We start from the raw sequence: 72,089 nt of genomic DNA on the forward strand, positions 1-72,089 counted from the left end.
AAATATATAGTCAGGAGCACCATCTGTCACTCCATGAAGCCAAGGAGAGGATGTGTCTTATGTATCACATTAAGTGCTCAAATATCCGTTGAGTAAATGATTAAAAGAATAAGTGAACAATGCTGCTTACTGAATTGTTATGGAAGAAAATTTAGAAGCACGTCATCTTGATGGGTTCATGATCAAAGGAATGAGACTGATACAAAGCGAAAGTCAAGCAAAGCTTTATTTTGCGCCAAGCATCGAGAATCAAACTGACTATTTGGGGCCGCCTCTTACAGAGAGGGCGACCCCTTCCATCCTCACAGACTAACTTTTATAGAGCAAAGGCCATGTGGTTGACCATGGCCACACGCAGGTGGCCAATGAGATTGTAACACACAGAGAAAGCTGCACAGTCATGCTAGGTCCCACACGAGTGGCCAGATGAATTACAATTCACCCCATAGTAGCTATTTGAACTAGCCTATCACCTTGGTCAGAATTGGTGCCCAAAAGGCGTCCAAAAGGCGGAGCCTACACTCCTTGGTAGCTAGGGAGACAGTATGCATGCCCCACTGATCGGATGTCTCCACCAGGCCTGACCCTAATCTGCATAAACAACAAAATCACTGTTTAACTAGATGGAATCGCTCTGGCTAAATAGGCCCTTACAATCTTACCTACTACATGTATAGGTATAGGATTCCTGTTAAGTAACAGTGCACAGAAGCATTTTATCATGCACTACAAAATACATATTATCCAGGCACTCAGTATCCATCATGTCTTAATAGCAGAGATAAAAGGCAGACTCACGTTTCTATAGGTTCAGTCTATTCATACTTACAGAACATAATTAAATTACTCAGTGATTGTTCTTTAACCCAAGTTAGCATGAAGGATATATTTGAAATGAAGTAAAGCATAACAAAATAATGCATATGTAGTCGGGTTTTATTTTCATTTTGAGAAATATGTTCTGTTCTACCCAATAGCAAAGCAATGCACTAGTCTAGCATAATCCAAGTGCCATATAGCTTTCTTCAGATCCCTACCTAATATGTATATTTTTAGGTGTTTTGTGGATTTACAGAGAGGGAGACAGAAAGAGGAGGATGATAGGTTTCAGATTACTCTAATTATGAAGAGTTGCCTTTCACATGAAAAGATTTCACAATTCATTTCATTTTGCAAATGATTTGTGTTGCCATTTCCATTATACTGTTTTGATTTCTCCATCCCTTTTAAGACAAAAATCCTGTGCATCTAAAATGGCCAGTTATGATAAAACTATAGCCATAAAGAATTTTTCATGAGGATAGTACTATAGGCTTAAGTTCTGAGCCAGTGACCCCAAAATACTACCAACTTATAGTATTATGGCTTCCAACCTCAAGGATGTAGACCCTTTTTAACTATCAAAAAAGGTATCAACTCTTCTATCCCAATACTACTCTTAATTACATTTAAATAAAATTGCATTTCCATAGTCAAACAAGTGCTAAACATAATTAAAAGTAGCAGCATGGAAAATATATGTTCATTTATAAGTCACTGCTTATTTGTTGATAGTAGAGCATTTGTTTAGGCATACCTGTGGATCAAAATGCTTGACTTGATAATCAGACTCTGCTTACTAGAAAATTCTAAGGCACAACTTTCTGATCTATAAAAAAGAATGGGGACTTTTGTACTGTCAAAGATTAAATGAGGAAATGCATGTGAACTGTTCAGCATAGCATTTGAGAGGAGAGGTACTAACAGTAAGAAAAATGTTAAGCTAACTTCATGTTAACAATTTTAGTAGTATGCTTATGAATCTGGCTTTTTTTTTTTCCTTTTACAATGACATTGGTCACTTCCCCCTCAAAAAAAAAATGGGAAAATCACTTTTGTTAATTAAACTAGCCAGGCCAATTTGCTGATCAATAAAAAATAAGACCACAGAGCTACAGTATAGAGAGATATTACTAGCTAGTGTCTGTACAGTCTTGAGACTTTTTTGGTTAGCTCATTGGGAAGTTGAATGGCAATAGATTTTATTGGCATTGGACAACTTCAGAGTAAATTTCAGAATGACCCAAAACACGAGTTCATTATTAAAAGAAAAATTATCTTTGAGAATAATCCTCACCACTTCTCCCGTTAGACTACAAATCAGTAATCTTAGTAAGAATTCCAGATTCATTAGTTGTTAAGTTAACATACAATGTTCTGTGCACCAATGCATAAAACCACCCTTCTTTTAGATTACCTTGAATTCTTAATTCTTAAAAACTGTACACTTCTCAGTACATTATGAAGGCTATCCAACAGATGAAAGAGGAAAGTTAATGGCAAGAGGAAATGGTGTGGGTTTTCTCTCACTATTTGCACCTCTCACCTCACCAAAAAAAGAGGGGTTGCTTCATCTAGTGTTTATACACTTTGTGGTTATTCCCTGTTGTTCTACACGCTGCACAATACCTGTGTGTGCTTTTATTGTTTGTTGCCCATGGCTGTTCTAGTTTTTCTGTGATTAAGTTAGAAATATTTTTTGTTGACACCAAGGTAAAAATGAACACAGCAGAATCTCAAGCCAAATTCTCCTGGATATTCAGTAACCTTTTTTTAATTAAAAAAAAAAAAAAAGACATGAAGCTTTAAAAACCAAGTGGTATTCAGATGGGCTGCTCATTCTAAAACAATTTTCCTTGGGTTATAGTGGCTCAAATGTCCTTAAAATTATATATTTAATCATATCTACTAGAAGAGTGCATACCATAATAGATATGCCTCACACAGTTTTTCTTTCTTTTTAAGTAGGCTCCATGTCTAGCATGGATCCCAACGCAGGGCTTGAACTCACAACCCTGAGATCATGACCAGAGCTGAAATCAAGAGTCAGATGCTTAACTGAAAGAGGCACTCAGGCACCCTGCCACCCACAATTTAAAAGGACATGGGCTCCCCAGGTTTCTCCCAGTGTAAATTATCTGAATGAAGTTCACTAAAAACTTTTACATGAAAAGCAATTATCACTACTTAACATGTAACTATTTATTAAAACATAATTATCACCTTTTCCATCTCACTAGAATTACATTCCATGAAGGCAAATATTTCTGTCTTTATTTTCATTATCTTACCCCAATGTTTCGAACAGTGTCTGGGTCAATATAAGTCTCTTCGAATGAAGTATTGTGTTACTAATGCTGGTCAAATTACTATAATTAACAATGTAACAGTATGTTAGGAACAATGGATTACCACTTTTATGCCACATGACTACAGGTTAAGCAGAGTTAGGTTATTTAAAAAGGTAGGCTTTTTAAAATTTCTTCCTTTGACTTGTTACCTCAACATTTGTAGAATCAAAAATTTAAACACTCCTTAGAAATTAGTCATGATAGAAAAATAACATATTTGAAAAAAGAGAAGTTATCTGTTTTGAATTCAAATATTTAGGTTTAGCCAAATGTCTTCATTTTTCCACTTTCACTGGTATCATTCAACTTGTATTAATCGAGGTTATTAGGTAATCTTGTAACCTTTAGTAAAGCTTGCGCACAACTGTCTATAACAACCAAAGTTCATACTCTTCGCACTGTTCTTAGAGATTGCTTACTCCATCAGGAGAAAACCATCTACCTTAGCCATCAATGGTGATGACCTGGACTAATTCAATTAACAAGAAACACCCTAGCCCAGAGTCCGGTCTTCCATTTTAATCTCAAAAGTACCATCGGTACTCTAAGCCTCAGCTTTCTTATTTGTGAAATTATTCTATAATCTTCTGACTATTAATGCATAAATTGTTGTCCAGAGCAAATGAAATAATTATAGGAAAGTGACTTATAAGTTGCAAAGCAACTGAAGTATATGATATGGCTGGTATTAGCACTCATCTATATTCATTCTTTGTCAAAGCTTTTTTAATTTTTTATTTATTTTTTTTCCAATTTATTTATTTTCAGAAAAACAGTATTCATTATTTTTTCACCACACCCAGTGCTCCATGCAAGCCGTGCCCTCTATAATACCCACCACCTGGTACCCCAACCTCCCACCCCCCCGCCACTTCAAACCCCTCAGACTGTTTTTCAGAGTCCATAGTCTCTCATGGTTCACCTCCCCTTCCAATATACCCAAATTCCCTACTCCTCTCTAACGCCCCTTGTCCTCCATGCTATTTTTTATTTATTTTTTAAAGATTTATTTATTTGACATAGAGCACAAGCAGGGGAAGCAGCAAGCAGAAGGAGAGGGAGAAGGAGGTTTTCCATTGAGAAAGAAGCCCCAGGCAGGGCTCCATACCAGGACCCTGGGATCATGACCTGAGCAGAAGGTGGATGCTTAATGACTGAGCCACCCAGGCGCCCCAAATTAATGTTCTCTGTTTTTTGTTTCTAAATATTTTAATTTATTTATTTGACAGAGAGAGAGAGAGAGATCACAAGTAGGCAAAGAGGCAGGTGGGGGTGGGGGGGAGGCTCCCTGCTGAGCAGAGAGGCCAATGCAGGGCTCTATCCTAGGACCCTGAGACCATGACCTGAGTCAAAGGCAGAGGCTTAACCCACTGAGCCACCCAGGCACCCCTGTTTTTTTTGTTTCTAAGAGCTATGATTTTACACCAAATTTTACTTGTGGAAATGCAGTAGAGTCCTGATATATAAAGAGGACCAAAAAAAAAAAAAAAAAAAAAAGCATAACAGAAATAGCCAGTGTTTGTATCCTGCATATCCCTTTATTTACCTGGACTTTATATTAACTGGACTTTACTTCAGAACACATCTTGTACAGAATTTGCATGGCAGTACTTTGAATAAAGCAGACAGGGAGAAATAGGTAATTTATTACCACTCATTACACATTAAGCTGTTGAAAGTCTCCATATCTGAAGTGATAATCAGAAGTAAATTTTCTAGCAGGTAATCAGATGCCTTTCTCAAAAAAAAAAAAAATTGGTTCAGAAATAGAATGAGAATAAATTTCTGTTACCAGAAAATTTTTCTTTGCTAATTCCCTTTATCCCCAACCAAATTAGACTTTAGGAAGTACATCAAACTAAGTTTATCAGATCTTTTTATCTTAGTCCCACATTTGAGTACTTTAAATGGTGGCTTGACTAAACTGGGCAGCAATTTGGTAGCTATCCAATTGATTCAATCAAAAGCATGTCTTAATAGCACTAATTAAACTCTAGGATATCAAGAATGAATAAAAAGCAATGTGAAAACAACTTGATGGTTCTGTACAGTTTGATTTCTTAATTCCCGATAACATCATGAGTGCTAATTAGACTATCCAAAGGATCTTGGTTTTCTGTTAAGAACATATTGAACTAACCTAATCAGTGTAGGTACAGCTCTATGCAGAATACCAGTAGGATCTTGCATGTGACTAATGTTAGAAGGTAAATATCAAAATAAAAATATTAAGCTCAAATCCAAATAAACATTAATTGCAATAATTGAAAGTACTGGAGAACCTAAGACTATTAAAACAGTATTCATTGGAATAGGTAAGACTGAAAAATAATTAAAATAATAAGTATATGGAGCTATTAGAATAAAGGCTTATATCTAATACTTAACCAAGACAAGTAAAATCTCCTTTCCAAAGAAATAAAGGCATTATTCAAGACTACAATAAAGTCAGTTAGCTCAAAAAGATAGCTATTTTGCTCCCTTCTACAAAGTTAAAAATTAAGTTGGTATTTTCAAACAGTTCTTCTAATACTAAGATTAATTTTCCTCTCAAAATCAACTTTGAGAACAGGTAAAAAGAAGAAACTATCATGAGTTTATAAGAAAGCTGATTACAAATATTAAAAATTAAAGACTAGTCATTTAAAAATGACTAGTAATATTCTTAAATAATTATTATCAACACTTATGGGCAGAGTTTTTATATTTTAGATATTTGTAATTCTATTTATGTATAAAGAGTATTTATTTCCAAAGAGGCTGCACCAACTTGCATTCCCACCAACAGTTTAAGAGGGTTCCCCTTGCTCCACATCCTCTCCAACACATGTGGTTTCCTGTTTTGTTAATTTTGGCCATTCTAACTGGTGTAAGGTGATATCTCAATGTGGTTTTAATTTGAATCTCCCTGAGGGCTAAGGATGATGAACATTTTTTCATGTGTCTGATAGCCATTTGTATGTCTTGATTGGAGAAGTCTCTGTTCATATCTTCTGCCCATTTTTTTCCCCCAATTTATTTATTTTCAGAAAAACAGTATTCATTATTTTTTCACCACACCCAGTGCTCCATGCAAGCCGTGCCCTCTATAATACCCACCACCTGGTACCCCAACCTCCCACCCCCCCGCCACTTCAAACCCCTCAGACTGTTTTTCAGAGTCCATAGTCTCTCATGGTTCACCTCCCCTTCTAATTTACCCAAATTCCCTACTCCTCTCTAATGCCCCTTGTCCTCCATGCTATTGGTTATGCTCCACAAATGAGTGAAACCATATGATAATTGACTCTCTCTGCTTGACTGATTTTTTTATATGTTTGCCTGTTTCGTGTGTGTTGAGTTTGAGGAGTGTGGAGATTCCTCAAGAAATTAAAAATAGAGCTTCCCTATGACCCTGCAATTGCACTCCTGGGTATTTACCCTAAAGATACAGATGTCATGAAAAGAAGGGCCATCTGTACCCCAATGTTTATAGCAGCAATGGCCACGGTCGCCAAACCATGGAAAGAACCAAGATGCCCTTCAACGGATGAATGGATAAGGAAGATGTGGTCCATATACACTATGGAGTATTATGCCTCCATCAGAAAGGATGAATACCCAACTTTTGTAGCAACATGGACGGGACTGGAAGAGATTATGCTGAGTGAAATAAATCAAACAGAGAGAGTCAATTATCATATGGTTTCACTTATTTGTGGAGCATAACAAATAGCATGGAGGACAAGGGGGGGTGTTAGAGAGGAGAAGGGAGTTGGGGTAAATTGGAAGGGGAGGTGAACCATGAGAGACTATGGACTCTGAAAAAACAATCTAAGGGGTTTGAAGTGGCGGGGGGGGTGGGAGGTTGGGGTACCAGGTGGTGGGTATTATAGAGGGCACGGATTGCATGGAGCACTGGATGTGGTGAAAAAATAATGAATACTGTTTGTTCTGAAAATAAATAAATTGAAAAAAAATGATATGAAAAAAAAGAAATTAAAAATAGAGCTACCCTATGACCCTGCAATTGTACTACTGGGTATTTACCCCAAAGATACAGACATAGTGAAAAGAAGGGCCATCTGTACCCTAATGTTCATAGCAGCAAGGGCCACAGTCACCAAACTGTGGAAAGAACCGAGATGCCCTTCAACAGATGAATGGATAAAGAAGATATGGTCCATATATACAATGGAATATTATGCCTCCATCAGAAAGGATGAAAACCCAACTTTTGTATCAACATGGATGGGACTGGAGGAGATTATGTTGAGTGAAATAAGTCAAGCACAGAGTCAAGTATCATATGGTTTCACCTGTGGAGCATAAGGAATAACATGGAGGATGTGGGGAGATGGAGAGAAAAAGTGAGTTGGGGGAAATTGGAGAAGGAGACGAACTATGAGGGACTGTGGACTCTGAGATACAAACTGAGGGGTTTGGAGGGGAGGGAATGGGAGGTTGGGTGATTCTAGTGGTGGGTATTAAGGAGGGCACGTATTGGATGGAACACTGGGTGTGGTGCATAAACAATGAATCTTGGAACACTGAAAAAAATAAAATTACACATACAAAAAAAGAATATGATGTTATGGACAAAAATAGTTCTCTAATGCTTTTCTAGCTGTCAAATACTCTGAATAAATCCCTGGAATGGAAAAAAAAAGTATTTATTTCCTCTTCCAGGTAAAAAGGAATAACAGGAAATCAAATACCATGCTAGAGTTTTTGCTGTAAGAAACCATTAATGAGGTACCTGCTTTCAGGCAATAGACAATAGGTAAGTTTGAATCCCTCTGAATAAGGAGCCTCAGAAGGTAAGCCGCAAGGTTATCCTGGCTCTCTGTTTGTAGAAAGTGTGCTGACCTCAACTGCAACAAGCTGCAATCCATGCGGAGTGCAGTGGCCCCACTGAACTGAGCAATTTGCAGCATAGGGTACCGGTTGGGGAGGAGAATATGCATGGCAGCAGGAAACGGGCTCGGAAGCCTATGATCTAGGACAAAGATGGCTGTGCATGTACAGGGCAAAGACATATAAGCCTTGCTATGCATAATTTTTCTTTTTGATAACAGCTTTATTAAAATTCATACCACATGCAATTCATCTATTTAAAATATTAGTCTATCCACAGATACATGCAATCATCAGCACAGTCAATTTTAGAACCTTTTCATCACCGCAAAAAGAAACACCACAATGCCCAGGTGGCTCAGTTGGTTGAAAGACCAACTCTTGGTGTCAGCTCAGGTTATGATCTTGGGGTCGTGGGATCAAGCCCAGCATTGGGCTCCACACTCTTGTAAGAGTCTGCTTACGATTCTATCTCTTCCCACCCCCCTGCACATGTGTGCATGTACACTCTCTAAAATAAGTAAATCTTTAAAAAAAAAAAAAAGGATAGAAAGAAGAAAATGCTATATCCTTTTGTTATCACCCCACTGATTTCCTCATTTCTCCAAACCTAGGCATCCACTAAGCTACTCTGTCTCCATAGCTTGGCTTATTCTGGATATTTCATGAATAGAATCATGTAATAGGTGGTCACTTAACATAACAGTTTCAAGGTTAATCCATGTTAAACAAGTATCCACACTCCATTCCCAGTATTCTGTATGGATATGTAACATTTTGTTTACCTGTTCATCAGCTAATGGGCAATTGGGTTGTTTGTACCATTTGGCTATTACAAGTTGTGTGGCTATAAACATTTGTTAAAAGTTTTTGTAGGAGTGGAACTGCTGGGTCACATGGTAACTATGTTTAACCATTTAGAGAATTTGCAGACCATTTTTCCAAGTGGCTGCACCATTTTATATCCCCTACAAGCAGTTTATGAGAGTTTCTATTTCTCCACATTCTCAACATATTAGTATCCCACTTTGCAAGTATTCAGCCAAGTGGGTATGAAGTGGTGCCTCATTATGGTTTTGGTTTGCATCTCCCTGATGACTAATGAAGTCAAACATCTTTTATGTGCTTATTGGATACTTATATTGTTTCTTGGAGAAATATTTATTCAAATTTTTTACCCCTCCCTTTGTAAATTCAGTTCTCTTTTTGTTTTTGAGTTGTAAGAGTTTTTTCTATATATTTTAGATACAAGACCCTTATTGGGTAGGATTTGTAAATATTACCTCCTACTCTAAGGATTATCTTTTCAAGCTCTTGTTGAAAATCTTTGCACTACAAAGGACACTAGTTTTGATGAAGTCCATTTATCTATTTTCTCTCTTGTTGCTTATCTTTATGGTGTCATATCTAGGAATCCATCGTCTTCAAGATTACTCCTATACTTTCTCCTAAGAAATAGTGAAATGGAGCTGAGAACTTAGTGGAGTGAGCAGACATCAGCTCCAGATCTCCTTGGTGTACCTTTCTTGTCCTTGAGCTACTGCCCACTAGCCAAAGCAAGGGCAGTTAGTGTTCAAGTTTTCTCAGTGATTCCATGCCCAAGGTTGAACCTATATCCCACAAGCAAGAGCTAGGAAGAAATGGGTCACTTGCTTTTCAGCCACACTCACCTGGAGCTTATAGCCTCAGTAGCAGGTAGATAAAAGGTAGAAGGAGGAATGCTGGCATCCTGGTCCTCTGGCGGGTAGCCCTACCAAATGAGAGATGAGGGAAAAGGAAGTCCCGTGTAGTTATATTTGTCTTGCTGAGCTAGGAGTGAGGAGTGAGTGGGTCTTGTTTTAAATACCACAGACTGTCACTTTCCTTACCAAGTTTAGAATTTCTTGGCAGAAAAAAAAATGCTTCTTCATTTGCTATATACCCTTTTTCCGGAGACTTTCACTAGTTTTCCTAGAGGAGCAAGCCCATGATATTCCTCATATTGTCATGCCAAAGGAACTACATGGGGGGTGATGAAAAGGCTCTAACCCTGGAGATGGTGATAGTTGCCTGACTATACTAAAAACCATTCGATCTTATACCTTAATCTGATGTACATTATAGAATTCAAGTTAAATTACATCGCAGTAATTTTGCCATTAAGTAAAGAATATATGAAGCTTACCAAAATGTGGCTACTGTTTTGAGAAGGGAAAAGAGAACAGAGGTCAAGCAGCACTAGAACCTTCCACACCCCAGACCCTGCTAGTGGAAAGACTTCATCACCACCTTCTCAAACATCAAAACATCCAGCTAAGACACTAAAAAGACTACATTCTAGACATACTGGCCTCATTGGAGAGTAAAATCTATTCCAGATCCACCTGTACAGAGCCCAATATCCTTGTCATTACAAAAGCAATAAAAGACAGTGTTTGGAGGGGTTAAGTCCCTCCAAGTTACAGTGTGCTTTTCACTCATCTACCCTAATAAAAGGCAAAATAAATCTCACACAGGTTTAAGGTGAAGTTGGCCAGTAATTGAAGTGCCAACTGGAAAAAAAAAAAGTCAAATATTTATAGGAATATAATGAAATGCAAGTTTTTAAATAACATATTCAATAGTGTCCTACATGAAAAGAAACAGAAAAAGGTCACTGATAATCCAGATAAAAATCAGTCAATAGAAACCAACTCTGAGATGGCCCACACATGCTGTTTAGTATACAAAGACTATAAAGCAGCTTATATTAATATGAAGAAAGATTTAAAGAATATGTTTGAAGAACTAAAAGCCAATATGGTCTTAAATGAACAGAAACGTAATAGTAAAATAGAAACTATAAAAAGATAGAGATTTCCGGGGGAGAGTCAAGATGGTGGAAGAGTAGCAGACTGAGATGACATCAGGTTGCAGGAGTTCAGCTAGACAGTTATCAAACCATTTTGAACACCTACAAACCCAACAAGAGATTGAAGAGAAGAGCAGAAATTCTAGAAACAGAAAATCGACCACTTTCTGAAAGGTAAGACGTGCAGAGAAGTGAATCTGAAGTGATGAGAAGGTAGACCGCAGGGGGAGGGGCCACTCCCTGGCAAGCATTGGCGCAATGGAGCACAAAATCCAAACTTTTAGAAGTCTGCTCCACTGAGGGACATCACTCCAGAGGCTAAGCAGGGGTGGGGCCCCCGAGGACAGTGTGGTCTCAAGTCCCACGGGGTCACAGAAGGATGAGGGGTGTCTGACTGTAGCAGAGCTCACAGGTATCAGAGCAGGAAAGCTGACTTTAGAGAGAGAGGTGAGGACTGAGCTCTCAGCTCAGGGTTACCTTAAACTGTGATCTGTGGCACAGTTGGACCACTACTCATTGAGCAGGGACCCCACAACTTGCAGATCCGGGGAGACCCATCTTCCTTGACTGGATGAGCAGTGTGGCAGGAATCTGCTGGGTTTGGAGACTCCAAACGGAGCTGTGTGCCAGAGACAGAAATGCTTGATCACAGGCTGGGTGAGCTCAGAGCGTGATTGGAGAACAGGGAGATGAGAGTGATTGAGTGCTTTTCTCTGAAGGTGCACTGAGGAGTGAGGCCTCAAGCTCTTAGCTCCTCTAGGCCAGAGATTGGGAGGCCACTTTTCATTCCCATCCTCTAGAGCTCTACAGAAAGCATTCAGGGAACAAAAGCTCCTGAGAGCAAAACCAAGCAGATTACTTAGCCCAGCCCCTGGCAAGGGTGGTGCAATTCCACCTTGGGCAAGGACATTTGAGAATCACTACAACAGGCCCCTCTCCCCAGAAGATCAGCAAGAAGATCCAGCCAAGACCAAGCTCATTGATAAAGGAGAACAGTGGAATTCCAGAGGAGGGGACAGCAAAGAATGGAATTTATGTCTTTCTCCCCATGATTCTTTAGTCTTACAAAGTTAATAAATTAAAAAAAATTTTTTTCTTATTCTAATTTTTTAACTTTTCCTCTTTCCCCTTTTAACATTTTTAAACTAGTTTATCTTAACAATAACTTTCTTTAAAAAAAATTTTTAGGGATGCCTGAGTGGCTCAGTCAGTTAAATGTCTGCCTTCAGCTCAGGTCATGATCTCAGGGTCCTGGGTCGAGTCCCACATCTGGATGGAGTCCCGCATCTGACTCCTTGCTCAGCAGGGAGCCTGCTTCTCCCTCTACCTGTTCTGCCTGTTCTGCCTACAGTTCTCCATGCTTCTGCTCTCTCTCTGACAAAAAAACTCAATCACAAAGGAAAAGCTGGAAAAGTCTCAAATGCATGAAGGCTAAAGAGCATTCTACTAAAGAATGAATGGATCAACCAGGAAATCAAAGAAGAACTTAAAAAATTCATGGAAACAAATGAAAGTGAAAACACAATTGTTCAAACTTTTTGGGCTGCAGCAAAGGCAGTCCTGAGAGGAAAGTATATAACAATACAAGTCTTTCTCAAGAAAGAAGAAAGGTTTCACGTAGAGAACCTAACACTACACCTAAAGAAACTGGAGAAAGAACAACAAAGAAACCTAAACCCAGCAGGAGAAGAGAAATACTAAGATAAAGGATCCAAATAAATAAAATCATGAATGAAACAGGAGAGATCATAACCAACACCAAAGAAATGCTAACAATTACAAGAACATATTATGAGCAACTATACACCAGCAAATTTGACAATCTGGAAGAAATGGGTATATTCCTAAAGTTTTATAGATTACCAAAACTGAACCAGGAAAAATTAGAAAACCTGAACAGACCCATAACCAGTAAGGAGATTGAAGCAGTCATCCAAAATCTCCCAACAAACAAGAGCCCAGGACCAGACAGCTTCCCAGGGGAATTCTACCAAACAGTTAAAGAAGAATTAATACCTATTATCCTGAACTGTTTCAAAAAATAGAAATGGAAGGAAAATTTCCAAACTCATTTTATGAGGCCAGCATTACCTTAATCCCAAAACCAGACAAAGACCCCAGCAGAAAGGAGAATTACAGACCAATATCCTTGATGAACACAGATGTGAAAATTCTCACCAAAATACTAGCTAATCGGTTCCACTAAAAGGATTATTCACCACTACCAAATGGGATTTATTCCAGGGCTGCAAGGTTGGTTAAACAACTGCAAATCAATCAATGTGATACATTAATAAAAGAAAGAACAAGAACCATATGATACTCAAGGATGCTGAAAACGCATTTGACAAAAGTACAGCAGCTTTTCTTGATCAAAACTCTTCACAGTGTAGGGATGGAGAGTACATACCTCAATATCATTAAAGCCATCTTTGAAAAAACCATAGTGAATATCATTCTCAACGTGGAAAAACTAAATTTTTTCCCCTAAGGTCAGGAACAGAGCAAAGATGTCCACTATTACCAGCGCTATTCAACATAGTACTAGAAGTCCTAGCTTCAGCAGTCAGAAAACAAAAAGAAAAAAAAAAAAGCATCCAAAATGGCAAAGAAGTCCTCAAACTATCACTCTTTGCAGATGATATGATACTTTATGTGGAAAACCCAAAGGACTCCACTCCAAAACTACAAGAACTCATACAGGAATTCAGTAAAGTTTCAGAATATAAAATCAATGTACAGTTGCCTTTCTATACACCAACAGCAAGACAAAAGAAAGAGAGATTAAGGAGTCAATCCCATCTACAGTTGCACCCAAAACCATAAGATACCTAGAAATAAACCTAACCAAAGAGGCAAAGAATCTTTACTCAGAAAACTATAAAGTTATCATGAATGAAATTGAGGAAGACACAAAGAAATGAAAAAAAATTCTATGCTCATGGATTAGAAGAACAAATATTATGAAAATGTCTATGCAGCCTAAAGCAATCTACACATTTAATGCAATCCCTATCAAAATACCATCAACTTTTTTCATAGAACAAATAATCCTAAAATTTATATGGAACCAGTAAAGACACAGAATAGCCAGAGGAATATTGAAAAAGAAAACCAAAGTTGGTGGCATCACAATTCCAGACTTCAAGCTCTCTTACAAAGCTGTAATCATCAAAACAGTATGTATTAGCACAAAAACAAACACATAGATCAATGGAACAGAATGGAGAGCCCAGAAATAGATCCTCAATTCTATGGTCAACTAATCTTTGACAAAGCAGGAAAGAATGTCCAGTGGAAAAAAGACAGTCTCTTCAATGGATGGTGTTGGGAAAATTAGACAGCCATATGCAGAAGAATGACACTGGACCATGTCCTCACACCACAGACAAAAATAGACTCAAAATGGATGAAAGACTTTATGTAAGCCAGGAATCCATCAAAATCCTTGAGGAGAACACAGGCAGCAACTTCTTCAGCCTCAGCTACAGCAATTTCTTCCTAAAAATATCCGTAAAGGCAAGGGAAGCAAGGGTAAAAATGAACTATTGGGACTTCATCAAGATCAAAAGTTTTTGCACAGCAAAGGAAATAGTCAACAAAACCAAAAGACAACTGACATAATGGGAGAAGATATTTACAAATGACATATCAGATAAAGGGCTAGTATCCAAAATCTATAAAGAACTCATCAAACTCAATACCCAAAGAACAAAGAATCCAATTAAGAAATGGGCAGAAGATGTGAACATATATTTCTGCAAAGAAGACACATGAAAAAGTGCTCAACATCCTTAGCATCAGGGAAATACAAATCAAAACCACAGTGAGATATCACCTCATACCAGTCAGAATGGCTAAAATTAACAAGTCAGGAAACAATAAGTGTTGGCAAGGATGTGGAGAAAGGGGAACCCTCCTACACTGTTGGTGAGAATGCAAGCTGGTGTATCCACTCTAGAAGATAGTATGGAGGTTCCTTATAAATTGAAAACAGAGCTACCCTATGACTCAGCAATCATACTACAGGTTATTTATCATAAAGATACAAATGTAGGGGTGCCTGGGTGGCTCAGTGGGTTAAAGCCTCGTCATGACCCAAAGGGGCACGTGCACCAGAATGTTTATAGCAACACTGTCCACAATAGCCAAACTATGGAAAGAGCTTAGATGTCTATCAACATATGAATAGCTAAAGAAGAAGTGGTGTATACATATGATGGAATACTATGCAGCCATCAAAAAATGAAATCTTGCCATTTGCAATGACATGGATGGAACTAGAGGGCATTATGCTAAGTGAAATAAGTCAACCAGAGAAAGGAAAATATCATATGATCTCACTGATATGAGGAATTTGAGCAACAAGGCAGAGGATCATAGGGGAAGGGAGGTCAAAATGAAATAAGATGAAACCAGAGAGGGAGACAAAGCATAAAAGACTCAATCTCAGAAAACAAACTGAGGGTTGCTGGAGGAGGGGGGTCTAGGAGGGGTGAGGTGGCTGGGTGTTGGACATTAGGGAGGGTAGGTGCCATGGTGAGAAAAAATAAAAATTTAAAAATTTAAAAATAAGTACATAAAAATAAAAAATAAAATTAAAAAAAGAAATAAGTCACTCAGAAAGACAAATACCATATGATTTCACTCATATGTGGAATTTAAGAAACAAGCAAAGAGGGGTAAGAAAAGACAAACCAAGAAACAGACTACAGAGAACTAGTTCTTAACTACAGAGAACAAACTGATGGTGACCCAGAGGGGCAGTGGGTGGGGACATGGGTGAAGGAGGTGATGGGGATTAAGGAGTGCACTTGTGATGAGCACTGGGTGATGTATGGAAGTGCAGAATCACTATACTGTACACCTGAAACTAATATAACACTACATGTTAACTATACTGGAATTAAAAGAATTAGGGGGGGAACAAAAGTACCAGTGATGCCCTCAATGGCTCAGTCAGTTAAGCATCTGACTTTGGCTCAGGTCATGATCTCAGGGTCCCAGAACTAAGCCCCCCATCAAGCTCCCCATTCAGCAGGGTGTCTGCTTATCTCTCTCTGCCCCTCCCGCTGCTCATGTGCTCTCTCAAATAAAATCTTTAAAAAAAAAAAGTACCCTACAATGTAGATCATGTTCTATTTCTGCTCTGCTCATGAACTTAAAGGATAATACCTATGTTATGCAACTAACATCCATTTCATGAGGTCATTCTTCAAGGCAAGTTACTGACACCACACTTTAATAGCATAGAGGGAATCTGAATTACAAGAACACCCTAGCAAATAAAATCACTTTGAAGGTAATTTCTACTTTTATGCTATAATGGAAGAGTTACCAAGCAGCCTATAGCAGCATAGATGTGTTCAAAAAACAGCTTTGGTAAACTGTGTATGGTCTAAGAGTTAATAAAAAAAGAGAACATAATAGGAAAAGAACTAAAGATGGGCTTGGTCTCACAATTTTGCCTAGAACTAGCCTGCTTAGATTTAAAAAAAAAAAAAAAAAAAAAAAAAAAAAACTACATTTCTTCTAAAGCCAATGGCAAGATATACAGAGACTACTTCAATTCTTTTTTTTTTTTTTTTTAAGATTTTATTTTTAAGGGATGCCTGGGTGGCCCAATCAGTTAAGTGTCTGCCTTCAGCTCAGGTCACAATCCCAGAGTCCTGGGATTGAGCCCTGCATTGGGGTCCCTGCTCAACAGAGAGCCTGCTTCTCCCTCTCCCTCTGCTATTCCCCCTGCTGTGTTTGCTCTCTCTCTGTCAAATAAATAAAATCTTTTTTAAGTATTCTCTACAGCCAACATGGGCTGGAATTTACAACCCTGAAATACAGAGTTTCGTGTTCTATCAACTGAGCCAGCCAAGAGTCCTATTTCAATTCTTCACAAGCAAGACAACTCCTTGCCCTCCTACTGCTTATGTAATAATTATCTTTAAAAATATATTTCAATAATAAATTTAAGTTGCCATAACTGCTACTGTAATACTTCAGATGTACTAGTCATTTCAACATGAAACTTCTCATTTAAGCCAATTAGGAGTGTTTTTTCCCAAATTTTGAATCATTGCAAGCAATCAACATTTGAAAGATTAAGGAAACTTACAGAAATAAGACAGAGCAAAGATTCATATATTTAGTTACTAGCATGTGAGAGCTAATTTTCAGTTAGTAAGATACTCAACCAAGAGAAGGCATTTGGCAGCTTGTGTAGACAGATTTCTCAAGAGGAGACCTAAACGAGATGTTGCAATTCTTGCTACATGTAATTTGTCCTTAAACAGAAATGGTAGAGGCTATTGCAAAAGCAGAGATAAAGTCATCTTTTTAAGTGCAAGAACAGGCTGATCTTAAACCCTGTAGCAAGTTTAATGGGAAACCATCTACTTTATCTTTGAATGAACTAATCAAAAGAGGACTAAAATACTGTTAAATTAAAAATTATAAGAATACATATGTTGTGTTATCTTAAAAATGGAAATTAATCTGTCAGTTATTCTCAGCTCTGGGTTTATTTTTAGACTCTTTGGCCCTCATTAACAGCTGATTTCCAAATAATTCACAGTAAGCCTAAAACATTGTTTAATTAACTTACAAAGTAAACTCGTAGCTTAGCCAAAAGAAAAGTTTAGAAGTGTTTTGGTAGGCAGAAATTTAACCTTTGAACAGTATAGAGTTGGTTCTTGTACAGCAAGACTATCTTCCCATACTGCCTCTTGCAAGGTTTATAGTATCTTTTCATATCCTTTACCACATAGATTTCCACTGGCCTTACAGAGGTAACTAAACCAGATCAAAGTAGAGATCTTTTTCCAACTAACTGGATTCCATTTTCTTAACCTAAAACCCCACTATTTTCAATATAGCAGGGGGGTCAGGCTAAAAATGTAATCGCTTTGTGCAGTTTACTAGGATTTGGTTGGAATCTGCCCATGCAATTAATCTTAGCTACTAAATGGATACCGAAATTCTAGCTCATTTGTCTGTGATGGTCCTAAATCCGAGATACAGGGCTGGCTTTAAATGTTCCACAGAGTTCCAGTGACCTTCTTGGTTTGGAGAGCCCGTGAAGAAATTGAACAATAACTAGAATAAGAGCAATAACTAACATCAACAACAGTAATAGATAACATTAATGTTATCTCTTTGTGTTTGATGTAACAGTAAACCCTGTGCATGGATTATCTCCATTAAGCTCACAGCAATTTTGTGACAATACTAGAGTTACCACTATTTTACATAGGAGAAAAATTAGGCTTAGACAAAACTTCCCATGGCTACACAGCCCATAAGAGCTGAATAAGGATCTGGTTTCAGAGCTGGTATACTAATCCTAACCTCACCCTGTTTCTGGGAAAGAGGGCTGCTGCAAGACCCAGGCACTGACCTGATTCCTACGAGGAGATGAATAACTGTGCCACTCTGGGCAAGTTACAAAACATACCTGGGACGTGGTTCCCTCTTCTGTAAAATTCTCCTTCAGCATTCCACAAGGGCACTGTGAGCTCTCCAGTTATACTAGCCCATAATATACTTATTTTATAGAATTCAGGTAAAATTTTTTAAAAAGCTTTTAGAGAGAGAGAGAACACAAGCCAGAGGGAAGGATACAGGAAGAGGGAGAAGCCTACTCCTTGCTCAGCAGGGACCTGACCCTCTCACTTCCCCAACTCAGGGCTCAGTCCCAGGACCTTAAGATCATGACCTGAGCCTCAGGCAGACACAACAAACTGAGCCACACAGGCGCCCCCGTAGAAAGAACTTTCAATGACCTCTGGGGAATCCAAGATTTGCAACTAGCTTTTGTGCCTTGGGGCAAGTCATTTACCACCACCATCCTAGCTATCTGCCCCAATCAATGGTTATCTTTAATATGTATTAAAATAGGGGCGCCTGGGTGGCTCAGTCATTCAGTATCTGACTTTAGCTCAGGTCATGAACTTGAGGTCCTGGGATTGAGTCCTGCATTGGGCTTCTTACTCTGTGGAGCGTCTACTTCCCTCTCTCCCTCTGCCCTTCCAACTGCCCATGCTTAGTCTGTCTCTCTCATAAATAAATATCTTTAAAAGTATATATTAAAACATGTCATTGCCTCAAAAAGTAAGACAGCACATACAGTACTATCCTACCATCTTCAATAAAATTTTAGATCATTAAGATTATGGAACTAGGAAACTGATAAATCGGCTTCTCATCCCTTTCTACCTTAGGATTTAAAAATATCTAGTCTTCAATATTTTAAGGTAATCCTTATTTGTAGTAAATTTGAAGAAAAGCAGTCCAGTAGAGAAACCTCCAGTTTCCTATTTATATATGAGAAGGGTAGGGAGAGTCCAAAGACATAACCCTCCAAGGGGGCGAGGGGAGGGATATGTACTAGTTAATATATTAAATCAATCTTAGTAAAAAGCATCAGTGGGAAAAAAAATTCTATGTATTCCTTGACTCTTGTGCAGTTTGACAAAGTTAATGATTAAAATCTCCTACATTCCCCCCTGCCAGAGTGTCTATTTGCCTTGATAGATATTATTTTATCTCTTTTGGGCCAAGGATGACTGCCCTTGCTTCTGTGTGGAGATTAATAATTGATTAGTTCACAGTCAGGAATCTCAGTAAAAGGAAATTGGTTACTTTGGGCTGTTACTTTGTACTGGGTCACCTACAGGAGACAAGGTGCTGCAGAGCTGTCGGCAAGAAAATGAAGGGGATCCTGGTTCTTCTGCTTGCTGTAGCATTTGTGAATGCTCTAGAAAGAGGTAAGACATTCCAGTGGTACAATCACTTATAAGACTTCTTACTGATCTTATTTTCCATTACTATTTTTAAAAATTCTACAAAAAGGTGAAGAACAGAGAGTTGGTAAGCTTTGTGAAGGATAATGATAGAATCAAAGAGGTACCAATCTGAGCTCAAATGGGGCATATAGCATTGAATTGGAATTTGCAAGGAATCAAGAACCACATAAAAGAAAAAAAATCTTTGTTTTTTAACTATCCTTCCCTGTTTTGAAAATGAAGATCTAGAGCAAATCACTTGAAATTAGGAATTTTTTAGTGGCTAAAAGATAATGCAAATGGAAGCTGTAGTCTACCTCTGAGCATTTCCCCGCCCCCCCAGACTTCGAAGATTTATTGTCTTTGAGAGCATAGTATGCCGTATCAATGATTCATGAAGTCAGCTAAGATCCTTGATCCTCTTTAAGGAATTCTGTGTATGTATAATACTTGAAAACATACTATAGTTTCTAAAAGATCCCACACAAAAGAATTTAATAAGATATGAAACATGACTATCAAAATAATTAAGCGTATTTTTCACTAATATTCTTCAAATGGTGTCTTCATTTCTGAGAAATGTTTAAAAACTTATAAATGATACAAGCTAAAATATGTGAAGCCTACAACTTTATGAGAAGTTCCCAAAGTACAAAATTCAGAAGCTTTTCCAATTAAATTTTCTGGCTGATTCTTCAATGCTTATAAGGAAATCTGCATTGGTCTCGCTTTGGCAAACCAAAACCTCCATCTACTGTTCTCAGTGTAGAGTCTCACCCAAGTCACAAGGTAATATCCATATCGGTAATCTATCTAACCAGTAGATGTGTATCCCAGAAATTGTTGGTCACCAAGGGTGACGTGACTAACCTTATTGCTCTTCTTTTTACATTCATTCTTCCTAGATCTTTTGTCCCTGAAGTTCTTTGACATTTTAAGTTACTCACTTATAGAATCTTAGCAAGCTATGGGTCCTAATGTTGAGACTACAAGTCTGAGATATAAATAAAATAAATGGCGTCCTTTACAAGACCTCTGGATAGGCTAAGTCCAAAGAAACCCTGAAAACTTACTCTTTGCCCAAGGCTTCTCTGGGACAGATCTGAACCTGGAAAATTCTACTGAAATATATTTAGATAAAGATCACTGAAACTGAAGATCTAGGAGTAACTGGGTCCTGGGATTGTGTGCGGATCCATAGCATAGGGCATGAATCATTTTGAACTAGTGACTCAGTAAGTGATGTTGGCTTCACCACAAAGGATTACAAATGTCCTCTGGAAAGCAGGGGTCTGCACCCTCTGTTTGCACACCATTCAGCACTGTCTTACACTCTAATGAAATGGATATTAAAAACTACAATCACCTTTCTTAAAGATCTGAACCTCAAGGTCAACTTCAGTCAGATTACCTAGGTGCTACAGGCCGGATGATATTCTGAGATATAAAATACATCTGTAAGTACCACCTGTCCAATATTTGGGAAGAGTAGTCCTGACACATTAGTCCTCTATTCTATAATGCATAAGCATGACCCAAATGACCAAGCCAATGATTTACCTGGAAGGTAGTTGTGCAGTCTCCTGGAAGAAAATTACAAAGTACCCAGATTCAAGGAATTGAGAGGAGGCTTGACTAGTAGGGGATGGGTTTGGGTTGCAGTTCTCTCTGCCTGTTATAGCTCTAGAGAGCAGACCAATAGTCCATAGCACATATCTAGAACACCTTTTTCAAAGTTTGTTTTATTCAAGTCTCCTCTTGGAAAAAAAACTTTCTATGGCCAACATATTTAAGAACTAGGCCATACATTAGTGTTTCTTGGTCGGTTTACAGTCAAGGGCTTTGTTATCCTAAAGGTCCTGAGAAGTCCTATAAGAAGGAAATCTTATTTCACCCAGTTTCTCAAACACATGGGCTCATTCCTAAAATGTCCTTGGGAAAGGAAGTGTTCTTTGGGAAACATCAGGCTTAAGATGGATACCACTATAGCTTAACGTGGATATCAGCTCTAGTCAGGCCAGTCTTCCCTTAACAAATGGCCCTGGAGATTCAGTTCACAAGCCCTTGACTACATCTTGGGAGAGAGTGACTTTACCAAATATGCCACAAATATGGATGGGGTCTAAGAAAACATCCGGTTTAGCGACCCCATCAGAGGCAAGCAGTCCGTGTGTACCAGTTGCCTCTCCACTCAGCTTCTTTCCTCAGGACTGAAATCTAAAATGGATCTTTCCCTGTTCCCAGTGAAGCAGCAGGAAGGCGGCTGACACAGCTACAGGATCACTAAGGAAATGATGCTACAGGAAATACAATTCTGCATTTTATATGAGCTGTTGGCCATAACAGGATATTTATTATGAACATTTTTATTTTCTTTTTTGCTTTAAGCCACTCATTCCCTGCATGCATATCGTTACTAGATGGGATACCAAACAGCAAGAAGAACCTAAGTCCTTTGGGTTGGTGGGTGAGCTGCATTTTCCTTCTCCTACTCGCCTGCCAGAACAGCCCTAGGTTATATGGGTTATCCCAATCTCCCCGATCACCAATGAATCAGGTTTCTCTTTGCTACAAGTTGCCCCTTCATCAGCAGTCATACTAAAAGCAAGTGGTCCTCAGTTTGGTTCAGGGACATTAGCTGTACAGCATGCAGGATAAGTAGACATCTTCTTTATTTTCCCCAGAGAGGTCTTTATATCCTCTCTGCCAAACCTATATAATGGTTAATTGAGGGGGTGACCTAGGATAAGAGATCTACAGGATGAAAAGACAGCCATGCAAAGATCTAGAAGCGTGTTTCAAACTGAAGGAATGGAGATGTAAAAGTCCCAGGAACAAGCAGAGTCTGATTCAAAATCACAAAGCCAGGGCCAAAGCACAGAAGAGACTTAGCCAGGAAGAAGGAGAAGGAGAAGCTGAAGTCAGAGAGATAACTTTATCAAAGGCCATATTAAGCTCCCTGGAAATCAAAAGCAATGTGACACCCCACTGTTGTAAGGTGGAATGCCAGGTATGCCCTCACCAGCGTGTGCAGAGTGCAGGGATAAGTATGCATGCTTTTAAAGGCCATGAGATTAATCTAGGAGTAAGAGATGAAGAATCTTCAAGAGGCATTGATTACCCTTCTCCCTGGGTTATCTATGGCCACTTAACCTCTATATTCTGCCCATAGCTACCCTGCTCTGTTTCCCCCAGGTTCACTCTGCTTCAGCCACAGACCTCTACACTCACCCACGCACTATGTTCTGCACTTAAGGGGCTTGCACTAACTCCCCCTCCTCTTAGAGCACTGACACCCCTGAGATCCCTGTGGCTCTCTTCCTCACCTCCTTCATGTGTCTGCTCCAAGTTCATGTACAGAAGAAGCTTCCCTGTCCGGCCCATCTCAAATAGCACTGACCACTTCATTTTTCACTATCCCCTTACCCTGCTGTATGTTTTTCTTTTTAGTATTCATTACCTTACCTGATCACCAGCTGTTTACTGTAACAAATATAAAACGTAGACCCTAAGCTCCAGGAGGTCAAAGTGTTTATTTTTTTCCTTAATTCTCAGTTTTAAAATACTACATGCCAGGTAGTTCATGTTCAATAGATTTTTTTTTGTAAAAAAATCAAAGTTAGAATTGTTAGAGTAATGATCTCAAAAGATAGTTTTAAGTATTTAAGGAAAATTAAATTGCAATTAAAATACCTAATGGACATCCTGGAAGTAGTAAACTCGAAGATAATTATAAAAATAAGATTTATGAAGTATCCACTATGAAACATTGGTCTTAGAGTCCATGCACTGAATAGAATAGACAATATTCACAATGTTCTAAAATGTTCAAGATCATTTAAATAGATTTATTTCATTATTATAACACCCTGATCAACTCAGTACTATTATCCCCACTTTAAAAGTGAGAATCTGTAGGAGGGAGGAGTCAGGAGCTTGTCTAAGGAAACTAAACTAACAAGTAGCAGAATCAGAATTTTACAGAGATTAATTATGTTTACAAAGACAGTGCTCACCATCCTGACTTTGCTGCCTCTCACAGGACAGAGATCTCAACAATCTTTCACTAGTACAAGGACAGGGGAGAAAACCAGTTCACTAACACCAGTTTAAGGGAAATTAAGTGAAATTCATGGTCATCCCTAACTGATCCAAACTCCAGTTCATCCGTACTCCATGGACCTGGCTCTGTCTTCTAGTTTCCCTATTTTCTCAGCACCTTGGAATAATTTATGTCCAATTCCATAGACACTTCCTGGATTTTACTATTTCCATTTTTGCTATATCTATATCCAATCGTTTCCACATTCTACCAATTTCAGCCCCGAAATACATCAGCTTTACCCAGAGCCCTTTACTACAGAAAGCTCCTCAGTATTCCCTTTGCTTCTCTCCTTCACCCTCCTACGTGTATCTAGCTCAAGGCCTGTGAACACTACTTCTCATATCCACTACGTTTCCACGTACCGTCTTTGTCCAGATCCTTGTTCCCTTCACCTGACTATTGTGATGGCTTCTTAATCAAATCCCATCTCTTCCCCAATTCATATTAAGATACAATACAAAACCTGGTAAACTGGTAACTGCTGGGATCCAAAAGATGGACTATATCAAAGTCAGGATCGCTATTGAGAGGTTAACGAACTGATGAGTTTGAGCATATACAACTGGCTGGTAGGATTCCGGGGTTCCTTTGTCTGATACAAATCCACCACACTTCTGGTCTCTGTTTGGAGTCAACTGACCGTGACCTGAGGCTTAAATAAGAATATATGGTAAGTAGAATGAGGGCCCTCCAAAATGGTCTACATCTAAGGCCCAGAAGCTGTGAATAGGGTAGGATACATTGCAAAAGGGAATTAAGTTTGCATATTAAAAAAAAAAAAAGAAAGAAAGAAAGAAAAGGAAAAAAAAAAAAGAAAAAAAGGAATCAGCTGGCTTTCAAACAGAAAAATAATGCCAGATTATCTGGGTGGGGTCAGTGTAATCACAAGGTACTTTAAAGTGGAAGAGAATCTGGGTAGCTCAGTGGGTTAAGCCTCTGCTTTCGGCTAAGGTCATGATCCCAGGGTCCTGGAATCTCTGCTCAGCAGGGAGCCTGCTTCCCTTCCTCTCTCTCTGACTGCCTCTCTGCCTACTTGTGGTCTCTGCCTGTCAAATAAATAAATAAAAATCTTTAAAAAAAAAAAAGTTGAAGAGAATCAGAACAGAGGAAGGTGTGACTAAGGAAAAAAGAGGCAAAATTCCTGATTTTGAAGATGGAGAAGAGGGTCTGGACTTAAGAAATATCCTAGAAACTGCCCTAGAAACTGGAAGAGGCAAGAAAACAGATAATCTCCTTGAGCCTCCAAGAGGAGCACCGTCCTACTGACACTGACTTTAGCCCAATGAAACCTCTGCCAGAACTGTAAGGTAGTAAATTTGTATTGATTAAACAACTAAATTTGTGGTAATTTGTTACAGTAGCAATAGAAGTCTAGTACAGTAGGTTTCTGGGTCCTGTGACAAGTTGAAACTTCCCAGAGAAAAGGAGCACTGAGCCAAGACATCTCAGTGTTGACAGGCTACCATTCTATTTGCCAGATCCGGTAAGAGTTCGCCAGATGACCGGGGTGCGTGTTAACTCATTTCCCTGCTCTCTGGGAGTTTTCTATTTTTATTTCTCTCCCATATTCTAACCAGAAAGTAATTTAAGCTACCACCTGCGAGAAGGACTGTGAAAAAAAAAAAAAAAACTCAGGATGCCCATATCACAAGATTATAGAATCTGATAATGTATATCATCATTAAATTTTGCTATAAAAAGTTGCTAACACAGGGTGTTTATCACATTAGGCAGGAGAGATGCTAAGCATTTTTACTTAGATTAACATATTTCATAGAACAGCCTTATGAAAAAGGTACTACTGACTATCTAAAATCCAAGAGTATTCTTCCTTGAACTCCCCTACAGGAATATATTTCAACAGATACCCCATTACCTAGAAAGTAAAACTTTGACTATCAAACATGTGTTAAAGTCCACATTTTCATTTCCTTATTGGACTTTTTATTTTTCAAGCAGACTTGTGGTTCACTACCTTTAGATCACTCTTCAAGTTGTTCTCTCCACATAAAACGCTTCTTCCAATGCATCTACTCCTGTTAAAATCCTGCCCACTATTCATGATCCACTTCAAGTAATAGCTTTCTAAAAGCCCTCTTCATTCTGAGATGTGGTATTACTCTGTTTCAATCTCCTCTATGGCAATGAGCACTATTGGTGTTACATGTTTCTCTCCACCAGACTTCAATTCCTTAAGGATTGGTGGCTTCAGAGTTTCTTGCAGGGTACATTTTTGTTCTTATATTTCTTATGTATTTATTTATTTATATTTTTATTTATTTTTAAATTTATTTTCAGTGTTCCAGAATTCATTGTTTATGCACCACACCCAGTGCTCCATGCAATACGTGCCCTCCTTAATACCCACCACCAGGCTCACCCAACCCTCTACCCCCGCCCCTCCAAACCCTCAGATTGTTTTTCAGAGTCCATAGTCTTTCATGGTTCATCTCCTCCTCCAATTTCCCCCCAAATATGCTGATCTTTTCTGACAGATGAGTCTATCAGTATACAATAGAAAAGAAAATGCCGAAGGAATGAAATTACAAAAAAAATACAGAATGCCCAACAAAGCTCTTAAAGACCATGATTTTCCAGAACACAATAGGAAAAGGGCAACTTAATGCAGTTTCTAGCATTCTATATAAGCATTTATTAAATCAATGTTATTTAGGATATAGCCATTGTTCCTGTATATAACAGCTTTTGTAAGGGACCAAAATGATTTTAGAAAAATATTCTAACAGTGGTTCAAGCATTTAAAAATACACCATTTTTTTTTAAGCAAAGTTTGCACCAAGATGGTAGTATCTTACTTCTATCACACTAGATTGAAAGTTCCATGAGGGCAGAAATGAGTCTATTTTGCTCTCCATTTATATTCAATACTGAACCCAAACCTGCTACAGGTCTTCAAAACATATCTGTTGCATGTATGAATATCGTTATCTGTGTTGAGAGGAAATGAAGCAATAAAAAATCCTGAAAATAAATCAAGTTTTCAAAAGTCTAGAAGTAGACACCACTTACCAGAATATTTCACAATACAGATAGAAATGGGACAGACTATTGCAAAAAGGAAAACGGTTAATGAAATTTGTAAACATTGAGTGCTGAGGGGGTCACTTAATGTGACAGTGATTTCACCAGAGTCACTGAGATTATGCCAATATTTACCGGGCCCATATCAAAGTTCAGATTGCCTTCTTTACAGCCACATGGAACATTAAAGAACAGACTATGTTGTTTATAATTCATTCTAGATAGGATTTAATTCTATGAATCAAAGGGAGTTCAAACAGTATGAAAACATTTAGCAATACTCCATGGAATAAGGAATATTCCATTTGGAATAATCACATCGCAAATTAACTTCAGTACTTGTTTTTTGGACCATGAGAAAATGATGAACATATTTACTTTGGCTTAGAAGCTATAGATCTCAGTAGATAAATAAGTGGGAAAAAAAGTTTTAATCAGAAACATATTGAGTAGTCTACCTGAAAGATACACAGTACAACAGCTTCCTCTACAGGTTATTTCTTTAAGAGTTTTTACCCTTATATTTTAATTCTACACTTTCTCAGTGACTTTCTTCCCAGCTTCCTTCCTTGCTTCTATCAAGCCCAAGGCTGAATTTTCAGCAAAAATCATTTCCAGGGACCCTGGGTGGCTCAGTTGGTTAAGCGGCTGCCTTCGGCTCAGGTCATGATCCCAGCGTCCTGGGATAGAGTCCCACATCAGGCTCCTTGCTCGGCAGGGAGCCTGCTTCTCCCTCTGCCTCTAGCCTACCACTCTGTCTGCCTGTGCTTGCACTCTCTCTAATAAATAAAATCTTAAAAAAAAAAATCATTTCCAAACAACTTTAAGTCATTAGTTGATCAAGTTTCCACACTTCACTGCTGTTATTTTGCATTCTTACTAAAGCAGTACCTAACACCAGTTGATTCTAACGCAATTAGTGCAAACACCAGTTGATTTAATTAAAGCTATTGAACGGGATAATCTGTGGGCTCTACTGATACTACATTCACATGTTCTCCCATTCCCATAACACACTGAAACTTCTTTTTTGGTTAAGTTAGAAATCTGACCCTTCAAGTCTAGAAACAAAATATTTTTTTAAATGTTCGTCAGAGGTGCATCATTTGAATACAGGCTCTCACTTTTCATGTTATTGAGTGTTTGCAATCAGAATAACAAAAATGACCTCTTTTTATAGGGAAAGTTTATTAAACAGAGTTAGCTCCTCTGCATTAAAAAGAGAAAAGCTCTTGTTGGAGCTATCTTTTGTGGTTTAAAACACAGTAAGCTTTGCGGGGGAGGGGCGTCCATATAATTTACAATTTCTAAAAGGAATTATTTTGTAAACCTTCAGATGTGATCTTAGGGATCATGAAGGGCGCCTGGGTGGCTCAGTGGGTTAAGCCGCTGCCTTCGGCTCAGGTCATGATCTCGGGGTCCTGGGATCGAGTCCCGCATCGGGCTCTCTGCTCAGCAGGGAGCCTGCTTCCCTCTATCTCCCCCTCTGCCTGCCTCTCTGTCTCCTTGTGATCTCTCTCTGTCAAATGGATAAATAAAAAATCTTTAACAATCTGGTACTACATTCAAGAATCTTTAATACTTAAGGTTATTTAAATTCCACTTGATTATTTCCAGGGCAAAACAAATTCACCTGTTTAAAAAGTGGTTCATCAGGGCGCCTGGGTGGCTCAGTGGGTTAAGCCGCTGCCTTCGGCTCAGGTCATGATCTCAGGGTCCTGGGATCGGGTCCCGCATCGGGCTCTCTGCTCTGCAGGGAGCCTGCTTCCTCCTCTCTCTCTCTCTCTGCCTGCCTCTCTGCCTACTTGTAATCTCTCTCTGTCAAATAAATAAATAAAATCTTTAAAAAAAAAAAAAGTGGTTCATCATATACGAGTCACGGCTATATAAACAATTCTCGCACATTGAACTAAAATCTAACACCCAGCTATTTTTCCTAGTTCTACCTTAAGAACAACATAAAACAACTCTATGGACATCCAATGGCACATTCTTCCTTATAGGAGGACTGCTCTCACCTAAGTTCTTTCCCTATGCCCGAATCGCTGGTCTCATTGGATACCGTTAATGATTAATGGAAGTTTTTGGCACTCTTTGACCTTTGGAAACAGTGACCATATCCAACCTTGTAAACTAGTCGATACATTTCAGAAGATGTACGAGATGTGAATGCCCTCAGCTGTAACAGGTTCATTCCAAGTAGTTCTTTATACTCCACTGTTAACTTTAACAATCCCACTGTCTTGTCCTAATTTTCAAGATAACATGAGATTTGATCCTGTAGCTTCCTTCCCACCCTTTAGGGTTTTGATGGAATTTGTAATAATGGTCTCACTCAAAGTGCTGCTTAAGAATGTCTTTGTCCCTCAACTCTGACTCTTTCCACCTCAGCAATACACTTTGAGTTGTCTACCTGAAAGATGGAGGGGTAACAGCTTCCTCCACTTTTGCCATTAAATCTAACACATCCTAAAGGGAACCTTCTCAAAAGGAAAAAAAATAATACAAGAACAAAACATTTTTCCCCAGCTTGTATCCAAGCACCACCACCTCTATTCCAAACCATCAAATACCACTTTCTTGCCTGGCTTCCTTATGTTCATCTTTCAAAGCTGGAACTGTGAGAGGCAAGGCCATGCCCAGGGTCAAAGTCATGACAGAAGCTGCCATTATGTCACCTGAGATGGATGGCTTAACATTTAAATTCCAGGAAAAATAACTTATTTAAATCTTAACACACTTAGAAACTGGGCCATTGATATACTTCTTACATTTTCTCCCCAAAAGCTGTATCATGAAATGTTGGAATGTTTCCTAGACTTGCTTGCAAAAGTGATACATTGGGAAATAACCCCACGGACGGCTTCCACACACCCACCCTGTTTTATTAGGTAGTAGGTATGCTGAACGAGTGGGACTTAATAAAAAAACTCATCTCCTCCTGTGGGACCTATCACTTCCCAACCATTTGAACAGACCCAAGAGTAGGTTCAGTGATATTTCCGTTCACTTAAATAGGTCTTCTGGTCCTTTTGAACCTCAAAATAACTACCTCCTAGCAGTCCTGGGGGAATATCTGGTTTGTTTAATTGTCAAACATTTGCAAGTTGTTTTGAAGTTGAAGCCACTCACCCCATATCAGGCCTATTTCAGTCCTGTTGCCTGTGGCGGCAACAAGAGACACATACACTTTTCTTCTGTTCCCTCCTCCTTCCTCCCATTCTCTAGACTTGTTTTTACCTTTTCCAAGGTTAACATAGGGAAGGGAGAAGCTAGCAGGAGAGGTAACCAGCAGAAACATTAATTCAAGGGACAATTTTGTGAGATAGTGTTTCCCCTGCTTATGGGAGATATTCCAGGTTGATTTTTTTTCCTTTTATGGTTTCTTTGTAGCATCCTTTCCTATCATTTCTGGGATTGCTCACATCCAGCCACACCTTCAGATTTCAAGTTGTCCCCTTTGCACAGAGATGTACACTGTTGGCAGCCAACTGCCCTCTAGACAGCTCAGCCCCACCCCAAAATTAAGACCACTCCAGACCAGCTTACTCTCCTGCTTGATCTACGTCAGGCCCACAGGTCACAAAACAGCTGCCCACACAAAGCCTTCTCCTTTGCTGTCCCAGGCTACGTCACCAGCCCCTTCCTCTAGCATTCTCTAGTCTGAATCAGACATCTGTCATCATTCCCAGACTCTAGGAGTCACCTACCAGGATCTGTGTGTTTTCCTTTAAGTCTTTTGTTGTGCTTAAAGTGAGGGGAAGCTCTCTCCACCCATTCCTCCGAACCCACCACACAGGCAAATTATTTTTTGCAGAAAGAGGTCAAATTTCCATTTTTCCCCCTCAGCTGAATACCTAGCACTCCTGGATAGAAATTGGAGGTGGATAATGGAGTTACATGGCGACACCAGCTCACATACGCCCTTTAAAGTTCTGCATCAGGTGGGGCTAGCTCTCCACTAAGTATGTGTGTAGACATACTCTTCACTTTTTTTTTTATTATTTCTTTCAACACTTGGGTGACATGGAGACAAAGAAGGGAAGGATTAAAAATTTCCATCTTAGCATTATTGTAAAGAAGGGGCCTATGAGAAGGATTACCGTGTCAAGGGCTCTGACCTCATTTGACTTTTCTACTTTAAGTATTAGTGCTTTTGTTCTGCTGTATTTCACAGTTTATAGTAGGCCATAAAATTCATCTGTAAGGAAATGGTTAAAAAGGCAAGCAAAAATGAAAATATATAGAGAAAAATGCTACTTTCACCTTTGATGAATCCTGTAGAAGACTTATACATACAATGTAGCATTCATCAAGAAGGAAAAGATAAAGATTTTTCTACTTCTGATTCCTAGGCCGAGATTATGAAAAGGATAAAGTTTGTAAGGAACTTGCCAACCTGGGAAAAGATGATTTCGCATCCTTGTAAGTATGAGGTGTTTGCTCATGCTTTCAGTTACTGAACCTTGATCTACTTGACCTTGAATGAAACCACGTCTGAGGAAACTTCAACTCTGCATGCTGAACTGCTCTCTGCTCATTTTAAAAGGAAAGAACCCAAACTCAGTGTGGACATGGACATCCGACCAGTGGGGGACATTCAAAGATTCTAGCTGAATTATTGTTACTAGTATCTAAGAATTTGTTTGCAGTAAGTTTATTAAGAGTTACGAGAACAAGCACAGTTTTCTCAGGTAAATGAGAATGCAAAGAGTATATAGAAGGACCATGGCGAACAAAGACCAGATACAGAATGGGTCCTATTAGGGAGATTTGAAAGAGGAAAGAACAGGAGGCTGCTCAGATAAAACCCCAAATTCAACTTCCATTTTACAAGAGAAGTTTGTCTAGAACAAAAACTAAGTTTTAAAAGTCAACCTCCTTTTCTTTTCATTAATCAAGGTGTGTAATATGCTTGTTAAAGACTGAACAAGTTTCATGTTTTAATTTGTGCAAATGTGAAATTTTTAAAAATTCTATATATATTGGCTTTTTTCCCTCAGATCAATGGTCTTATACAGCAGAAAGTTTCCCAGTGGCACATTTGAACAGATCAGTCACCTTGTGAAAGAAGTTGTCTCCTTGACAGAAACCTGCTGTGCCGAAGGGGCTGACCCCGACTGCTATGACCGGAGGGTAGGTTCACATGGCTGGTGATGTCCACAGTGGCCCAGAGAAAGAAGCCAAGATAGGCTTTTCTTCTATATCTTCGAGAAATCTTAGCAACTCCACCTCTCCCAAGTTTGAGAGACTTATAAAGCCCATTTCCCTCAGAGCCCAGACTTATTCTAGTGTAATGAATTAGTTTGACCATCAGTCCTACAAGGTTCAAATAGGAAAACTGAGAAATATATTAATTCATGAACCTCCTGTAATAATATATTGTTTCTCTTAAAAGCCACTCCTACACATACATCTATCATGTTAAGACTGGTACCGAATGCCCCCAGAATAATTTGGTTTCACCTCAAATTATTTGGGGGTTCAAAATTTGCCCTATAGTCATGTACCAGACTCTCCCTTGACGTGCTTATGCAAAAGTTAAAGTGCTGAAGTGACAGGGTTCAATACTATGCAACCATCAAAAAAACCAAAAATCTTGCCATTTGTCATGATGTGGATGGAACTAGAGGCTATTATGCTAAGAAAAATAAGTCAATCAGAGAAAGACAATTATATGATCTCACTGGTATGAGGAATTTGAGAAACAAGACAGGGTCATAAGGGAAGTGAGGGAAAAAATGAAACAAGATGAAACCAGTGGGGCGCCTGGGTGGCTCAGTTGGTTAAGCAACTGCCTCCTGCTCAGGTCATGATCCTAGAGTGCGGGGACGGAGTCCCACATTAGGCTCCCTGCTTGGTAGCGAGTCGGCTTCTCCCTCTGACCTCTCTCCTCTCATGCTCTCGCTCGCTCATTCTCTCCCTCCCTCTCTTTCTCTCTCAAATAAATAAAATATTAAAAAAAAAAAAGATGAAACCAGAGAGGAAACAAACTGTAAGAGACTCTTAATCTCAGGAAACAAACTGAGGGTTGCTGGAGGGAAAAGGGGTGAGAGAGATCAGGTGGCTGGATAATGGACACTGGGGAGGGTGTGTGCTATGGGGAGCGCTGTGAAGTGTGTAAGGCTGATGAGTCACAGACCTGTACCCCTGAAGCAAATAATACATTATATGTTAATAAAAAAGAAGTTATATGCAAGATTGAATGTAGTTTCAAAATGTAGAACTTCAAATTTTAAGAGGTCAGTATAGTAGCAATGAAAAAATGACCAAATACAAAGCATCCAGTGCCAACATGTAAAATACACCTGAGCAAACAAGCACATATCTTCAGTGTTTTGTAGACTGGCTACAAAGTTTTTGCTCTAAATAAAAGATTAATTAATTCTAGTAATATGGGTGTGTTTGGAAAAAGCTTGTATTACTTAACAAAAATAGAAGAGAACATATTATTTAAAATTTTTGTTATATATCATTTATTGAGGAAAAGGTTTCAATTTCCTCTGTTTTGGTTTTTTTTTTTTTTTAAAGATTTTATTTATTTATCCGACAGACAGATCACAAGTAGGCAGAGAGGAAGGGAAAGAGGCTCCCCGCTGAGCAGATGCGGGGCTCGATCCCAGGACCCTGAGATCATGACCCGAGCCGACGGCAGCGGCTCAACCCACTGAGCCACCCAGGCGCCCCTAATTTCCTCTGTTTTTGAAATCAAAGTGAATAAAGTTGGATACATTACATAACTTAAAAAATATAGACAGGGGGCTCCTGGGTGGCTCAGTGGGTTAAGCTGCTGCCTTCGGCTCAGGTCATGATCTCAGGGTCCTGGGATCGAGCCCCGCATTGGGCTCTCTGCTCAGCAGGGAGCCTGCTTCCTCCTCTCTCTCTCTCTCTGCCTGCCTCTCTGCCTGCTTGTCATCTCTCTCTGTCAAATAAACAAATAAAAAATCTTAAAAAAAAAATGTAGACAGGAGCTGAAAAAGGTGAAACCACAGGTGTTTCTAGCAATCTACTAATGCAGTCATCGAGCCTCATGCAAAGGATATTTAGATGCATCTTGATAAAGGCCTCTACAGACAATTACCTGCTTCTTCAAGCCTGCAGAAACCATGCTCCCAAGATCTGATCAGAATATATCCTACACAGTGATTATTTTCACCCATTAATTTCTTCATCTGGCCCTTATGCACCTTCTTTTTTTTTTCAATTTTTAAATTTTTTTTTATAAACATATAATGTATTTTTAGCCCCAGGGGTACAGGTCTGTGAATCGCGAGATTTATACACTTCACAGCACTCACCACAGCACAAACCCCTCCCGCCATGTCCATAACCCCATAACCCCACCACCCTCTCCCGAACCCCCTCCCCCCAGCAACCCTCAGTTTGTTCTGCAGAGATTAAGAGTCTCTTATGGTTTGTCTCCCTCCCGATCCCATCTTATTTCATTTACCTTATGCACCTTCTAGGAGTTTTAATCTTTTTCTCCCACCACCAACTCTGTAAATATCCATCACTTACAGCCTGACCTTCTGCTCCACTTTAAAATTAACAACCAACCATGATCACTAACAGAACACATTTTTATTTTACACGTATTTTCTAAGTGATCCCTTGACCACAGAAAATCTCCAGGTTTAAAGAAACAGATCATAACGAGACAGAGATGGTACTGCCTTTTTTTAAACACCTTCTATTTGTTCAAAGCATTTTTAAAAACATGTTGATTCTTTTCAAACTTTTTTTTTTTTTGCAAGGAGGTAATTTTAAAAATAAGATCTTCTAGGGAAAGAAATGGAAAAGAAATTCACTGAAAAAAGAGAAAAGGATTAAAGAAAAGAGTTCCTAGGAATTCCGAAGTTCTGAGAGTCTGATGGAAAGTTGGTGTGGGAGAGGAGGAAATGCTTAGGTTTGGTTTAAATAACTAATTCATCATGTTGCTTTCCTTCATTTATAGGAAAGAACCTTAGAAGTTTTGTTTTTTAAAAAAATGACTAACTTCTAGAATAAATATAAGGATGTCAAGGCACTTTTCCCCAAGGAAAACCCCAGATAATTTTTATATGGGGACAATTTCAATTCTACATTTATTCCAATTATCAAATTCTTTCCAAGAAGAACATTTTGCTACTCCAGTTGCTTTGGCAGTGCCCTTACGATGGGTTTCACCTGCCCATGGGCTGGCAGTGCACCAGTGAGGAGGCAGCAAATTATTAATTGTCCTGGTGGTTTTTTTTTTTCAATTTATTTATTTTCAGAAAAACATTATTCATTATTTTTTCACCACACCCAGTGCTCCATGCAAGCCGTGCCCTCTATAATACCCACCACCTGGTACCCCAACCTCCCACCCCCCTGCCACTTTTTTTTTTTTAAGACTCCACCCATTCATTTGACAGAGAGAGATCACAAGCAGGCAGAGAGAGAGAGAGAGAGAGAGAGAGAGAGGAAAGCAGGCTCTCCGCTCAGCAGAGAGCCCGACGCGGGACCCGATCCCAGGACGCCGGGACCATGACCTGAGCCGAAGGCAGTGGCCCAACCCACTGAGCCACCCAGGCGCCCCCCTCCCCTGCCACTTTTAAGCTGTGCATGTCAGCATAAACTTTGAGGCTTTGGGAAACAGCTCCTTAGGCCTCCTCTTTGACTTAATGAATCAGAATTTCTACATCGTACACCCCAGACACCTAATTTTATACATAATGATGCTGATGCCAAAACAGGCTCATGAACCACTGAGCAAGAGAATGCCAACAAATGTAGACTAACACAGTCCAGAATTAAGAGACTGTTCATTTAGTCAAAGGAGGTGCTCCTTCTCATTGGGGTATTTGCAGCAGAAAGTAGGTGGCCGATCATATCGGAATCACCAGTGGAGCTTTTTCAAACGACCTCCCTTAATATCTCCCTAGCGCAACATGGAGCTACAGGATACAACCTCTAATGACTACAAACACGGTCCACTTGTTAATGAAGGTTCTGTTTTTATCCCAGTGAGCCCTTTATTACCCCAAGACCCTGTATTTGCCTATAACTCTGCAAATTGTCATGTTGACAAGACATCCAATGAAGCTTTTGGCATGGAAGTTTGTTACTCATGAGAATTTTTAAACTTAAAACTAAGATGACATATTGAATGGAGAACTAAGAGCCTGGACTCTTCCGTACAGGAGTTGACTTGTTTCCCTCCTCTCCTTCTAGACTTCAGCGTTGTCTGCTAGGTCCTGTGAAAAGGACTCTCCATTCCCAGTACACCCAGGAACGGCTGAGTGCTGTACCAGAGAGGGCCTTGAACGGAAACTCTGCATGGCTACCCTGAGGCACCAACCACAAGAATTTCCTACCTACGTAGAGCCAACAAATGATGAAATCTGTGAGGCATTCAGGAAAGATCCCAAAGACTTTGCTGAGCAGTAAGCTGCTTTTATCTTAAGTGAAAGTTCTCAGGGCATAAAATATCAGAAGTGTGTCAAATCTAACCCTTTCTATACAAACACCTCTTCTATAGCAACCTGGATAATTTCCAGTAAGAACTGGACTCTTATCCAAGACTTCTCATCTCCATCAGTGTTAATTATTATAAATGTCTTTCTCAGACAGAGATGAAGTCAACTTTCTAAGACTCCAAAACTTGATTCTGTTGTCTGAAGCAGAATCAGTTGGATTCCCTCTCTCTGTGATGTTTTCAAATATTTGACAGGGATTGGGATTCTCATTATGTGAGGGATCCTTACATACTCCATCAGATAGGTGCTTCCCCCATTTTTGTTAGTTTTTGTGATCTTCCAAGGCTAATATAAGAATATACAACCTGGCTACTCATGAATATTAAACAATGAGATGGTCAAAGTTACATGTTCACTTATGTGGTATAGCAGGTCACGTTCACAACTGTTTCTAGGGATGTAGGAATAAAAAAAATAAAAAACTTTTCTGGACATTAAACATTTAAACTGTGTACAGCAATACACTTCTGTTTATGATAATGGCAAAATACATATACAAAAGCCAAATGCAATGTCTTTCAAATTGGTTTTAGAAGTTTGAAATTAAGGTCATGATTTTATTTAAAAAAAAAATCCATTGGCTTTCTCATCCCTGAAAATTTCAGAGAGGATTTTGCCTAAGATTTCAGAGTATCCTATATACCCTTAAGGGCTTATGTTCCTAAAAATTAGATTTCAGCAAATAAGCGAGCCTACACATAACAATTATCAAGAATAGTAAACTGGGATAGATCATAAAAGGTAAATGTATCTCTTTTTAATTTGTTCAATCAACATTAATAAGCAATTACCATGGGCCATGCAGCTGGTAAACTCTAACCATAAAGAGACAAATAACCTTTCCTCTTAAGTAATTCACATGGAAATTTGAGAAATTAATGAGAATACTGATTAAAAGTGACTAGTATTAAAGCCTGTTCTTTAAATCCTTGGTGCTTTTTATATAATAAAACTAAACTAATGTAATGAATCCTTTTTTCCATGAAAAGCCTTATGAAAATGTAGATTCTGCTTCCCACAAAATGTTTTAACCAATCTTACTTCCTTCTCCACAGATTTATGTATGAATATTCCATTAATTATGGACAAGCCCCTCTATCGCTCTTAGTCGGTTACACCAAGAGCTACCTCTCCATGGTAGGGTCCTGCTGTACCTCACCACGCCCAACAGTATGCTTTTTGAAAGAGGTAAGTATCATTTGATTATGTAGTTATGTTCTATTTTTTTCTTCTGTTAATGCCATTCATCTTAAATAATGAAAGTTCAGATTCTAGAATCAGTAAAGCTTTCTAAAATGCCTCTTTTACATGTTGTTCACTAGCAAAACAAACATAACTACCTCTAGAAAGGAATATCAGTAGGTTTCTTTAGTCAGAATTCAGAATTTCCTGCACACTGTCTTCAGTGGATCTAAACCATCTAATAGGATTATCTCCCTTCTTTCCTAGAGACTCCAGATGAAGCATTTATCACTTCTCACCACCATGTCAAATAGAGTCTGCTCACAATATGCTGCTTATGGGAAGGAGAAATCAAGGCTCAGGTAAAGATTAAGCATCATCACTATGTTTAGCCATTTTTTTCTACAGTATCTGTAATATTTGGATGCTCTGAGAAAATATTTTGTAATGAAATATATACACCTTAGTCTTACGTTCCGATCACTCACAAAAATACAGTCTAGTTCTTTTCCTCTACATAAAATATGAATAAATAAGGCTATGTTGTAAAACATGAGATTTGCTTTTAATTAACCTTTCCACATACAGATGGGAAAACTGGTAGACCACTAGAAACTGTTTCTTCAGTATTCATGTTAGTACATATCACAAAAACAAAAACAAACTCGTTTGTTCATCACCTGTTACTTCCTTTGCCTATTTTTTTTCCCTTGGCATGAGACGTCCTAAATTCTTATTTGTTCTATGAAGTTTTGTGGTATATATAATGTATATCTCTCAAGCTTTGTGAATACATTCTAATTACTTTATTTGTAACCTTCACTTTGATTGTGTGGCTACTGTTAACACTATATTTTAACTTTGACAGTTTCTATGTTAACACAGTTCAGACTTCTAGACTTCACAGATTTATCTCTCCAATATCTACAGTCTCTAATTCTTTTTACTCTGATCAACAAGCTTTTTTTCCGCTCATGGTAATGAGGAAAAAAAAAAAAAAACTATTTTGTGCTGGCATCAGATCCCAAGGTTCTCTAGCGGTAATAGAAACTACTTTCTTAAGTTCTTTAAAAATAATCTTTCAATAGAAACATGCAAATATTAAATGGCATTTTCCCTAGATTTTCCCCTTAGTTTTCCTTTTGAATTACAATGGTGTATTTGGCAAATAGAACATAAAGGTTTATAATACAAAACCTCTCATAAAATGTATATCTGTCTTAATCATAACTTATACTTGCATTAGTGTCTGGGGATTTATCCCAGGGAAATAGTATTTAGCTGATATATTGCTGTACCATTTCTTTTTAAATACAAAAAAAATAGAAGATTCTCCATTTTAGGGAAATTAGGAAAACTCTCTTAGTTATAGTATATCCACATGAGAATGCTATAGGGCTTGCTATAATGCTATTATAAAAAGACATTTAATGAAAACTATTAAGTACTGACAAAAGAAGCTGAAGAAGATACAGATAAATGGAAAGAGATTCCATGCTCATTGAATGGAAGAATACTGTTAAAATGCTCATAATATTCAAAGCAAGGTTAAGATCTAGTGCAATCACTAGGGATAACCAATAACATTTTTACAGCAATAGAAAAAAAATCCTAAAATTCAGATGCAATGTCAAGGGACTCTATATAGTCCTAACAATCTCAAAAAAAGAAAAACAAACTTGGAGGCTTCAGACTTTCGGATTTCAAAACACATTATACAGCAATAATAATCAAGATATTATGGGACTGTCATTAAAAAACACATATGAACTAATGGAACAGAGAGCTCAGAAATACACTCTTACATATTTGGCCAAATGAATTTCAACAAAGGTGCTTGGACTATACCATGAGGAAGGGACAATCTCTTCAACAAATGGTGCTGGGAAAATTGGATATTAACATGCTGAAGAATGAAATCGAACCCTTATACACATAATAAAATTATACACATAATAAAATTATATACACATAATACAATTCAAAACATGATTAAATCTAAACATGAGGCCTAAGACTAGAAAACTCTTAGAAGACACAAAAGGGAAAGTTTCAGAACACTATATTTGACAATGATTTCTTACAAATGACCAAGGATAGACAACAAAATCAAAAATAGATAAATAGGACTACTTCAAACTTAAGCTTCTGTGTGTAAAAAGACCATCTACAGAATGAGAAAATATTTGCAAGTATACCTAACAAGAGTTTAATATCCAGAATGTAAGGGGCTGCCATAACTCAATAAGAAAGTATTCAATTCTGTTTCTCACGTTGTTTAAACAATTATCCAAGAGGCAAACAAGCATATGAAAAGATGCTCAGCATCACTAATCATAAGAGAAATGCAAACCAAAACCACAAAGAGAGGTCACTTCATACCTATTAAGATGGTCAGTACCAAAACAGAAAATGACTGTTGACATGAATATGGAGAAATTGAAATTCTTGTGCACTATTAATAGAAATGGAAAATGGTTTAGCAATTATAAAAAACTGTATGGAGTTTGCTCAAAAATTTAAAAATAGAACCCTATGATTCAGCAATCTCACTTTTGTATTCAAAGTGGTATCTCCAAGAGATATTTTCACACCCATGTTCATTGCAGCATTACTCACAATAGCCAAGAGGTAGAAGAAATCCAAATATCTATTGATAGATGAATAAAGCAAATATAGAATATACATAGAATGGAATATTTTGCAGCTTTGAAAAAAATCCTGTCACATGCTACGACAGGGATGAATGCTAAGTGACGTTATGCTAAGTAAAATAAGCAGCCACAGGAGTACAAATACTGTAAGACTCCACTTCTGTGTAGTATCTAAAATAGTGAAAAATCATAGAAACAAAGAAAGAAGGTAGCTCCCAAAAGACTGGAGTAGAGGCTATCAGGATTTAATGGGTATGCAGTTTCAGTTTAGCAAGATGAAAAGACTCTAGGGATCTGTTATATTTACAGCTATTTACTTACAGTAAATAATTTTAACACTACTGAACTATACACTAATAGTTAAGATGGCAAACTTAAGGTTCTGTGTTTTACCACAATTTAAAAAGAATACTTAAAGGCAGTAAATATTTCTGGCATATTAAGTGAAAAATGCAAATGTATCAATAGTTTGGCAGAGTGTAATTCCTCATGAAATACTTAATACTTGATAGACGTTATAAAATGCACCAGGGTTATATACCAAAATATCATATTTATTAATTCTGTGGCCTAGGGATATAGGTCTTTTTTTTTAATCTATGGTTTCTAAATGCATTTATAAGCCATTTTTAGAAGTACAAGGAGGGGCCACAAAAATAGGACATTGGCCTTATGAACAGGGACATTAGTGCTTTATTACTTTTTTAGATCTAACATTTTTTTTTTTTAAGATTTTATTTATTTGTCAGAGAGAGAGGGAGAGAGAGCGAGCACAGGCAGACAGAGAGGCAGGCAGAGGCAGAGGGAGAAGCAGGCTCCCTGCCGAGCAAGGAGCCCGATGTGGGACTCGATCCCAGGACGCTGGGATCATGACCTGAGCCGAAGGCAGCTGCTTAACCAACTGAGCCACCCAGGCGTCCCTAGATCTAACATTTTAAAGTCATGCTTTCAGTAGGTAAATCTGGCAAGAAGAAAAGCTGCATATCAGGCTTAAAATAGGATGCCTAGGGATGACTGAATTTTGAATAGTGGCTCTAGCCCATGGGATCCATCTCACATGTAACGGATGGGTTCCATGCAGCTATTGAGGGCAAAGATTTGAAACATTATTCCTCCAGAGTGTAGGTTCATAATGAAACCAAGAAAACAGAATGTGGGTAAGCTAATAATTCATTTTTAACTATTTAGCCATCTCATAAAATTAGCTCAGAAAGTGCCAACTGCTGAACTGGAAGATGTCTTACCACTTGCTGAAGAGATCAACACAGTCCTCTCCAAGTGCTGTGAGTCCACCTCTGAGGACTGCATGGCCAAGGAGGTAAGAGAATCCTCATCATGGGCCATGTACAGAGTGGTAGGCACTCGAGGTTGCTTCTCACTCAATGAATCCTTATGAATTTTAAGTGTATTGTTAACTCCATTCTATAGATAAGGAAACAAGGTTAACCAGGATGAATAATTTGAAGTTTTACAACTAGTAAGAAGCAAAGTCCACACACAAGGACAAGATCATCTAACTCCTGAGATCTTACTCTACCTGCACAGCCCAATTCAGTTTAATTATAATTAAACAAGTTATCTAACTTAATTATGATTTCTAAAACTTAGTATTTAAACTTCAGTCCCTAGGTAACACTAGCCATATAGTTTAAAATTTCTTTTTAGGGGAGCCTGGGTGGCTCAGTCGTTGGGCATCTGCCTTCAGCTCAGGTCATGATCCCAGGGATCAGGTTCCCTGTTCAGCAGGACTGCTTCCACCTCTCCCACTCCCCCTGCTTGGGTTCCTTCTCTTGCTGTGTCACTCTCTGTAAAATAAGTAAATACAATCTTTTAAAAATAAATAAATAAAAATAAAAATTCTTTTTAAAATTTAGGTAATCTCTACACCCAGCATGAGGCTGGAACACTCGACCCTGAGATCAAGAGCCGCATGCCCTACCAACTGAGCCAGCCAGGTGCCCCAGTTGCTGTATTTCAAATGCTCAATAGTATTGGACAATATAGACTCAGATCACTTCATCATTAAGTTCTACTGAACAATATTGCAACCATTAGATTATTGGAAACTGCTCATGTTTATACCTTTTATAAACTGTGTCAGCTTTCTTTTCCCACCATTTCTCATTCATATAATCCTTCCAAGTGGATATGAATTTGAAGAGTTGCTTTATATAAAGGTTACTCTAAGTCTGTGGACCTCATTAGAAATAGGTACGTAGTATTACCTGGTCTTTTTCCACTAAGAAAACAGGTCTGGGTTAATAGGTGTTTTTCTATAACCTGACTTAGAACCTTTCCTATAAACCACGCTGGGTTTTCTAAGTCTCCCTAACCCTTCCTTATTTTTAATGAGGCCAACCAGGAAACTAACAGTGCACAAACTCACAATTGCTTTTATAGCTGCCTGAATACACAGTAAAAATCTGTGACAACTTATCCACAAAGGATTCTAAGTTTAAGGACTGCTGTCTAGAAAAAACGCCCATGGACGTGTTTGTGTGCACTTACTTCATGCCCGCCGCTCCAACACCAGAGCTGCCAGCCATTGAGTTGCCCACAAATTCAGATGTATGTGATAAAGGGAACACCAAAGCCATAGATCAGTAAGTACAGTGATCAGAGTAATATTTTTCCTGACAGTACTGATATTCACTAGCATTAAATGACAAAGAAATTAAAGGTTTACCATTTCTTCCCATTCGTCTCTTTTCATCCAACAAGGAACTAAAATATGCCGTATGTTGCACAGACCATGAACTGCATAAACTACGAGTATGTGCATATTCATGGCATAGAAATAGTTCACAAGTAGGATGGATTAATGGGTCAGACAGTTGCCAGTATTAGAGAGCAGAATCCAGACTAACTTTAGACTAATTTATATTTGTCTAAATATTTTAAAAAATGCAAAGAGAGCTATGGAATAAGGCAATGGAAGGATTTACACAAATCTACTTTCACAGAAAAGCCATTCAAGTACCTACTTGATGCTTTATGTAGTGTTCATTGTATTCTAGTTACACAAAGGCTGGTTCCATACGCATTTTAAATAGATAGGTTTATATAGAACGTGTGTGTGTGTGTAGCACACATAAAGCTTTAATTCAGTATTAACTAATCTGAATAGCTCCAAAGCAATTATTAATAATTTGCATTTTGATGAGACTCTTAATCCCACACCTGTTGATTTGGAGTCGGTTGTACCTAAATCTTTTATTTTTAATTAAGATGCACAAGCCAGGTGATCAGCCTTCATAATAGAGGTCCAATTTCAAACATGACACACATACACACCAATCTACTCATGTTAAAGCATATTCTCTCCTTCTCCTCTCATGCCAGGTATACATTTGAACTAAGCAGGAGAACTCATCTTCCAGAAGTATTCCTCAGTAAAATACTTGAGCCAACCTTGAAAAGCCTTGCTGAATGCTGTGACTCTGGAGATGCTACTGGCTGTATGAATGCTCAGGTACCACTCCCTACCATTTTCTTTAGCAACCTTGGTAGAAGTCAAGGGTTGGAAAATTGTAGCTCATGGGCCAGATCTGACCCAGTGCCTATGTTTGTACAGCCTGTGAGCAAAGCATGGTCTTCTATTTTAAAATGGTTTGCTTTTAACTTTATGACAAAAATGTGAAACTCAAAATTCAGTGTTCATGAAGTTTCATTACAACACAGCCTTTCTCCTTGTTTACACATAGTTTATAGCTACTTTTGTGCCATATTGGCAGAGTGAATAATTACAAAAGAAACTATATATAGCTTACAAAACCAAAAATATTTACTATCGGGCCTTATGCAGAAAATGTCTGCCAATGTCTGATGTAGATAATGAACACATATCTTAATACATTAAACAAAATTCTGATTTAACATCTTCTAGAACAATGCTTCGAGACAAGTAATTTTGTATGTAATTGTTTTCTTACAGGGCCCTCAACTGAAAAAGGAGTTATCTTCTTTCATTGAGAAGGGACAAAAACTATGTGCAGATTATTCAGAAAATACTTTTACTGAGTATAAGAAAAAGTAAGGATTTTTTGGCTGTTTTCTCCACATTTGTCAATAATAGTTTGGTATTGCGATTTGAAAGTAGAGTTGAAGATTAAAATAAAAAAGAGATACAATCAAGAGTTTTAAAAGTAGAATCTAGTATCTATGTAGGAAGAAAGGAAGTCCTTTTCAGAGGGGGGAAAAGAAGTCATGTGCTTCAGGTGAGAGGTGAAATAGAAACATAGCCACAGAAGTAGGCATTACAAGACCCGCAGGAACTTGATTCAAAAAACAACAAATTAGCCCAAAGTTCATCAACATTCTTGCCCTAAAGCTTACATAGATGTCCCCACACATAATTGAGGAACTAGAAAACCACCGAAAAAGGTTACCTAACTTTACGGCATATTGGGTCTGACAGGACAACACAAACTTTCCATCAAGTGTAGTATCACCCATGACCAACATGTGTTCTTTACAAATTGAAAATAACTAATCATCAGTCATGTTGTACATGAGTCAACAGTCTTGTTTCTCAAGTAAGAGAAGAAAGACCACTGCAGTGAAAGAAATTTTACTGGGTTCCTAAAGATCCATGGTATTCCCAACTTCATTAAATAGATTTCTTAGATCCATTTCAAATCATCTTGATCAACACAGACCTAAAGCAAACACAAATAGAGCTCCACAAAAAGACATAAGAATTCTGAAAGTAGGTCACCTCCTTCAATGACCCCCATGAAGCCTGCTTTAGCAGAACTCTAAAAGAAAATGAAAAATTGTGAAAACCTTAAGTTCAAAATGCTTATTTCTCAATTGTCAGAAAAAAGTATAGAATAACATTAAATAGTTAATACAAGTTTTGTACTCCAGGGTTACACTGGGCAACTAACAATTTATATAATTGCAATATATTAAAAATAACAATGGAATAGAACTGACGTTTGGGGTTATGAAATCAAAGGCTAGACAACTGCATCCAGGTATTTGAAATCCTGCACAACAGTACACAAACACACATCCACACTTTTTCTTTCTCCATTCTCTGAGTTCCTTCTGGTCTGACTTGACTCCTCTTCCAACTTGGGACTTACTACTTTCAGGAATGCTTTTGTGAGTCAACTAGCCCCTCATCCTTTTGTCCTTTCCCAGAACCCACCTTACCTCAACTAGACAATTTTGGGTTTCTACCACCTCCATTGCCCACAACTAGGCTGGCAAGTAGTTCCTGGAGAAGGTCATAAAACCAGGTTTAGTTACCCATTAGAAGAGTCAAGAGATACCAAGATTATTACAGACAATCCTGAGAACTCAGGACTCAGAAGTCCTAGCACCATCTTGGAAACTAGATGGAAAGTTAACTGATAGTAGAGCTAACAAGAGTCAAAGTTTCTGACCTTCTTTGTGTTTCTCCAACACAGCCAGTTGAGAAGTAGGCACACTGAAGGGGAAATTGTATAAAATAGAGAACAAAAAAAGTATTAAGGTGGCATAAAGTCCCATGATGAAAATACTCTTTAAGGAACTTGAAAACTAGCCCTGGAGAACAGATGAAAAGTCAGGAAGAATAGGAGAGGAAGGAGCCATGTTAATATACTTGAGCAAGTGAAAGGGGAAAGACAGGAATTCAAATCCAGCAATGTGAATTGTAAGTTTACTTTTAGGATCTTAAAAGAGATGGAGATTCACTTTCTAACCTCAAATTGAGTTGCCAAAAATCACTCCACAGATCTGAAATTTAAGAATTACTTCCACTTTTTTTTTTACTTGTGAGAGACCTGGAGTAATCATCTTGCATCAGAAAGGTTTATAAAATACATCTAATAAAACCTTACATACACATGGTCTTTCAGACTAGCAGAGCAATTAAAAGCACAATTGCCTGATGCCAGCGCCGTGGAACTCCAAGGGCTGATTGACAAGCGCTCAGACTTTGCCTCCAAGTGCTGCTCCATAAACTCACCTCCACTCTACTGTGATTCAGAGGTAAGAAAACTTAACCTTCTACCTAGCACTGCACAGTATTTTAAAATCTTCTATACTCAGATTTACTAACTCCTCTATTACTGAGATGCCATTATGTGCCAGACTCTTCCTGACACTTTCATGGGAAAGACAAAACAATTACTGTTTCCTCGTTATGCTAATTTGAAAGCAAATTGAGGCAGTTGGAAACTTTGTTACTTATATTCATAAACCCTATGTTAACAAAGTATACTGCAGTGTTTTTCAAACTGAAGGTTATAACATATTAACAGCTTTTTAGGACAAAAAAAAATGTGGTAGAAAGAGTCCATCTCACACAGTGAGTGTAAATATTTGTGAATTTTACTTCATATATGTACATGCCTTTCGGTATCAGTAGATAGAAACACTTTTAGAAACCTGGATCACAAAACTTCTCTTGCAATCAAAAAAACTTAATTTTAAGAAAAAAGTGCAACTGAAAATTAATGGTCACTAATGTCTCTTTAGAGTAAGAGGTTCTAAAAGTTAAAAAGGAGTCATTTTTAATTACCAAAAAATAAAAAAATTTAGACACTATTGATTTGCTTCCAAACTTTAAAAGCTAAAGAAATCAAAAGTCACACGTCTTCCAATTACCCTCCCCACTCCCACTAGGTCTTGTGTTCACTTTTCTTTCAATGTAAATGTTAATTCCCCTCCTCCTCCATTCCCTTCCCCCTATTCCCCTCCTAACTTTCCTTCTGTCCCTTAAATGAAATTTGCATAGATGCCAGGTCATTTATTTTTTTTTTCCAATTTATTTATTTTCAGAAAAACAGTATTCATTATTTTTGCACCACACCCAGTGCTCCATGCAAGCCGTGCCCTCTATAATACCCACCACCTGGTACCCCAAACTTTCACCCCCCCCCGCCACTTCAAACCCCTCAGACTGTTTTTCAGAGTCCATAGTCTCTCATGGTATTTTTTTTTTACCTTGTGCATAACAGGCATTTCCAGCAAGCCCTTTTTTCTGTAGTCTGTTAGTGTATCCTTTCTACTATATCTGAGACTACCAGTTTTCTCCTATAAGCCAGTGTGAGGCAAGTACTTAGTTCCTACCTTTATGCAGACTGAACCTACAAAGGAGGGGAGGAGAGACCAATGTAAGCCATATGGGTTCCCTGCCTGTAGGTCTGGTCACTCTCTGAGATTTTGTTAAATGTTTTAAGCTAGGATGTCTTCTACCAAGCCAACTTGTATCTATCCCATTCCATGGGGAGAGTTTCTGTTGGCCTTTTTCAGATACAGTAAGCTCATTTCCATCTTCCATTTGACCTGTTACTCCCCAGCAGTCATTAATTATTTAGAAGAGTCAAAAAGATAACATTGCATTCACTTTACTGTGAATTTGGAGGTATTAGTAATAATTCCAAGAACTGTGTTGTCTCACCAATTCCACTTCTGGAATAGAGAGGCTGGGTTAAGAACAACTCTATGCCAGGGCACCTGGGTGGCTCAGTGGGTTAAGCCTCTGCCTTCAACTAGTGTCAGGATCTCAGTGCCCTGGGATTGAGCCCCACATCAGGCTCTCTGCTCAGCGGGGAACCTGCTTCCCCCTATCTCTCTGCCTGCCTCTCTGCCTGCTTGTGATCTCTGTCTCTGTCAAATAAATTAATTAAAAAGTATTTTAAAAAAAGAACAACTCTATGCCAAAATATTTTCTTTCTTTGCTCCCCTCTTTCTGCTTATGATATTAAATTATATCCTTTTCTTACTCTGGCCGTGGCTGTTGAGATTGGACTGATTTTACTATTATTTATTTTGTCATGTGTTGGGGAAACATACTTTATGATCCATTATTGACCCAACATTTTTGTGTTTTTACATGAAAAGAATTTAACTACTATGTAAGTCAATATTTAGGCTAATAATTTAATGTCAGTTAGAAGTCCTCTTCTATAAGTTGGATAAATTTGTATAAATTCTTGAAGATCTTCATTTAAATCATGAAAATGACAAAACTTGATTTAATCTTATTATTCTACCATTTTTCTATTTCTAATATTCTATTAGAGCACATTGAGAATACTTATATGTATATAAGTATTTTTTTATACTTAAAATGACTTTTTAAGTTAGTCAAGTCTTAAATGATATATTTGATAAAGGGTTGGTGTCCAAAATATATAAATAACTAGAAGTCCCAGTGGCCTGATGGATAAGGCATTGGCCTCCCAAAATATATAAATAACTTATAAGATATCACCCAAAAACTGAATAATCCAATTTTTAAAAATTGAATAAATGTCTATTCATGTCTTCTGCCCAAGAAGCCATATGGGTGACCAACAGACATATGAAAAAATGCTCAAGATGCTCAACATCACTGAATATCAGGGAAATACAAATCAAAACTCCAAGAAGATACCACCTCACACCTGTTAAAATTAACAACACAAGAAACAACTTGTGTTGGCAAGGATGCTAAGAAAGGGGAACCTTCTTACACTGTTGGTGGAAATGCAAACTGGTACATCCATTCTAGAAAACAATATGAAGTTTTCTAAAAAGGTTAAAAATAGAACTGGTCTATAACCCAGTAATTACACTATGAGGTAATTACTCAAAGGTTACAAAAAATACTGATTTTAAGGGCCATAGCCCAAGTATCCATCTATTGATGAACAGATAAAGAAGAGGTGGTATATATACACACAATGGAATATTACTGGGCCATAAAAAATGAAATATTGCCATTTTCAACAGCATGTTGGAGCTGCAGAGTATTGTTCTAAGTGAAAAAAACCAATAAGAGAAAGACAAGTACCATATGATTTCCCTCCTATGTTGAATTTGAAGAAATAAAACATATGAGCAAAGGGGAAAAAAAATCAAGAAACAAATCCTGAACTCTAGAGAAAGAACTGATGATCATGAGAAGGGAGGGGGTAGGGGAATGGGTTAAACAGGCCATGGGGATTAAGGAGCACTATATAATGAGTACTGGGTGATATAGGGAATGCTGAATCACTATGTCTTATACCTGAAACTAATCACACTGCTGGAATTTAAAACTTAAAATTTAGGCAAGTTTGCGCTCTGAGTACTAACAATTTAGTGACATTTTATTTGTTTCTGGCTGTATACCACCTAACAAAGTCCTAATTAGTTTGCCAAACTGAGCTACATCACCTTGTTTTTCTACTTAATATCCTAGGAGATCCTGATTTCTCTTCTAATTTGTACATTCACACCCTAGAACCAAATATATTAGTCAATCTTGTTTGTAGCCATTTATAAAGTTAGAACTCCAGATGAAGAATAAAAGCCTAGTCTTTAAATTCTGCTGAGAAATAGATTATGTTCATCTTTCATGAAAATGCAAGCCAAGTGAAATTCTAAACAAAAATTGGAGGAGTTGGATTGCTAGAATATTTTGGTCATTTTCAGCATTAAAACGCTTAGCATAAAACGGCTGAGCAGTCCCTTCCTTTACTACCAACCTACAACAGCTGAATTAGATTTCCTTATCCCAGAAAAATAAAATTACTTCACCTAGAATTTGTTACCAGCATATTTTGCTGAAAGTCTCAGTTATTAAAAGGACTAAGTATTTATATTTTTACATTTTGTCAAAAAGCATTTTTTGTTATCAGTTTATCCACAGACACACTTTCCTTTTTGACATGATATAAGACAAACTGAACAACGGCACACAACGCATGCTTCCTTCAAGTCTGTTGCTTTTCTATTTTTGAGTTGCATTCAGATTTTTTATTATAACACATTGCCATTTAGAAATGTTGTATTTTCAATTACGATGATGAAAAGGCAGCTTGTAATGATTTTCTTACTTCATATCCAGCAAATGTAGAGCAGAGCTGCTGCCGAAGAGCCAATCTTTCAGTAATGGCTAGAGAAGAGGGAGACAAATGGAACGGAGGCTCTCGCACACATGTGGTTGTCTGGATTGCTGGGTGAAGAGACCCTCTGCTGTTTGTCTTAGCCCTTTATTTTTTTTTAAGATTTTATTTATTGGGGCGCCTGGGTGGCTCAGTGGGTTAAGCCACTGCCTTTGGCCCAGGTCATGATCCCAGGGTCCTGGGATCGAGCCCCACGTCGGGCTCTCTGCTCAGTGGGGAGCCTGCTTCCCCCTCTCTCTCTGCCTGCCTCTCTGCCTGCCTCTCTGCCTCCTTGTGATCTCTGTCTGTCAAATAGATAAAATATTAAAAATATATATATTTTTTATTTATTTATTTGATGGACAGAGATTACAAGGAGGCAGAGAGGCAGGCAGAGAGAGAGGGGAAGCAGGCTCCCCGCAGAGCAGAGAGCCTGATGCGGGGCTCGATCCCAGGACCCTGGGACCATGACCTGAGCTGAAGGCAGAGGCTCCAACCCACTGAGCCACCCAGGCACCCCTGTCTTAGCCCTTTAGATGGTTTTCTACACTAATCTCGCAGCTAGGTTAATGAGCTGGCCTCTAGGACTTCATGTTAGAACAGCATTTGTTTTGGTTCTCAGTGCTTGGTGTCAATATTTGTCCTGCCTTCCTATAATATTTGGGATATAGTTTATTAAATTTCCTTGCCCTACATTTGCTTAACAGATTTTTCCTTAAAAATATTGCCTATCTACTACATTGACTCCGAGTCATTTATACCCAGGGACCCATCTCTATCTACCTTTCTAAATATACTCGCCACAGCCACTGGAAGAATGACAAAAGGAACTTCTGAACCAGCCTAAGAAAGTGTTTCATTAATTTCAACATGTCCAAAATCTTCCCCTTAAAAACCTCCTTTTGTGTTTCCTAAGGTTATGAAAATCACCACCATTTACTCATTGTCTAAGTTAACAAGTGACCTTGATATTGTCTTTTTTTTAAATATATGTCCAAAGACCAAATCCCATCAATTCTAACCCATCAGTTGTCTCTACCTCCCCACTTCTACATTATTGGTACTTACGTGTAGGCAGAAGTAGACTTTTGCCTGAATTACAATGTCCCAGTTGGTCTCCTGCTTTCAGTCCCACCACCTTCCATGCCTCACCCTGAACCTCATCTCTATAGAGAGGTCAAAATAACCTTTGTAGAATACAAAATCGTTCGCACATTCCTCTATCTGCATTGCATCTGAAGTTTTGTGTTTGTAATAGAGAGTTTGGACCCTTGACTTCTTTTCCAGTTGGACGAACCATTACTTCTTGTTCCTCCTGCCTTTTTTTTTTTTTTTTTTTGTCCTCCTGAACTACTTGCATTCTTTCAGGTACATTCAGGTTGCTCTTACCTCAAGGATTTTGCACATAATAACTCACCACACACTGCCTGATGCTCACTCCAACCTGGCTAACTCTTGCATCAAATCTCAGGATTCAATTCAGACCTCACCTTACCTCCTTTAGGAATCCTTCCCTGGCACTCACGCTCTTCCGCTAGCCCTTACCATTCCATGCACACCCAGGAACTGGCACTTGGTAACTACGGTCTTTTCTTTCTTGTCTGTTTTTCCTGGGACACGGTAAATTCTAAGGGCAGGGACAGTATAAAACTAAATAAATGTGAATGATGACTAATAAAAAATTTAATATAAAGCTACGTTTGACAAGAATCTTTTCCCCCAAGCAAGGTTCAAATTTGTGTATACCTTCTGCAACAGATTATGAGATACTTTATGACTTAGATAACGTTTTTTCATTTCAGATTGATGTTGAAATGAAAAACATCCTATAGTCCTGATGCATGTGTGTGGTCTTAGGTAAGTATAGTTTTTAAAGGCGAGTAAGTATAGTTTTTAAAGTCCCAAATATGTACTTTAAAAATCCAAGAACAATTTGAATAGTCTCCTTGCTAACTATCATCTATTCAAATTCATTTTACAGTGAAAACATTAAGCATATGGAAAAGTTAAGGAGCTTATACACACATACACAACCAACTTCTGACCCATTTAGGCCTAGAATCCAGGTCCCCAGCTTGGTACTGTACCCATTACAATATCACATTTAAGATAATGACAACATGGAGATCATTTCAGCAACTTTGATGCATTCCAAGTTTAAAGATTCAGTTTAAAGTCAGAATCCATCAAGTCTTAAAGAGAACAGGGTTCTTAGAAGGAAAGAGGCATTTTTCAAATTAAATCAACATGTTTAAAGTATTATCACTTGCTTATTTTAGATATTACACTTTCACCCATAAAAAAAAAAAAACATGATGATGTTAAGAGCATAAAATAGAACCTCACACCGTAAACGGAAGTTGACCTCAACTCTGCATGTTACAAGATTAGTCTCTCCAGATTTAATTGCACTCATTTTAAAGATTTACTTTTGAGATTAAAAATGATGAAAATCATTTTGGTTTATTTCTGACCTTCATTGAACAGAGGCTTTTTAATGTTATAAGATTGTCATTTTGCTGATTTATTGACAACGTTCCTCAAAATGATATGGAAGCCAAGACCATTGACTAAGGAAATCAAATCATTCCATCACATCCAATATAAACTCTTTGAATATCAAACAGTAAAAAAGAAAATTAACATCCTGAGAGGCAGGATAATGGGGGTAGTCACAGAAACTCTTGAAATTACCCACTCTACATTAGAATGTCCCTTTCAACTATTTATCTTTGTTAGCAAGTTATTATACTCCCTAAAGCTCAGTGTCTTTTTTTGTGTGTGTGAAAAAAGCATTACAGTATCTAGCTCTCAGCACTGTTATAACGATGAAGGGGAGGGAATGTACGGAAAACACCTAGGAAATGGCAGTCCTACCCACAAAGTTGCTGCTGCGGCTTCAACTACAAATAACATGAACCTAAACTCAAATGGGTTTCCTCCAGATAGATCAGTCTTCTCGTATTCTAAATTGCTCTAGAATAGAATAGATTCCAGTCTAGATTCATATTCTTCTGAGTTTTCTCTTACAAGAACATGTCAACTCTCCCATGGCAGAAGGGACACGTACTATTCAGTGTGAAGTAGCTCCTAACACCGTTAAGCCAACTGCAGCTGGCTATGCATTCTACCTTGGTGAGAGATGTTGAGTTATCTGTATTGCGTCAATCTGTATCATATCATCTGTATTTCATCAGATGAAGAGCTGAAGCCTTGACCTCAGGGGTTCTCATCCTTAAGCACACCTATGATCCCAGTCTTCCAGCCAACAGTGAGACACAACTGCATTCTTAACTAATATCATATTATAAACCGGAGTTGTCCTCTTGACCGATATTGGTCCCCTTGATCACTTTCTTTCTTCAAGCCCCAAAATTCATCGTGGCATACCTCACTAGAGAGAGAATTACAGGTTCCTGTGAAATCCCATGAGGCCAGTTAGCTGTTTTTACCTTCAGCTTTGGAAATCGTGTTCCCTGGGTTACCAACAGATAAAGGAGTCGGCTCCCATCACAGATTCAAGTTGGACAGAAAACACCACCAGAATCACACTCACCACAGCCAGGTGCTTGCACCTTGAGAGAAACCCATGAAGAAAGCACGAGTCTCCTGTCTCTCCTGTCTCTTCCTCAAAGGCATAAACTCAGTACAATGAAAGATGGAATCCCTTGAACTGTACAAATTGAACTATGGTATAACTCTGCTGCCGCATCTCAGTGGGTTTGGTAACCAAGGGTAGAGAGGACATATTTGCCTCATTACAAAATAGAGGGGGATTTGATAAAAACTTACACTAAGTGTTTATAAAAAAATTACTCTCTCAATCCCATGACTAGGAAGGCTCATGTGCTATTGGTTACTGCATTTTTTGTTTTGGCTGTAACCATTCATTCTCTGAGTGCAAAGTTATACACAACATTAATTCAAAGAAAAAAAGAAAAGCTACGATGTACCTTGGCATAACAACAGTGATGGCCTTTTAGACAGGTCTTGGGAATTTCTTACATTTTTGGTCTGGACCCATGAATTGGGCCATGGTGGATATATGTGTCATGCTAGACAGGTTTCTCTTTAAACATAAAAATAACCAGACCTTATAAACATCTGCTAAGCGATATTATGACTCTTGCCCATTAGCTGTTTTTCTAACATTTATTTTCATTATTCTTATAGATCTGGTTTTGAAACCACCTGGGAACATCTGATGACCTAACCTAAGCAAAACCAGAGCTCCTGGGGAGACCAGTAGGATACTCCCTGCTTTTTATCAACTACAATATCTTTATACAATGATAAGTTTGATAATTTGCTATGAAAATAAATATAATGCAGACCACAAATGTTATCGAGGATAATATTACAATGTTGATCTTCAGCTCTTTCCCTATGATTTTCACAAAGATGCTGTTTTAGGCAGCCCCAACCTCATGAGCACCTGCTTTCTTCTAGTTCTCTGCTGTCTTTCTAGAAGATCCACAACATTAAGTAAGTATCCACTTTCAAATTCCCAGCACACTAAGCTCCCTTTCTTGATTGCTTCTCAGGTTTGATAGGTACCATTAAGGAATAGTTAGCCAGACTTCTTTCATAAATAGCCTGGGATAGCTCACTTCCTAAAGAACCCCCACCGCCTTCCTGAGAACACCTCTGTGCTCCCAGCTACAGGTTGTGTGGCATTAAGTAGGTAACATCTGTCTTGCATAAAAATCTCTGTGGTCTGAACATTTTTATATTTGCTAAAGATGAGCCCTCAGAGCAATTTATTGGGTCAAAATTCTAAAAACCTGATTTCAGCTTAATTCAACTTACCACATGTACACTGTATAAGATATTATTTTTGTGTGCTTCCTTTGCTCAGGGAAAAATGAATGTTCTAAGTGGACAGGTTTTGTTTTGAAAAAACAGTCATACTTTTAGAATAAGCACCTCTCTGAAATCAATACAAGCCAAGGAAAACTTCTATATTTATAAGTAATTGCCTGAAGGAACTTACATTTATCTCATACTGGATGTAGAGTTATATGGTAGAGATGAAGCAGATTTTGTAGCAAATATAAGTGGAGTTACATTAACCAAAATCATTCTTGGTTATGCCTCAAGATTCTAAGTCTTCTCACCAGGAAGAATATATCATTAACTAAGCCAAGGTCAAATCCTCAGGACTTTAGCGGCCAGTAACTGGAAAATAAAATGCCTGTCTCCTTGCAGCTTCTGTAGAAGGGGCCAGTCTTACATCCCACAAAGATTCCAAAATGGGAAATTAACCTCAAGTAGAAAGTTCTTCAGATGCCACAAAGGAAAAAAGGGGGAAAGGGGCAACAAAGTATGCACTACATATTTAGGCAGGATTTTAAATTTCTTAAAGTCCTTTTTTACTTCCAAAGTATCTTGGTGAAGCTTCAAAACCAACTCTGGGATGTAAACATTATTGATAAAATTAAAAGAATGGAACTCCAAAAAGGCAAATGAGTGGCCTACGGTGACAGGGAAGAACAAAGCAGAGACTTAGCCTTCAAGTCCAGATGCCGTGCCCATTAGTCTTGGAAGGTATATTGGAAGAATGTGCTCCCTGATGAAATTAGTTCTGGAAACAATATAATGTATCTTCCTTGAAGAGTCACAATCGACCGTGTACAATTTAGTGTCCCTAATTTAACCACTGATCCTTTTTGAGTATCACCCAGAATTATTGCTCTGTAAAATTCATCTTGGAAAATTCTGCTCTGTTCTTGAGAAATCATTCATAAGCCACTACAATCATGCCCATTTTGGACAAGCATTTTTATGCCCCACCAAGGATAATTGGGTGTTTTTTGTCACTAAATATTCAATAAATGTTATATAATGGTTGAAGTAGTTATATAATGTACACACAGCAGCATGTACACACGTGCCCGCAGGTGCACGTACACACAGGTGCCCACAGGTGCACGTATGCACGCAGGTGCACATACACACAGGTGCACACAGGTATATGCACACATAGGTGCATGTACACACAGGTGCACACAGGTGTGCATACACATAGGTACATGTACACACAGGCGCACGTGCATGTTTTCATGGTTCCCCTGAATATATTTCTCAGCAAACTCTGAAAAACTTTCATTGCTTTTTTTTTAATATTAAGGATCTCTGACCCAAATATACCATCATTATAATACATTTAAATTTGAGACTTTATATGCATAATTATGCTTGTATTTGTTACACTTTGCAGAGATCTTTTGAGAAGATATTGTCAAAATTCACACTTACTTCCTAAGTGCTTTTCGTCATTAAAGAGATGATTTTGAATTTCCATCTACTGTCAACCAGAAGTGATTTAACTTGTTAGTGTCTATTATGTATATAAACGATCCTCCGTTTTATATGCATTACCTATCACCTTCTTCCAAAAACAAGGTACTCACCATAATAGAAACAAACACAATTCCTTGTTTCTTAAAAATGGTGATCACAAACTGTATCAGTAAGGGTTCTCCAAGAGATAGAAAAACAGGGAGAGTTCTAGAATTGGCTCCCCCAGTCGTGGAGTGGCGAGTCTGAAGTTCACGAGGCAGGCGGGAAGTCTGGAAATGCACACAGGGTTTCTGTGTTGCAGCCTCGAGGTAAAAATAGAGTTCTGCTTTTAAGGCCTTTGATCGGATGAGGCCTATGCACATCGTAAAGAGTAGTAATCCCTTTTACTTAACGTCAGCTGGTGATTGATGTTAATCACATCTACAAAATACCTTCACAGCAACATCTAGCCTAACATTTGACTAACAAATGGCCACCATCCTCTAGCCAAGTTGACCCATGAAGTTCAGCCATCACACAGAACTTCTGGAAATTGCATCGTCCTATACAAGACCTAATGTCTTTTAAACTGTAGTACTAACACCCTGTGTTTTTCTAGATGCCTAAATCATTCCACAGGTGATTCTTTTTTTTTCTTTTGTACTTTTTTTAAAATTTCATTTTATTTTATTTCTTTTCAGTGTTCCAGAATTCATTGTTTATGCACCACACCCAGGGCTCCCTGCAATGCATGCCCTCCTGAATACCCACCACCAGGCTCACCCAAACCCCAGCCCCCGCCCCTCCAAAACCCTCAGTTCGTTGGTGATTCTTAAACCATCACCTGAGAATCATCACCTTAAGTGGTCTACACAGGATTAGTATATTAATACCTTTTCCTGGAAATTCTTAAAAAAGCAAAGCTCCTTTTTATGGAGATTTTAATTTAAAAACATAACAAGGGGCAAGCCTTTCTATTATGTCATTTAGTCCAACAGCAATATGCTCTAATGAAACAAGAATTGAGTCAACTTGACAGTTTACCCAATTTCCAAACAGCTAGAAATAAACAAGAAGACTAAGAAGATTGTGTTTTTATGACTCTGGCCCTCTTTCTGTGTACCCCTCCCCACCATCAAAGCCTCGCCTTCACCCAGTGTAGAGACCAGTGATTCTCAGAGATTCAGTTTTAATCAGTCTTGAATGGAACCTGCTGTACAAAAGTCTAACTCACTGCTTTAGAAGCCTAGTGCATGGGGCAATTGGGTGGCTCAGTTGGTTAAGCATCTGCCTTTGGATCAGATCATGACCTTAGGGTCCGGGGATCAAGGCCCCAAGTTGGGCTTTCTGCTCAGTGGGGAGTCTGCTTCTCCTCACTCTCCCTCTGTGCTCGCTCTCTCTCTCTTTCCTTTGTCTCTCTCCCTCAAATAAATTAAATCTTAAAAAAAAAAAAAAAAAAAAAAAGTCTTGGCACCCTCACCCAAACTAGAAAAAGGGAAGCATCTGAAATCAACCAGTGAAGGACCTGCGGGCTAAGTGGTTATACTGGGTCAGCGTGAATTTCTAATACTACTTTCTCTCAGTCTGCCATTGCATTATGAAAATGCTGTCAATTAAGGAACGAAATGTTTGTCTCCCATTACAGAAAACCCGGTCATGGATAATCAAGTCAAAAGATGGCCTTTCCCAGAGGCAGTTTCTTTTTTGTCCATTTCAGGATCTGAAATATTCTTTTCCCCAGCAGGCCAAGAAAGTACCTAATTATTCTTTCCACTACATGCTCCACCGCAAGTGTCATCGTTTTACAACTAATTCTTTCTGGCAAATTCTAGTTTGCAGTTAACAATAATACCTACTTACCCATCCACCAAGGAGGGGTTCGGAATTCCTATATTGCTTCTGCCCCAGTAAGAAAGTTTCCAGTAATGGATTAAGTGTCTTTTTCATTCTACAAGCCCAGAAATACAGATAGATCCTTGCCACCCTGGACGCTCCAGTGCTGCAAGCCTGGCCAGGCAGGACATGCTTGCTTCAAATAAATATATCTTTGCCTCCACCTTGTGGCTAACAGGCCTAAATGCAGATAGCTGTGCAGAAAACTATTCTGAAATCAGATTTTCATAAAAGTGGGTAGGGACTGATCACCTTGTGCTACAGCTCTGTTTAGAGCAACATGAAAAGCCAAGCTGAAAGAACGAGCAACCTTTATTCCCAGAGATTTTAGCAACTGTGTAAATTTTGCCATTTTGTACACAATAGGCCAGATGATCTAATTTTTTTTTCACTTAGTTCCTGAGGATGTTTAAAATTTTGAGAAAAGAAAATTAAGCCATTTTTTTCTCTTAAAAGATAGCATTAGTGATGGAGTAGGAGTATCATCTCAATATTAAACTGCTAAGTTTAGGTAAGAAAATGTAAAAAATAGTACAATACTTCACTTTTTACACGCTGTGTTATTGTCAATAGCCGACTTCTGTGCTTCTGAACCAAATTATAACTGGAAGACACGGTTTGGGATAAAGAAGAACAATAGCTTTTAGCTGGTTAAGCGTCCATCTCCTGCTGAGGTCATGATCCCAGGGTCCTGGGATGCAGTTCTGCCTCTGGCTCCCTGCTCAGCCTGGAGTTGGCTGCTCCCTTCCCATCGACCCCTCCCCCTGGCTCCTGCTCGCTCGCTCTCTCTCAAATAAATAAATAAAATCTTAAAAATACATACATACTAAAAACAACAACAAGGCTGCAAATCCCTCCCAGAGCAAGGGACTGGGGGTTTTATGGGGAAATGCAGGATCTACAGGTTTCCTCAGGATCCGTGTATGCACTGCCAGCCTTAGCCCCCTTCGGTGTGGTACCAGGTTCCTGAAACAAAAGGCTAAGAAAGGAGGAGGGGAGTTTTTCAGAAGAGAGTTAAAAGGTTTCTTTAAAATAGAGCTTCCCTGAGAGCCTGGGCGGCTGGGGGGGTGCAGCATCCAAGTCCATTTCCGCTCAGGTCAGGATCTCAGGGTCTTGGGTTCAGCTGGGCACTGAGCCCGGGGCTGCTGGAGATCCTTTCCTCTCCCTCCGCTCCTCCCCGAAATCGCTCTCTAAATAAACTAAAAAATAAACAAATAAACAAACAAATAACTGTTGCTGTAAACAAACAAATAAAATCTTTTTTTTTTTTTTTTTTTAAGATTTTATTGATTGGGGCACCTGGTTGGCCCAGAGGGTTAAAGCCTCTGCTTTGGACTCAGGTCATGATCTCAGGGTTCTAGGATCAAGTCCCTCCTCCGGCTCTCTGCTCAGCAGGGAGCCTGCTTCTCCCTCTCTCTCTCTCTCTCTCTCTGCCTACTTGTGCTCTCTGTCAAATAAATAAATAAAAATCTTGGGGGAAAAAAAAGATTTTATTGATTTATTTGACAGAGATAGAGCACCCAAGCTGGGGAGCTGCAGAGGGAGAGGGAGAAGCAGGCTCCCCGCAGAGCAGGGGGCCTCATGCGGGACTTGACCCCCGGACCCTGGATCCTGACCTGAGCGGAAGGCAGATGCTTCGCTGACTGATCACCCAGCCGCCGCGATCATTTTTTAATATCGAGCTTCGCGGGAGCCCTGGTGCAGCCGTTTTGATTTTTGTCCAACTTGACGCTCTTGAGCGGTTTCAGTGTTACTTTTTCGGAAACTTTCCCATCTTATCTCGCTCCGTCTTCGTCAGATTTCCAGGAGGCCGAGAATCTGGTCCTGCTCCGACTAATGCACAGGGGACACGGGCTCCGCGGGACCAGCTCGAGCCCCCGCAGCGACGCACGGAAGGCGCAGCGCGCGGTGCCTCCGAACGTCGGGCGTGGCGGGTACCACGCGCCCGACCCTGGCTGCTCGGGCCGTCGCCTGTCGGACGGAGCCGCTGAGAGCAGTAGAACCGCCAGAGCTCGGCTCCCCCGTCCGTGCGGACTGAGCTCGGGGTTTCCCGGGCAGTTGCGCTCGGGCCGCGGCGCGCCCGTCCCGAAGGCGTTTTCCTGCGCAGAAGCCGGACCTGCGCGGAGGCCACCCACGGCGGGGCCCCGGGAGCATCTCCCTCCGGGCGCTCTGCGCTCGGGGTCCCCGCAGGCAGCCTCAGGGCAGCCAGCCCGTTCCCGCGGCGGCTGCAGATGCCCCAGGTTCCCAGGACAGGCCGGCGCAAGCTGTCCCTTCGCATCCGCCCTGGGCAGGCAGGCGGCGTCCCTCCCGCTGCGTCTGGCCGCAGGCCCCGCGGACGCCCCGGCGGCTCGGAGAGGAGACGACGTGCACTGCGGCGTTTGATCCACGGAGTTTCCACCGTCGGTGCAAAATGTTTAGATCCACACATTTGTCCTCGCAGTGGGAATGCAGAACACGACAACGCGCTCCAAAGGCTGCGGAAATGATGTAAATAGGGGTCAGATCCCAGTGTAGATCTGCTGGCCAGAAGGAAAATCACCAACATTTCTAAAAAATTACTTTCTAGGTTAGTAATCTGTGGAATAGTTCGTAGAATAAGTTTAGATATAAAATTAGATGAAAATGATAAACAAATATAATAAACACAGAATAAGGTCAATTTTGCTTCGAACTTAACATCAAATAAAGTGAATTCGTCTCCAATGAGCTTTTGTCACCCAGCCTGTCATTTCTGGCTCCTTGTCATTCATATGTTCCCAGTTCTGATGTCTCATACACTCACGTTAAACCAACAAATACACTCAGCTGTTGCTCTAATTTCTAATAAATTATCTGTATGTAAAAAGCAGAGAATTAGGGCACCGGGGTGGCTCAGTCAGTTGAACATCTGCCTTTGACTCAGGTCACGGTCTCAGGGTCCTGGGATTGAGCCCCACATCAGGCTCCCTGCTCAGCAGGGAGTCTGCTTCTCCCTCTGACCCTCCCCACTCTTATGCTCTGTCTCTCTCTCAAATAAAATCTTATTTTTAAAAAAAAGCAGACAATCACATAGGGATGCATCGTCAGTTACTAACACAAAGATAGCAATGATGAAACCTGTGATTAATTTTGATACAAGTAAAATCAACACTCTCATTGGTTGGCAATTATATATAGTCATTTATATCATTTTTAATTGGTAAGTCTGTACTTCAAAATGGTGGCTCCAAGCATTTCCATGTAACCATGGAAACACCGAGTAAATATAATGCAAACATTACGTAAAATTGTCTGACATGTTAAAATTTTAGAACTGCATCATTATTGCGGTGAATATAGGATAGATCATCGTTCCTGAAAATAGACCGCCCAGGTCTTTCTTCTATCACTTAGCCGTTCCTGAAAAACAACCATGAAGCCAGGATGTGTAGTTAATACTTAACTAAATAGAAGAGACAGTTCTCTCCGGAGCACGTGCCTGTGACACTGATCACTGTCTCCACCCTTCAGAAATTTGCCAGACGAGTATGCAAAACATGAAAGGACTGGACTTCCACCTAGAAACTCGGGCTTTCAGAGCATACCAACTGCAAACCCTCGATCTACCCACACCTTTGTTCATGCTCCAAGGGCAACGAGGTCATCACTACTTATCATTCATCTCCTTCAGGAAGATTTGAGACAAAGGAAAGACAAGAAGTAACAAGTCATTTGAACACCACTGTCTCTCTGACTTGCATACCTAAGAGATTTGATTCTTTTCTGCTGCTTTATACAAAATTCAGTACCACTGACCCCTTTCCAATCGGAGATTGATCTGTGACTCTGCCAGTCCAGAACACAATCTTTACAAAATAGAATCAAGGGTTGTATCTCGTGCTCCTCACCCCCCTCTCCCTCATAAAAGACTCTTTTATCTCATCAGCTAAGTTGCTAAGAACATCAGTGGTGATTAGGACTTTTGAGGATGGAGCCCCTTTCTCTATGCATAGATAATTAAGAAAGCACATGATTTGATTTTAAACCCAGCCACAACACAACTTTAAAATAACTACATTGTCCGGACTTAGTGAAGTTTCATTTAGAAAGGCATACTTTCCCCAGCCCCCATCCGCACATCCAGCCCCTGTGTTAAGTCACTCCATTCTCTCTTAACAGCCAGGCTAGGGGCACCAGGGTGGCTCAGTCGGGTAAGCACCTGTCTTCAGCTCAGGTCATGATCCTGGTACCCTGGCATTCCAGGACCCAGCCTGTTTTGGGCTTCCTGTTCAGCAGGGAGTTTTCTTGTCCCTCTCCCTCTGCCCCTCTCCACTGCTCATGCTTTCTCATTTTCTCTCAAACAAATAAATAAAATCTTAAAAAAAAAAATAGCCAGGCTAAGAGGGAACTTGTGGTTCATATCTACATTATGCAGGTAGAACAGAAAGAAGAGGGATTTGGGGAAAGATGTCCCTCTTCTCATAATCCATAATTCATGATTTGGGAGAAGATGTTCCTCTTCTCATAATCCATACTTCATGATTTGGGGGAAGATGTTCCTCTTCTCATAATCCATACTTTATTTATTTGACCCCCAAAATGGAAACTTCTCCCCTGCATCAGGGGGTTAGCAACAACTAAGCCTCTTCAGAATTTAAAAGGAATGCATGATACTTCTTTCTTCAAAGCCTAAAAGAAGCAATAGTACTTGACCAGTACCTCTCTTGGGCCTAGGCACACAGAGCTCTAACTCTGGGCAACAAAATTTAAGATACCCTCTTCTCCCCTCTGTCCAGCCAGGACCCCTTCCCTCCCACCATAGATGGCTAGGCATCTATCAAGCCAAAGGGACATGCCCACCCTAAAATCAACTCTTCCTCCTTCCAGACCTTATTCTAGTACCCAGGATGCCAGAATTCCATTCCAGCATCTACATAGATCTCCTCTCTAGGGGGACCACATGATTGGTGTGCCAAGAGGCACTTGTTTGTAGAAGGTGTAGATAGGCTTTAGACAGATGAACCAACATGTGCATGTGCATACTAGGAGATTGTCACAGAGGCGGAGAGAGTTGGATCTGGGAGGGAAACAGAGACTGGCCACAGGGTCAAGGCGGCCTTTCTGCATTTTGCCAAGTTCTACTACAGAATTCAGAGGGATCTAAGAATTTCAGACCTAAACCTGGATTTTCAGGTTGTTATAAAATTACGTTTGCCAAATAAGGAGGATAAAACATATTTTATTTATTTAACAGTTTGTCAGATGTATTTCAAACTGTCAAATATTTAGATATGTGCTCTGTGAGCCTCTATTTCTGCCTTTCCACCTGGGCCGGCAATTCCAGGTCAGGTCCTCATTTTACAGGTACTGAAATGGATCAAGTAGGTGACTTTTTCTTCCCCCGACCCCCACAAAAACATGAAAACAATACACAGCCTCATTCACACAGGCTTCTTTTTTTTTTAAGATTTTATTTATTTATTTGACAGAGAGTGATCGCAAGCAGGCAGAGAGGTAGGCAGAGAGAGAGGAAGGGAAGCAGGCTCCCGCTGAGCAGAGAGCCCGATGCGGGGCTCACACAGGCTTAACAGCGAATTGCACCCAGGCTCTTCAGCATGGTGACGTCAAGCAAGCTGCTGGCACTCTTCCCTCCAAGGCTGGAAAACCATAAATTGAAGGGAAACTAAAATGATGTGGAAAACTAACAACCATAACAACAATAATTATGAGAATCTTTGGAGAGTCTGAAGGCTGGGGAATTCCCTAAAAGTCGTCTTAGTCTTGGGAACATCGAACTGGGAGAGAGGTTGAGTGCAGTGGATTCAACCCTGGGCAGTATAAGTGGAAGAAAGCTTCTATAATCTGCTCAGGCATTCAGGAAAGTTTAAAATGTTAATAAGATCATAAAACATGGGCTGAATAAATGAGAAGACAGTCCATGCTCTTGAAGTGAATAACTCACTATCACAAAAGTTATCAGTCCTCTTCAAATTTATAAGTTAAATACAATCCCCGTTAAAATTCCAGGTGAATTTTTTTTTTAAGATTTTATTTATTTGACAGAGAGAGGTCACAAGCAGGCAGAGAGGCAGGCAGAGAGAGAGGGAAGCAGGCTCCCCGCTGAGCAGAGAGCCCGATGCGGGACTCGATTCCAGGACCCCGAGATCACGACCTGAGCGAAGGCAGCGGCCCAACCCACTGAGCCACCCAGGCGCCCCCCAGGTGAATTTTTTTTTTAATTTTTTTTCCAATTTATTTACTTTCAGAAAAACAGTATTCATTATTTTTTTCACCACACCCAGTGCTCCATGCAAGCTGTGCCCTCTATAATACCCACCACCTGGTACCCCAACCTCCCACCCCCGGCCACTTCAAACCCCTCAGATTGTTTTTCAGAGTCCATAGTCTCTCATGATTCACCTCCCCTTCCAATTTACCCAAAAGCACATACCCTCCCCAAATTCCAGGTGAATTTTTAAAAAATTCATTCAAAATCCTTATTTGAAAATGTATGCAGAAATTTTCAAATCTACAAGAAAGAAGTCAAAAAAGGAAGAGTAATGTGTGGGAATGTACATAAGTAGATATTAAGATATAATTTAAAAAACATACAAATAGTTAATTAAAACAGAATAGAAATCCAGATCTATATGGAACTTAAAACTATAGTAATGGCATCATAAATCACTGTGAAAAGGTTGGATTGTTTTGTAGATATTGTGACATTTTTCTTCAATGTGTAGAAAAATTAAATTGGAATGTTATCAAATAGATAACATTTGAAAATACAAAGGGACTAAACTCTTTAAGGTAAACTTAGAATACTCTGGAATTAATAGGGAAGAATGTAAGTAAACATATTCATAACATGGGGTCAGGCACAACCTACTTCAAAAAGATTCATAAAAGGACAAATCTTAAGCAAAATAGTGATAGATTTGCAATTCTAAAACTGACAAGGCATTAAAATTTAGAAAATAAAAGAAAATCCACAAAGGAAATAAAATAAAATGCACCATCAAATGACCAGGGGGACCACAGAGGATTTTTAGGGTAGTAAAGCTATTCTGCACGGTTCTGTGACAGTGGACAAAGGACATGACGCATTTGTCAAAACCCACAGAACTGTACAACCCAAATGCTGAACGTTAATGTACGCAACTTCAAAAACATCATTTATGAGGTCAAAGATCAGAGGAAAGAATGCAGACTATGACAAGAGAATTTAACTGTATTATAAATGTACGAAACAACTTCACCAGAAGGGTCAGGGGAAATGGTGTCAACCCTCACAACTTTAGAAACCAATGAAGTCTGTTAAGACGAAGGACAAAAGGAATAATGCATAAGCACTACACTCCAGCTGATAAAGTTATTTCCCGTGGAGATACTTGTTAACAATTCTGATACTGCTAGCATGTGTGCTGGAACTGAATTATTAGTAAGTGGATGGAAGATGCTAGGAGCCAAGTTTCTCACTGTTGGAACGGACATTTACAAATAAGAGAGGCGAGGAGGCTGGAATGATCCGGGTGGTAATGGAGTCGAGTTGGAGGCATCAGTAAGAACCCATGTTTAACTTAAGGTAGCTACAGATGGTTACATACAGAAATATTTATGAATATGTGTATATACACTGGGTTTCATACACACACGTGTGTGCTTGCTCTGTCCGCAGAGAAGGCCTGAAAGAAATGATAATTCAGAAGCCATGAACATACCTAGCACTCTGACCCTAGTTTCTAATGCCATTCTCGCCAACAAAAGGAGTTAAGGATCCTTGGAGAAATGACTGTTAATACTCAGAATGAGCCTAGAGTATATTATAGTATCAGGAAAAATGGAAGTGCTCAAAAAAGGGGGGGGGAACCCAAGAAGACTGGGGTAAGTCAGTGGGACAAAGAAGCCAATACAAAGAGTTCCCAGTGGTCAAAGCTGGAACAAAACATATACAGCAGTATTGAATTATAACCCAGAGTATAAATAAATGTCCCTGAGTTAGTCTACACTAATATAAATAAATGATTGTGTAAATTAATAAATGAGAGAGAAGAGACAAAACTTCCCTGCAAAAGCATTACAAATAAAATAGGTGAACATTTTCCCCCTAAAAAAAGGGACCATAAATCCCCACGCCTTCTGCATGGACGTTGCATAATGACTTTCTTCCAACGAATTATTTATGTTTAAAAAAGGGGGAGAAAAGAGATTTTACAAGAGAGAAAACTGAAAAACACTGCTTTGGCCGACTAATCAAAATCAACATCAACAGTCATAAATCATGCTGATGATTGATATGATGGAATGAAAATGAAACTTGAGGGGCACCTGGGTGGCTCAGTGGGTTAAGCCGCTGCCTTCGGCTCAGGTCATGATCTCAGGGTCCTGGGATCGAGTCCCGCATCAGGTTCTCTGCTCAGCGGGGAGCCTGCTTCCTCCTCTCTCTGCCTGCCTCTCTGCCTACTTGTGATCTGTCTCTGACAAAGAAATAAATAAAATCTTAAAAAAAAAAAGAAAGAAAATGAAAATGAAACTTGACTTCTGTGGCCTCCCTCCTAAAAAGCTGTAAACTCAGTTTATTAATGAGAAAAACATGAGACAAATTCCAAGAGAGGGACATTCTATAAAATACCTGGGCCAGTATTCCTCAAACTTCTGTCAAGTTCATTAAAACCAAGAAAAGTCTGAGAAACCGTCACTCCGAGAGGAGCCAAGGAGACCCAAAGACTAAATAAAATGTGATACCTGTTTGGGATCCTGGACCAAGAAAGTGTATGAGGTAAAAACTAAGGAAATCTAAATAAACTATCGTTCATTAATTGTAACAAATGTATTATTCAAATGTAAGATGTTAATAGGGAAAACTGTGTGGGAGAGAGAAAGTGTGGGAACTGCACTATGGGCTCAGCTTTTCTCTAAATCTAAAACTGCTTTAAAAAAATAAAGCCTATTAATTTTTTAAAAATGCAATTTACAGATGAGGAAATCCAAAAGCCTTAAGAACATATAAAGAGATAATCAAACTCGTTAATTATCAGAGAAATGCTAATTAAAACAACCGTGAGATATCACTTTATGTCTGTGAGACTGAGTGAAATTACAAAGCTGTGTAAAGCCCGGGGTTGGTGGAGATCTGGGGACAAAGGCCCCCTCACGCACCGCTGGTCTATGCGTTCTGGGAGGAATCTAGAGGCTCGTAGTCAATTACACATACACATAAACTCTGTATGTTCTGCGCCTGGAGATACATCAAACATACCAAATTTTCACATGGTCCACAGGAGAATATGCAGGAGAATGTCTCTGTAGCACTGTTCGTGCAGGCGGAGAGTCAAATGAAACTGGATCTCCAGCCCTAGCCTAGAAGAATAAACAGGTAGAATGCTAAGAATGCACACCATGGGAAGTTACACACATGTTAAACACAGCAAACAGTGTATGTATAGCAACATGGATCGGTCTTAAAATCACAGTGCTGGCCAAAAAAAATACAAAACACATGGCATTTTTATACATGACCATCTATGTTGATTAAAAATACATACACGCATAGGCAGAGGGAAATGGGGTATGAGGAATGGGGGTAAATTAAACAAGAGCTGAGCCTTCCGTGCCCCAAAGATGATAGCGTGCATTAACTGAAGGGTATGATTAACATCATTAACTTGCCTTTGGCACGTGAGACCCAACAGAAAAAGATCCCAAGTCAGATACAGAATTAAGGCATGATAGGGCACCTGGGTGACTCAGTGGGTTAAGCCTCTGCCTTTGGCTCAGGTCGTGATTCCAGGTCCTGGGATCAAGCCCCGCATCAGGTTCTCTGCTCAGCAGGGAGCCTGCTTCCCCCTCCTCTCCGCCTGCCTCTCTGCCTACTTGTGATCTCTCTCTTTCTCTCTCTCTCTCTCTCTCTCTGTCAAATAAATAATTAAAATCTTAAAAAAAAAATTAAGGCCTGAGGACTTCGTCATTCCTACAATTGAGGTCTTGTCCAGCTCTACACTGTCCACGGTTTTTCCAAGAACTCTCCCACAGTCTGTGATACTAGCTGAGGGAGATGAAGATATTATGTGGTGTCCAAAAAAATTCTCCATTGTAAATTATTTAGGGCTCCCGTACCCATGTCTCCTTGGCACAGGCCCAATCTGTCAGAGATCAGGTGCACCTGTGGTCTCCTGCCCAGGGACCAGTAAAGCCAGGAGCAGGCCACACTTTTCATCTTCTATGCGCTCTTGAAGAGTAGCCTATGTGGTCATTTACACTTGTAATACCAACCGACTCCAACAATTGCTGAGACAGAAAAGTGATAATGGCTCCCCAAGTTTGAGTCCTGCCGCAATGTCCTAACCCTCACACGGTACTGAGCAGAGCCAGATTTAACAGACTCAGAAGAAACTCTGATCTGTTCAAGACATTGAGGAACGACTCTCCAGGGAACAGAATTAGTTCTATGTGGTTGAAACAGAGACTGGTTCACGAGAAATGTTGTCAGACTCATGATTCCACTGAGTTAAGACTAGACTTTAATCCCTTCAAGATCTCTAACTGGAGCCATTAATAACAATTATTTTAACAGCTGAAAATTAGTGTGGACTATGTGCCAAGCATTGTTCAAAACAATTTTAACTGCACTACCTCATTCCAGCACACACACACAAAGCTCTGTGAAATAGCTACAGTTATTAAGCAATATTTATGTGAAAAAAGCAGAAAATTGACAACATAGAACATGAAGTGACTGGCTGAAGGTTACCCTCAGTAAATGGCGGTGGAGCTGGGATTCAGAGCTGGGCAGGCTGACGTCAGAGCCATGGCCTCAACTTGTGTGTGTGTGTGTGTGTGTGTGTGTATATATATACATATGTATATACACAGCACTCCCCATAGCACATACCCTTCCCAACACGTATATACCCCACTTCAACTTCTCTAAATTATGCCAAAGTTACAATAGAAGAAATTTTTCATTTTTCATGGTTTGGTCAGGAAAGCATTGTCTACCCATATATTCTAATAGCCAGCTTCATTTCGTTTATTTTTGTCTGCATCTGAAGATTTTAAAGTTTCCTTCCTCTCTTACTTCCTTCTTTCCTTTCTTTTTTTTTTTATTTTTAAATTGTTTTCTCAATTTACATTTTTTTTTCCAATTTATTTATTTTCAGAAAAACAGTATTCATTATTTTTTCACCACACCCAGTGCTCCATGCAAGCTGTGCCCTCTATAATACCCACCACCTGGTACCCCAACCTCCCACCCCCCCCACCACTTCAAACCCCTCAGATTGTTTTTCAGAGTCCATAGTCTCTCATGGTTCATCTCCTCTTCCAATTTACCCCAAAGCACATACCCTCCCCAATGTCCATAACCCTACCCCCCTTCTCCCAACCCCCCTCCCCCCAGCAACCCACAGTTTGTTTCGTGAGATTAAGAGTCACTTATGGTTTGTCTCCCTCCCTATCCCATCTTGTTTCATGGATTCTTCTCCTACCCACTTAAGCCCCCATGTTGCATCACTACTTCCTCATATCAGGGAGATCATATGATAGTTGTCTTTCTCCGCTTGACTTATTTCGCTAAGCATGATACGCTCTAGTTCCATCCATGTTGTCGCAAATGGCAAGATTTCGTTTCTTTTGATGGCTGCATAGTATTCCATTGTGTATATATACCACATCTTCTTGATCCATTCATCTGTTGATGGACATCTAGGTTCTTTCCATAGTTTGGCTATTGTGGACATTGCTGCTATAAACATTCGGGTGCACGTGCCCCTTTGGATCACTACGTTTGTATCTTTAGGGTAAATTCCCAGTAGTGCAATTGCTGGGTCATAGGGCAGTTCTATTTTCAACATTTTGAGGAACCTCCATGCTGTTTTCCAGAGGGGTTGCACCAGCTTGCATTCCCACCAACAGTGTAGGAGGGTTCCCCTTTCTCCGCATCCTCGCCAGCATCTGTCATTTCCTGACTTGTTGATTTTAGCCATTCTGACTGGTGTGAGGTGATATCTCATTGTGGTTTTGATTTGTATTTCCCTGATGCCGAGTGATATGGAGCACTTTTTCATGTGTCTGTTGGCCATCTGGATGTCTTCTTGGCAGAAACGTCTGTTCATGCACAGGCAGCAACCTCTTCGACCTCAGCCGCAGCAACATCTTCCTAGGAACATCGCCAAAGGCAAGGGAAGCAAGGGCAAAAATGAACTTTTGGGATTTCATCAAAATCAAAAGCTTTTGCACAGCAAAGGAAACAGTTAACGAAACCAAAAGACAACCTTCTTTCCTTTCTGATACTGCCACAGAATTGCTAAAGATATGGAAGAATTTGTTTTAAAGACTGTATTATTTATTTGAGAGAGAATGGGAGAGAGAGGGAGCATGAGAGAGGGAGGGTCAGAGGGAGAAGCAGACTCCCCACCAAGCAGGGAGCCCAGTGTGGGACTCAATCCCGGGACTCCAGGATCATGACCTGAATCGAAGGCAGCTGCTTAACCAACTGAGCCACCCAGGTTCCCCATATGGCAGAATTTTTAATATGTGTCCAGCATTTTGCAAAATTGAAGATTATAACAACTGATAAGACACTTGGTGGTAGTTCCCATCTACTAAAGAATTGTATCTAAAACATACAGAAAAGAGGTAAAAATAAGAAAAAACTTTAAAATCCTCCCTATGGTTGAGATCCTCCAAAAAAAGACAAGAGCTCTTTTTTTTTCCTGATAGAGGTCTGTTTCTCTCTGTCCCGGCCCCCATGCTATTTTTCAAAAACACCAGCACCAAATGAAAACGGCTCTTACTCTCCCAGATATTCAGTACATTGTTTTAGGTAAAAGAACTGAGGAAACAAACTAGCAAATGTGACAAAGAGAGAAGAAGTCACCATTTTAAGTTACTGTCCATTTCATGCATAGATTCAACAAGCAAGTTCTTACAGAATATTTTAAATCTTGTATGGACCCTGATATACAAAACAAATTTATCAGAGGTAGAAATAAAAATCTATTTTGAAATAAGCATCTACGAAACTTGCTATAAAATTCCTCTACTGCTAAGACTATAGTGGCATAAAGTGTATTTTATTGATGTATATTGTGTATTCTATTATGTATACTCTTAACTTTTTAAATCTCACCAACATTTTTAAAAATATTTATTTATTTGTTTATGTGAGGGGGGCTGGGCAGAAGGAGGGGGGAGAGAATCTCAAGCAGACGCCCCACTGAGCGTGGAGCCTGACACGGGGCTTGATCTCAAAATCCTGAGATCAGGAGCAGAGCTGAAATCAAGAGTCAAACGCTTAACCGACTGAGCCACCCAGCCTCCACTAATCTCATTAACTTTTCTAAAAAAAAATGACCAGCAGTCTATTGACAGCCAGTGTATTTGAAGGCTATCATAAGTCATCAAGTGCCTAAGAAATAGAAATTTATTCTAGTGTAAGCTTTAAAAAAAAAAAAAAGACCGCAGTTGTAGATCAAGGTGGAGACATAGTCGTAAAATATATAGATATGGAGACATAGATATATGTCCATATTATACATACTAGTGTTCCCTTCCAGTACTATAAGAACTATCTGTCAAAATAAAAAGTTGAGTGATACCACGTGTGCTGAAAGCCTCACTATACTTCAGGCAAATACACTGATTTTGGAGTCTGAATCGAAAGGAACTTCTGTTTCCCATCAGTGGAGTACCAGAGGAAAAGAGCACTGAGCTGAACAAAAGTAGAGACCAGAGTTTCATACATGCATATAAAATAAACTCCCCAATCTGCGCCCCCCAGTCCCATCTGCAAAATATTGCCAGGACACTAAGTAACCTCTCCAATTCCTTGTCCTCCTTGTATCTCTGACAGCAGTTTACTGTGTGTGCTGGTGGCGCGGCTCCAAGCCCAGGTTCTGAAACTTTTAAAAAAATATGACCTAAATGAAACCAGACGGCATCGGGAGGGAGACAAACCCTAAGAGACTCCGAATCTCACAAAACAAACTGAGGGTTGCCGGGGGTGGGGGGAT

The 72,089-nt window shown here is 39.2% G+C and overlaps 1 protein-coding gene across 1 annotated transcript; it reads left to right on the top strand.

Annotated features, from left to right (window-relative positions):
* The first annotated feature begins 19,486 nt into the window (after positions 1 to 19,486).
* On the top strand, positions 19,487 to 54,402 carry GC (GC vitamin D binding protein). The gene is made up of 13 exons (XM_044268218.1): positions 19,487 to 19,595; positions 31,116 to 31,185; positions 31,764 to 31,896; positions 35,956 to 36,167; positions 37,316 to 37,448; positions 37,710 to 37,804; positions 41,285 to 41,414; positions 42,497 to 42,699; positions 43,439 to 43,568; positions 44,031 to 44,128; positions 45,946 to 46,078; positions 51,747 to 51,801; positions 54,118 to 54,402. The coding sequence occupies exons 1-12, from the start codon at positions 19,538 to 19,540 to the stop codon at positions 51,774 to 51,776; spliced, it is 1,425 nt and encodes a 474-aa protein (XP_044124153.1). The 5' UTR covers positions 19,487 to 19,537; the 3' UTR covers positions 51,777 to 51,801; positions 54,118 to 54,402.
* The last annotated feature ends 17,687 nt before the right edge of the window (positions 54,403 to 72,089 follow it).

This window comes from Neovison vison, chromosome 11, assembly GCF_020171115.1.
Source record: "Neovison vison isolate M4711 chromosome 11, ASM_NN_V1, whole genome shotgun sequence".
Classification (NCBI taxonomy): Eukaryota; Metazoa; Chordata; class Mammalia; order Carnivora; family Mustelidae; genus Neogale; species Neogale vison.

Bases quoted from the DNA above. Each gene is read 5' to 3' on its own strand.
- GC (XM_044268218.1), top strand. From the start codon at position 19,538: ATGAAGGGGATCCTGGTTCTTCTGCTTGCTGTAGCATTTGTGAATGCT. The intron at 19,596-31,115 runs GTAAGACATTCC...TCTGATTCCTAG, and splicing joins TGTGAATGCTCTAGAAAGAG to GCCGAGATTATGAAAAGGAT. The intron at 37,805-41,284 runs GTAAAGATTAAG...TTAACTATTTAG, and splicing joins AAGGAGAAATCAAGGCTCAG to CCATCTCATAAAATTAGCTC.